At 49.9% G+C, this 70,492-nt stretch overlaps 1 protein-coding gene and 1 long non-coding RNA gene across 2 annotated transcripts; one reads left to right on the top strand and one right to left on the bottom strand.

The window, feature by feature from the left end:
* The first annotated feature begins 12,952 nt into the window (after positions 1–12,952).
* On the top strand, positions 12,953–16,749 carry LOC135309371 (uncharacterized). The gene is made up of 3 exons (XR_010369646.1): positions 12,953–14,318; positions 15,427–15,486; positions 15,640–16,749. It is a non-coding gene; the product is annotated as an uncharacterized LOC135309371 (long non-coding RNA).
* A 29,100-nt stretch (positions 16,750–45,849) lies between these two features.
* On the bottom strand, positions 45,850–59,294 carry LOC135309332 (uncharacterized). Its single transcript, XM_064435483.1, has 12 exons — positions 59,166–59,294; positions 57,706–57,772; positions 56,036–56,140; positions 55,047–55,300; positions 53,065–53,189; positions 52,842–52,932; positions 51,243–51,513; positions 50,264–50,517; positions 49,573–49,697; positions 49,071–49,161; positions 47,460–47,777; positions 45,850–46,153 (listed from the first exon to the last, which is right to left on the bottom strand). Exons 1-11 carry the CDS (start codon positions 59,292–59,294, stop codon positions 47,712–47,714), a joined length of 1,578 nt encoding a protein of 525 aa, XP_064291553.1. The 3' UTR covers positions 45,850–46,153; positions 47,460–47,711.
* Positions 59,295–70,492: the final 11,198 nt, after the last annotated feature.

The raw sequence follows: 70,492 nt of genomic DNA, 5'->3' as shown, positions 1-70,492 counted from the left end.
CTCCTGGCTGAACCTGGTGTAATACAAGATTCAAAGGAGGTCGTTGGACCCACATTCCCTTTTCCCACAGTTTCTTTCTGTATTTTTCCAAGGTCACCAAATAACTGTTCAGACTCTTATTACTGATATTGGGGTTTATCTGTACTTTCTCCAAGTGGTAGGGCATTCCATATAGCATCTCAAAGGGGGATAGCCCTGTGTCCGCCCGGGGTTGTGTCCTAATGTTTAGTAATGCCAGGGGTATACACTTTACCCAGGACAACTTAGTTTCTAATACTAATTTGGTTAGCTGCTTTTTTATTTCCCCGTTCATTCTTTCCACCCTTCCCGAACTCTGGGGATGATAAGGGGTATGTTGCTCCCACCTTATTCCTAGGGAGTCGGCTAGATCCTGGGTTACCTTTGAAGTGAAATGCGGCCCTTTGTCTGAATCTATGGTTTCAGGTACCCCATATCTTGGCACTATTTCCTCTAATAGGATTCTTACTACAGTATGGGTGGTTTCTCTGGTAGTTGGGAATGCTTCTACATAATGGGTAAGGTGGTCCACCATTACCAAGAGATATCGTGTCCGCCCTACCTTTGGAAGTTCAGTAAAGTCAATTTGTATATGTGAAAATGGTCTTTTTGCCAACGGCCGACCCCCTGGGGGCAACTTCCTCAGGTTGTTTCGATTAACCCGTAAGCATGTTGGGCAACTCTTGGTAATGTATTTGGTGATATCATGTAGCCCTATAGTCATATATTGGGTTGCGAAGTGATCTGCTAACCCTTGTGCTCCCCAATGTGTACCTTGGTGTAGTTTATATAGGACTCTTTGGGCCACGGCTTTTGGCAATATTTTCCGCTTATCCCGAGTTACCCATTCCCCATTAAGTTTAGACAGTCCCATTTTCCTCAATTTGTCCTCCTCTTCAGGAGTGAAGACCAATGCTGGATCTTCCTGACTATCCTGCTCCCTTGGTTTTTCTCTCAAGAGCATTTCTCTAGCCGCTGCTCGTTTAGCCTCTTGATCTGCTGCATTATTACCCCTCGTCTTGAGGTCTGTTCCTACTTGGTGGCCTTTCAAATGTACCACTGCTATTCTTTTTGGTCCCCTTAAGGCTTGCAGTACTTCAGTTATCAATTGTTGATGAACTAATCCCTTCCCTTGTGAGTTTACTAATCCCCTTTCTTCCCATAATTTTCCAAAGGTATGTACCACCCCAAACCCATATCTAGAATCGGTATATATCGTTCCCTCTTTCCCTTTTAAGAGCTTCAAAGCTCTCAGAATAGCGTATAGTTCACAGGCTTGTGCTGACCAAGATTTATCTAAAGCCCCTGATTCCACTACTTGTAAGTCTGTGCCCCCAATAATAGCGTATCCTGATTGGCGTTTCCCATCTACCACCCGGGAGGACCCATCTATGAACAACTTTTCTCCCTCGTCTAGCTCTTCTTCTTCCAGGTCAGGCCTAATCTTGGTTTGTTCTTCAATAGTTATTAAGCAATCATGTATTAAAGGTGCTTCTTCTACATTCCCGAACAAAAAGGTAGCCGGATTTTGAATAGCAGTTGTTTCTAGGGTAAAATTTGGTGCTTCTAGTAAAATCCCCTCATATTTCAGGAGCCTAGCATCTGATATCCATTTATCTGCTTTTTGCTGCATTACGCTCCTGATATTATGGGGGGAGAAAACCTTAAGACTACTGTTAAAGCTAATTTTCCTAGCTTCCTCAACTAATAAGGCACACCCGGCTAACATTTGTAAACACGTAGGCCATCCCCTGCTCACGGGGTCCAAAAGTTTCGATAAGTACGCTACCGGTTTTCTTTTGTCTGCCCATTCTTGGGTTAGTACTCCAAAGGCAATTCCCCCTTCTATATTGACGAATAAATAAAAGGGTCTTTTTAAGTCAGGGAGACTTAGAACTGGAGCATGCACCAAGCTCTCCTTTAATTCTTTCAGGTTTTCTGTATCCTCCTGAGTCCATTTCATCCACCCATCCTGAGTCAATTTTTGGTATAAAAACCTGGCCTTACTACTGTAATTCTCTATCCACTGTCTACAATATCCTGTTAAACCTAAGATTTGTCTGATTTGTCTCTTGTTCCTGGGGGTTGGCAATGATAGAATAGCCTGCACCCTTTCCGGATCTATTCTTTTCTCACCTCGTCTGAGATAGTGTCCTAAGTACTTTACCTCTTCCTCTACAAACTGCAGCTTAGCCTTCGAAACCTTTAGTCCTTTAAGCCCAAGGAAATTCAAAAGTTTTATACTTTCTCTTCGTACTCCCTCCTCATCTTTCCCTGCTAACAATAGATCGTCTACATATTGTATCAGGGTTATCCCTGGTTCGGTTTGGTAATCCTCCAAGATTTGTTCCAAAGCTTGTCCAAATAAATTAGGGGATTCTGTAAAGCCCTGGGGTAACACCGTCCATCTAAGCTGTTGTTTTCTCCCTGTCTCTGGGTCCTCCCATTCGAAGGCGAAATAATCCCTGCTTGCTTCATCTAGGGGGCAAGCCCAAAAGGCATCCTTCAGGTCGATTACACTGTACCAGTGGTTATCCGGGCTTAGTTTGCTCAATAATGTGTAAGGGTTAGCCACCATGGGGAACCTAGCTATTGTCCTCTTGTTTATTTCTCTCAGGTCATGTACTAAACGATAAGACCCGTTTGATTTCTTTACTGGTAAAATTGGGGTATTATAAGGGGACATACAGGGTTCCAATAATCCTTGTTTGATTAGTCTATCAATTTCCGGTTTCAACCCTTTGCTCCCTTCCAAAGACATCGGGTATTGTTTTATTCTTACCGGAATCTCCGGATTTCTAATGGTTACCTTGAAGGGGGTAATTTCTAATCTGCCGGCACTATCCGGATTATACCATACTTCAGGGTTGATTTTTCTCTCATCTTCTAATCTTAGGGGACACAACTTAATCTGAATCTCCTGTTCTACCACCTTGATTTGAATACCTAATTCTACAATCATATCTCTACCTAATAAGTTATAATCTGATTCTGGTACTAATAAAAAATTCCCAATACCCATCTTGGAGTCCGATTCTACTACTACCTCTTTTATAACTTTAACTTCGAACGGTTCCCCTTTTGCTCCCACTACTGTAACGGTTTCCCTAGATAACTTACACCCTTTAGGTAATGACTGGAGTGTGGACCTCTCAGCTCCAGTATCAACCAGGAAGGTAACATCCTGGCCCTGGGGACCTACCTTCAATTTTACCAAGGGCTCCCTTTGATGTTTCTGGGTCCCCAAGAGATAGAGCCCCTGACCCCCCTAGTCCTCCTTAAACTCCTTCTCGTCCCGAATCCGCATCCGACATTCCCTCTTAAAGTGTCCTCTCCGTCCGCAGTAAAAGCACACCTTCAGTTCCTGTTTATCCCGTGGGCTTCTCTGCCCACTTCGCCTCAATTCCCTTCTGTCCTGTTCGGGTCTCCTATCCGTTCCCTGGCTTTCACGTACTGCCGCCATCATTAGTCGGGCTTGTTTCTTATCTCGCTCTTCCTCTCTCCTCACATACACTCTCTGAGCTTCTCTTAGCAACTCGTCTAACCCTCTATCTTGCCAATCCTCTAATTTCTGTATTTTCCTCCTGATGTCCTCCCAGGATTTGGAAACGAAGTGTACCTTTAGCACTGCCTGTCCCATCTGTCCATCTGGATCCATTCCTGAATACAACTGAAAATTCTTCCTTAATCTTTCTAGCCATTCAGTGGGGGTCTCATCCTTTTTCTGTCTTTCGTTAAAGGCTTTATTAATATTCTGTCCTCTTGGGACAGACTCCCTGATTCCCTGCACAATTATTGTTCTGAGGTCTTGCATGTGCACTCTATGGGCCGGGTCCTGATGATCCCAATTAGGATTTTGTAACGGCCATTTTATATCTGCTGCCGGCCCCTGCGCGTGCTGCGCATCCCAGATGCGCATTCCCTCTCTTCTAATCATATTTTTTTCCTCTGCCGTGAACAGGATATTCAGTATGGATTGTAACTCCTCCCAGGTGTACATATTAGGTCCTAAGAATTGATCTACCCGCTCGGCCACTCCAAGCGGGTCCTCCAAGAGGTGTCCCATTTCTTTCTTAAATTCCCTAACATCTCCTGAGCTTAGGGGCACCGACACAAACCCTATACCGGCCTGGGGTCCCCCCATGGGCATTTCCCTTAAGGGGTATAAGCCTTTCTTGGTTCGGCTTCGAGTCATTGGCCCTGTATATTCGGGCCCGTCCGAATCCGAGTCTGTCCCTGCTGGTGCATTCGGAGGAGCCTCCGCTTCCTGTGCTTGGGGTGGGAGTACATAAGGAGGGGGTGGCACCAAAGTGTCTTCTGGTTTATTCCCCTTTTTCTTGCTCTTATTCCCTTTCGGTGTTTCAGAGAGTTTGAAGAGAAACACCTCGGGTCTCTCTACCCAAACTTTAGCATAATCACTCTCCTCCTGAGCACAGGGGGGTTCTCTACTATTTACCCAGATATTTAAGGTTTGCCTTACCCAATCTTCTGAAGAGCCAAATACAGGCCAGAACACCCTCTTGGAGATTTCTTTTCCTCCCCATACTTCCATGTAATAGTGAATCATTTTAGCCTTATCCTTGTCCCGTGTGCCTGGAAAATGTCGCCAGTTTTCTATCATAAATCCTAAAGGGCTTTCCCTAGGTATTGGAGGGAGTTTCACCTCGACAGGGGGCTTACTCTTCCCCTGTCCCATTCTTCCGGAGTGCCTTCTTTCACACAGTCAACTTTCGCTTCCCCGGGTTCGTGGCCCAAGCCCTCGCGGGTCTGTGGGAAACGCACTACTGAGGGTCCGCACTCACTTGGAAAGTCTGACTGTCAGCTTTCCTCTCACACACCACACACTCGCCGCACTCCGGGATCCCAACCCCGCCCGGACGGATCCCGTAATACTTACGCGTCCCGCGTCTTCGTCCGGACTTTGTGCACAAATCTTTTAAGGGGTCTCCTTGGGCCCGCAACCTCCCTTTGCTTTCTCCTTTCCTCTTTTCGGGGTTCGTCGGTCGGGGCCGGGAGCGGGTCCCTCAGGTCCCGGGGCCTCCGAATCGGAGGGGCGCCCCCTCCGGTATTGAGAGACCCCTCCGACGGCCACCGATCCGAGTCACGGCACCAAGTTGTTATAAATGAGCACAATGGGCCAGTCGGGTCAATTATATAGCCAATTTAATAATACAGAAAAGAGAAAGCAAAATCGCGGCGCTGGGCGGCGGGGGAGTCCTTGCTCCACCAACTACCGCACCGAAAACTGTTCCGTTCTCCTTTTTGTACCCTCCCGCGCTCCCAGCCCCGTCGCATTTCCGGTGCTCCTCCGCGCATGTCCACCAGGTTGTTAGAAGGTCTCCTTCTGCCTCCTGGTGGTCGTTGAATAGGGCTTCTGGTACTTTTCCTCGGCGCCCCCCTCTCTGGGAATCTGGGCTGGGAACAACTTGTATTTTGATTAGCTCAGCAATGTTTTGTCTCATATATTATCGCATGGCAGTTGGCAGTTACTTATTTACATTATATTTCCTCCTGCTTTTAGTGAACAACAAGGTCACATTCCCATCACAACCTTATGTTTTCTCCTGTTTTCAGTGAACAAAAAGGTCATATTCCCATCACACCTGTCATCCATACAACTACTGAATACCCAAAGTACAAACACATATTCATAATTTTGGTACATCCCATTCCCTGTTTCATATGCTAATTAGTTCAAAATCTATTAAGCATGCGTAGTGTGTTCTTTGAAATGGATCGGGATCCCTTTCATGGGGAGGATCCCAAAATGAGGAAGTAAATGAAGTCTTCCTCATTCTGACCTTTCTACCTTTTCAATGCAAATATGACAAATGAACCCTTGGTAGAACTCCCATTCTCTGTCTTCAATTGGTTTCAGAACACAGGAGGCCCACAATTGTCTTATGTTCCTAAAAGCTATCTGTCAGTTTCTATATTCTTCATTATAAACCCAGCTAACCAAACATTGTGTTGACAAGCAAGCCGTTATTAGTTAATTACTAACTCTTAACTTCATCAAGACCTACCTGTTTATTTTCATTAACTCCAATAAAGCTTATCTCTAACTAAAATCTTAGCTCCTCTAAAATGTCTAACTTCCTTAAATTTATGTTTCAAACCTGGCCTCTTGAATTGGTGCTCTTGGGTCTTCCTCTTTAAGATGGGGGTCCCACAAGGTGTGGCCATCGGGGGGTGACTTACGGGGTGCCGGTCGTGCTGTCCTGTCTTGGTTTGGAAAGCCAGGTGTCTGCTAAGGAAGGCAGGAACCTCCCCTGAAATGGAAACACTAAACCCCCTCCCTCTGAATTGCTATAATTCTGACTTAAGGGGCTCTCAGGCAAAGCTATGGAAATACGAGTTCCTTTTTAGGAAAAATGAAAAATATAAATGCAATAGCACAAACCGAAAAAAAAAAAAACCACTGACAAAGTCAGAATACAACCTGACACCCTGTGGGTCAGGGTGTTGGCAGCAGTCCCATTGAATGGTGGCTGCAGCCCTCCTGCAGTGACAGGTGTGGCTCTGTTGGAGCAGGGATCCTGGAGAAGGGTGGAGTTTTCCTCTGAAGGTGCAGTGGTGGTGTAGAAGGGCCTGGTCTTCCTCTGGCAATCCAGTGGGAAAAGGTTGATCCTCTGGCAATCCAGTGGGAAAAGGCTGCTGCAATGTTCCAAACTCAGATTCTATCCAGGAAGAAATGCTTGGCTCCTCCCGCTGGGCAGAGCATCTCCCAGTGGCATGATGTCATTTTATCAGCCATGCAGTAGCACTCAATGGCCCATTAACAGAAGGTAATTAATAATTATTGACAGAAGCTATCTCCTGGAGGGAGGATTGGTTGTGGAAGAGATAAACTGCCCAATGTACAGAAGATAAGTGCCCCACCTCTGACAGATGGCAAACAGAACACACACTTAGCTTGCAATCCAGGACCTGCCCTCACTGGCTGCCCCCAGTCTCCAGAGTCCATGGTGCCCAGGGAGGCTGCAGCTGCCGGTGCCGGGAGCAAACGAGACGGGTCTTGGTTTCAGAAAGCTCCAGAATCCATTTCTTACCCCAAAAGACAGGGAGAAGGCAGGGCCGGGGGGGTTTTATAGGATATCCCAAAGGTGGAGCTGGGGTTTAGGTCAAGGGAGGAGTTCATAGCAACACAAGAAGGGTGAAATCAAATTCCTGCCTCTTAGCAACAGGGGCACTCCACACAGCATGTGTCCCCAAATCCTAAATTGCTCCTCAAACACCTCTGCAATGGTGGGACTATAGACATTTTTAATCAGTTTCTTGCATTTAACCCAGTTTGGGCTGTTTTTAAGGGATAAAGATGAATCAGAAGAAAATCAAGGCCAAACCAAAAGGACAAGCAGCCAGGTGTGTTCCCAAGAGGGAATGTGGGTCACCAGGGCTGTGCCCAGCATGGCTCCTGCAGTGGGGGATGGAGCTGGAGCAGCGCACGAAGCTCTTCCCGCGCTCGGGGCACTCGCAGGCCTTCCCTCACCGGTGCCTCTGTTGGTGTTGGGTCAAGTGAGAGCTCCTGGAGAAGCTCTTCCCACACTGGGGACACTCGTAGGGCCTCTCCCCAGTGTGGATGCGCCGGTGGGTGACGAGGTGGGAGTTGTGCCTGAATCCCTTCCCGCAGTCGGGGCAGCAGAAGGGCCTCTCCTCTGTGTGACTCTGATAGTGCCGGAGGAGATGGGAGCGGATCCGAAACCCCTTCCCACACTTGGAACATTCGTAGGGCCTCTCCCCAGTGTGGATCTTTTGGTGGACAATCAGGCTGGAGAGATGTCTGAATCTCTTCCCACACTCCCCACACTCGTAGGGCCATTCCCCAGTGTGGATCCTCTGGTGGTGGATCAGGGTGGAGCTCTGCCTGAAGCTCTTCCCACATTCCTCACACTCGTGGGGCCTCTCCCCAGTGTGGATGTGCCGGTGCTTGACAAGATGGGAGTTCTGCCTGAAGCCCTGCCCGCAGTCGGGGCAGCGGAAGGGCCTCTCCTCTGTGTGCGTGCGCTGGTGCCTGAGGAGATCAGAGCTGCTCGGAAACCTCTTCCTGCACTGATCACACTCGTAGGGCCATTCTCCAGTGTGGCTCCTCTGGTGCCTGATCAGTTCGGAGTTCCTCCTGAAGCTCTTCCCACACTCCAAGCACTTGTGAGGCTTCTCCCCATCAGCAACCTCCTCACGGACCACCAGCTCCGAGCTCTGGCTCCATCTCCGTCCGCCTTCCCGGCCCAGGCTGGCTCTTTCCCCCTCAGATCCCCGCCATCTGCGTTTGCAGCCCCTCCTCGTGCGGCATCTCCGGGGCTTTTCCTCCCTGTTGGGTTCCTGCGCCGTGGAGCCGCTCAAAATGGCCTCTGCCACGAGGTTCTGCTGTGCTGGGCTGGGAGATGGAGCAGGAGAGAGGGAGGAAGGGGCACTGACTTCCTCCTCACCTGCCTCAGTGTCCAGGGACATCTTCCTCTTCCTCACTGCCTCACAAGAACTGGCAATGGGAAATCCTGATTTGGGAAAAACAAGGGATGAGCACGTTGAGGTTGAAGGTCTCTCTGCCCAAGTCCATCTCTACAAGTCACCAGCGACCTTGGCTCCAGAAAAACCTCCCAAACACCAAGATTCAGCCGTGAAAAAGCCTCCCAGGAGTTCCCCACCCCTGCTCCCTCCCCTTTGGTGTTCAGGGTTCCCCCTGTCCCAGCTGCTGGGGTCACGCTTGCATTGGGGGTCCCCCTTCTCCTCGGTGCCCGCCCTCCCCAGCCTGCTGGCAGTCCCAGCAATCCCAAAAGCTGCCCCCTCTTCGCTCCCCATTCAGGGATGCCGGGGCTTTTTGGGCTCCCTTTTCGGCTCCCTTCTCCCCTCATTCTCTGCTCCGGGCTGCAGGGGCTCCAAGGAGTCCCCCCTGCCCCTCTCCAGCCTCTGCAGGCTCCCGCCAATGGCGGCGCTCCCCCCTCTCTGGGCTCCCCACTTTGGGCTCCTGGGGGACACAGGGCTCTGCTCCTCCAGGCTGCCTCTGCCGCCAGCCGCCACCGCCACCCCCCGATGTCCCCCCGAGGGGCCTTTTCCGCTCAGCCTTGCACTTCTTCATTCTCCTAACATCCCCCCAAAACATCCCAGCCCAGGGACCCCCCGGGATATCTGGGCCGAGCTCCCCCTCCCCGCTCACCTGCGCCATGGGGGGCGATGATCCCACAGGTGGGGGCTGCGAATGCGCGGAGGGCTCGACCGCGTGCTTCCTGCTGCTCAGCCTTGATCCGCCTCTGTCCCTCCGCTTCCTCTTCCTGCCCCTTCTCCTATTCCATCCCCCCGCCTCCTCCTAATCCTTCTCCTCCCTAACCACACCTCCTTCTCCTTCTGTGGCTGCTCTCTCTCCGCCTTCCCCCTCCTCTTCCATCTCCCCTCCCACCCTCCTCCTCCCTGTGCCCGCCTTCTCCTCCTCCTTCATCCCTGCCCTTGGCTCCCTCCTCCTCCTCCCGCAGCAGCAGCGACCCCCTCGCTGCCCCGTTCCCGGAGCCCTCGCAGCCCGCGGCAGGAGCGGGGCTGGAGCCGGCACAGCTCGGCACGGGCAGCGCGGGGCTCTCGGCTGCTCCCGGCCACTGCGGAGAAGGGGGGAAGCCGGCCCGGGCAAAAGGAGAGGCAAACTGCGACAACTGGGGGCCCCACATCCAAACTGGGCCTTGCTGGGGAGCCTGCCTGGGCACTGCCAGCCCTTGGGGCTCCTCTCGGCACAGCCGGGAGCGGGGAACGCACAGAGGGCTGCGGGATCCCAGCGCTGGCAGCACTGCCAGGGACTGGGCTCTGCTGGGATCATACTGGGATCATACTGGGAGTGACTGGGACTGTACTGGGCTTGTTCTGGGATCATACTGGAGTCATACTGGGAGTGAGCAGGAGCCTGCAGAGGCAATTGAGACCATGTTAGGGGCAAATGGGGTCTACTGGGAGTGACTGGGATTATGCTGAGGGTGACTGGGAGCAGCTGGGAGCAACTGGGATCATGACAGGAGCAACTGGGAGTGGCTGGCTGCATGCTGGGAGTGACTGGAAACAACTGGGCTTCTACTGGGATCAGCTGGGATCACGCTGGAGGTGACTGGGATCATCCTGGCAGTGAGTGCCACTGCACTGAGGCTGACTGGGAGTGCTTGGCAGCAAATGGGATCATACTGGGGAATAATGGGAGGGACTGGCAACATGCTGGACGGGACTGGCATACACTGGGAGATACTGGGAGTGACTGGAACCAAAGGGAGGGTGAAAGAGAGCCACTGGAACCATGTGGAGCACAACTGGTTCATACTGGCAGGGACTGGGAGCACACTGGGCTCATCTCTGGATCATACTGGGAGGGACTGGACCGATACTGGGAGAATCTGAGAGCGACTGGGAACACACCCTGCACATCATCCCCCATACTGGGCCTGACTGGGAGCAACTGGGATTATACTGGGACCACACTGGGAGGGCTGGCATGTGACTGGGATCCAACTGGAGCTTACTGGGATCATATTGGGGTTCAAAGGGAGTGACTGGGATCACACTGTGGGCTACTGGGAGCACCTGAGAGAAACTGGGATCACGCTGCAAGCAAACTGGAGGAACTGGGCAGGACTGGATGCATGCTGGAGGCAGCTGGGATATTCTGGGCGTGACTGGGGGATCACACTGGGAGAACTGACACCTTCCTGGGGCCACTGGCAGCGCCTGGAAATGACTGCAGACATGCTGGGACAAGGTGGGAAATGTTGGGGGGTTTGTGGATTTTGGGGGGTTTGGATTTTGGGGGTTTTATTGGCACTTTGGGGGGGGTGTTCTTCTGGGGGTGTTTGGGGGTTTATTGAATTTTTTTTTTTATTTTGGAAGGTTTTACTGAGATTTTGTTGGGGGTTTTTTTGGGATTCTCAGTAATTCTGGGGGTTTATTGGGATTTCTAGGAGATTTTGAGGCATTTCACTGGAATTGTGGGGGCTTTTAGTGGGATTCATTGGGGATTTGGGGTTTTTTTGAGAATTTTGGTAGCCTTTTTGGGGTTTTGTGGGGTTTTTTGGGTGTTGTCATGATTTCTTTGGGTCTTCGGGGGAGATTTTGTGGGATTTTTATGGTTTTTGGGACATTTTTGGGGGGATTTGCAGGGTTTAATTGGGATTTTCAGGGTTATTGGGATTTCAAAAGATTTTGTGGGCTGTTATTGGGATTCTAGGGTGTTCTAATGAGATTTAGTGATATTTATTTCGGATTTCATTAGTTTTATTGGGGATTTTGGGGCTTTTAAGGAGATTTTAATGCCTCTCAGCCCTTCCGCAAACCCTGGGACAACCCCAAAGGCCCCAGATCCCCAAATCCCCCACAAATTCCACTAAAAATCCCAAATTCCTCAAGAAATTACAATAAGATCCTCCAAAAGCCCAGAGAATCCCACAAAATCCCAGGGAAACCCACTAAAACTCAAAAAAACTCCCCAAAATTTCATTAAACCCCCTGAAAACCAAGCCCCAATAAAATCCCCAAAATCCGAAACTCCCCAAATCCACAAAACCCCCAAAATCCCATAACCCCCCAAAACCCAATAATTCTCTCCAAAACCTCTATAATTCCCCTTAAACTTCCATCAAGTACCCAATAAAGCCCTAAAGAAGCCCCAAGATAATCCCCCAAAACCCTCCTAAAATTCATCAAAATTCCCCAAAATCCCAAAAATGCCCCCCAAAATCCCCCCAGACTCTCTGGGGCCGTCCTGGGTCAGGGGCACCGGCCGGTGGAACAGGAGCCACCTCAGGGGCCCTCGGAGCTCTGTGGGGAGGGGGCACCATGGGAGACCCCCAGAAACGGGAGGGGGGGTCTGGGAACCCCTGTTGTGCCCCCTCGCCCCGAAACCCCCAGACCCCGGTTCAGGGGGGGCCTGGGACCCCCGGGACCCCCAAATCTCCCCCGGGACCCCTCCGGGAGCCCCAAACCCCCCCAAGGTTGGCCCAGGATCACCCTGGACCCCCAAAACCTTCCCGGGACCCTCAGACCCCCCAGTTCCCCACAAAATTGACCCCAGACCCACCTGAGACCCCCCTCAAATCCATCAGACTGCCCCAAATCCCCCTCAGACCCCTCAATCCCCCCCAAACCCTGGGAAATCCCCTCACACTCTGCTAAAGCCTCCCAGATGCACCTCAGAACCCCCCAGATCCCCCCAGCTCCTCTCACAATCCCCCAAAATCCCCTCAGACCCTCCCAATTCCCCTCAGATCCCCCTAAACCCACCTGAGAACACTCCGGACCCTCTCAAGATGCCCCCAAAGATCCCCAAAGCCCCCTCAGACCCACCAAAGCCCCCTCAGACCCCCTCACGCCCCCCAAACCCACCGCACATCCCCCTATTTTCCGTCAATCTCCCCAAAATCCCCAATTTCTCCTCAGACCGCCCCAAACCCCCCCAGTTTCCCCTCAGCGCCCTCCTCAGCCGCGCTCGCCTCTGAATCTCCCGCCTCCGCCGCGTGCACGGGCTCCCCAGCCAATAGCGGCGCGCCCCGCCCCGAACCAACCAATGAGGGCGCGGCTCCCCTCAGCAGCGCCCGCCTCCCCGCGGCGCTGCAGCCAATCAGAGGCGAGCCGCAGCGGCGGTGGCGGTGCCGGGCGCTGCAGAGAGCGGGGGCGGCGCTGGGAGCGGCCGGAGCGCTCCGGGAGCTGCTGAGGCGGCCGGGACAGGGCCGGGAGCGGCTGAGAGGGGATCGGGGGGGCGTGGGAGGGTCCGGGGGGGCTGGGGGGGCTTTGGGGAGGGTTCCGGGTTGTGGGGAGGGGTCTTGGCTGGGGGATCGTGAGGTGTCAGGGAGGGTCTGGGGAGGGGTCCTGGGGCACTGTGGGGGGATCTGGGGGTGGGGAGGGGTCCTGAGAGGGGTCTCGAGGGGGGTCCTGGGGGTGCTGGGGGGACTTTGGGGTTCCAGGGTGGTCCTGGGCCAACCTTGGGGGCTTTTCAGGGGGATTTGGGGTTCCCGGGGGAGATTTGGGGATCCTGGGGGTTCCCAGACCCCCCCTCCCGTTTCTGGGGGTCTCCCATGGTGCCCCCTCCCCACAGAGCTCCGAGGGCCCCTGAGGTGGCTCCTGTTCCACCGGCCGGTGCCCCTGACCCAGGACGGCCCCAGAGAGTCTGGGGGGATTTTGGGGGGCATTTTTGGCATTTGGGGGCAATTTTGGGAGGGTTTTTGGGGATTTTGGGAGGGCGTTTTTAGAGCTTTGGAGGGTTTTGATGGAAGTTGAGGGGGTATTATTGGGGATTCAGAGAGAATTATTGTGTTTCGGGGTTTATGGGATTTTGGGAGTTTTGTGGCTTTCGGGAGTTTTGGATTTTGGGGGATTTTATTGGGGTTGGGGGTTGATTTTTGAGGGTGTTTAGTGAAATTTTGGGGAGTTTTTTTGAGTTTGGGTGGGTTTCACTTGGATTTGGTGGGATTCTCTGGGGTTTTGGAGGATCTTATTGTAATTTCTTGAGGAATGTGGGATTTTTAGTGGAATTTGTGGGGCATTTGGGAGTCTGGGGCCTTTGGGTTGTCCCAGGGTTTGCAGAAGGGCTGAGAGGCATCACAATCTCCTTAAAAGCCCCAAAAGTCCCAATAAAACTCATGAAATCCGAAATAAATCTCGCAAAATCCCATTAGAACACCCTAGAATCCCAATAAAAGCCCACAAAATCTTTTGAAATCCCAATAACCCCCAAAATCCTAATGAAACCCCACAAATCCACCCCAAAAAATGTCCCCTAAAAAATCTTGCAAAATCTCCCCCAAGACCCAAAGAAATCAGAGCAACACCCAAAAATCCCAACAAAACTCCTCTAAATCCCACCAAAACTCCCAAAAAACCCCAAATTGCCAAAAAACCCAAATCCCAAATACATCCCACTAAATGCCTCCAAAATTCCAATAAATACCTCAAAATCTCCTAAAAATCCCAATAAAATCCCCAGAATTTATGAGAATTGCAAAAACCCCCAACAAAATCCCAGTAAAACCTCCCAAAATACAAAAAAAAACCCAACCAAAATTTTCAATAAACCTCCAAACACCCCAGAACAACACCCCCCCCAAAGTGCCAATAAAACCCCCAAAATCCAAACCCCCCAAAATCCACAAAAGCCCCCAGCATTTCCCACCTTGTCCCAGCATGTCTGCCGTCATTTCCAGGCGCTGCCAGGGGCCCCAGGACGGTGTCAGTTCTCCCAGTGTGATCCCCCAGTCACGCCCAGAATATCCCAGCTGCCTCCAGCATGCATCCAGTCCTGCCCAGTTCCTCCAGTTTGCTTGCAGCGTGATCCCAGTTTCTCTCAGGTGCTCCCAGTAGCCCAAAGTGTGATCCCAGTCGCTCCCTTTCAATCCCAATATGATCCCAGTAAGCTCCAGTTGGATCCCAGTCACATGCCAGCCCTCCCAGTGTGGTCCCAGTATAATCCCAGTTGCTCCCAGTCAGTCCCAGTATGGGGGATGATGTGCAGGGTGTGTTCCCAGTCGCTCTCAGATTCTCCCAGTGTCGGTCCAGTCCCTCCCAGTATGATCCAGAGATGAGCCCAGTGTGCTCCCAGTCCCTGCCAGTATGAACCAGTTGTGCTCCACATGGTTCCAGTGGCTCTCTTTCACCCTCCCTTTGGTTACAGACACTCCCAGTTCTTTCCAGTATGATCCCATTTGCTGCCAAGCACTCCCAGTCAGCCTCAGTGCAGTGGCACTCACTGCCAGGATGATCCCAGTCACATCCAGCGTGATCCCAGTAGATCCCAGTATAAGCACAGTTTTTTCCAGTGATCACCAGCATGTTCCCAGTGACTCCCAGTTCCTCCCAGTTGGGTTTTTTGGGGGGATGTTTGGAGAATAAAGAAGTGCAAGGCTGAGCGGAAAAGGCCCCTCGGGGGGACATCGGAGGGTGGCGGTGGCGGCTGGCGGCAGAGGCAGCCTGGAGGAGCAGAGCCCTGTGTCCCCCAGGAGCCCAAAGCGGGGAGCCCAGAGAGGGGGGAGCGCCGCCATGGGCGGGAGCCTGCAGAGGCTGGAGAGGGGCAGGGGGGACTCCTTGGAGCCCCTGCAGCCCGGAGCAGAGCATGAGGGGAGAAGGGAGCCCAAAAAGCCCCGGCATGCCTGAATGGGGAGCGAAGAGGGGGCAGCTTTTGGGATTGCTGGGAGTGCCAGCAGGCTGGGGAGGGCGGGCACCGAGGAGAAGGGGGACCCCCAATGCAAGCGTGACCCCAGCAGCTGGGACAGGGGGCAACCCTGAACACCAGAGGGGAGGGAGCACGGACAGGGAACTCCTGGGGAGGGTTTTTCAGCCCTAAATCTTGGTGTTTGGGAGGTTTTTCTGGAGCCTAGGTCGCTGGTGACTTGTAGAGATGGACTTGGGCAGGAAGACCTTCAAACACAACGTGCTCATCCTTAGTTTTCCTCCAACCAGGATTTCCATTGCCAACCCCCATTGAGGCTGTGAGGAAAATGCCCCAGAACATGCAAGCAGGTGAGGAGGAAGTCAGTGCCCCTTTCCCCTCTCTCCTGCTCTATCTCCCAGCCCAGCACAGCCCCCAGCTGCAGGACAGCCTGGGGGCATCTCCTTGCCCTTGCCTGTGGCCCGGAGGCAAATGCCATCCTGTCCTTGTCCTTCCTCCCCCAGAGCAGGAGCTGAGCATGGAGAGCAGGGAGGACAAATCCCCGCGGCAGAACCTCGTGGCAGAGGCCGTTTTGAGCGGCTCCACGGTGCAGGAACCCAACGGGGAGGAAAAGCCCCGGAGATCCTGCACGAGGAGGGGCTGCAAACGCAGCCCAGGTTGCTCTGAGGAGTAAAGATCCACCCTGTGCCAGGAAGGTGGACAGAGCTTCAGCCAGAGCTTGGAGCTGGTGGTCCATGAGCAGGTTCCTGATGGGGAGAAGCCTCACAGGTGCTTGGAGTGTGGGAAGAGCTTCTGGTGCATCACCAGCCTGATCGTGCACCAGAGAACCCACACTGGGGAACGGCCCTACGAGTGTGGGGAGTGTGGGAAAGGCTTCAGGTGCAGCTCTGAGCTCATCACTCACTAACGCATCCATACCGGGGAGAGGCCCTATGACTGTCCCGAGTGTCAGAAGAGGTTTCAGACCAGCTCCAGTCTCCTCCAGCATCAATGGATTCACACAGAGGAGAGGCCCTTCCTCTGCCCAGACTGCAGGAAGGGCTTCAAGTGCAACTCAAACATCGCCAGGCACCGGTGCATCCACAGCGGGGAGAGGCCCTACGAGTGTCCCCAGTGTGGGAAGAGCTTTACCCACAGCTCTAACTTGACCAAACATCAACAGAGTCACCAGTAAGGGAAGTCCTGCAAGTGCCCTGAGTGTGGGAAGAGCCTCGTGTGCTGCTCCAGCTTCATCCCCCATTGGAGAACCCGCATTGGGAAGAGACCTGCTGATCCATGTTCCCTGTGATCCATGGTGGGAAGACACTTGTCACTTTTCCTGCCCCTGCTAGTGACCTGATGTAGGATTGAAGAACAAGAGGGTCTGGCCAGAGCCGTGTCATTAGATTCACTCCCACCTCAGGTCATTGCCAGGGGCAGGAAAGGGACTCTCTCTCTCTCCCTGAGGAGAAAGGTGTCCTTTCCAGGCAGGAGGAAATACGTGGCCAGGAAGAGCCACTCAGTGGTGATGTTGTACTTTTCCCTGTAAATAGTTTTTCTTATCCCTTCTGTTATCAATATTGCTTTTGTTCCTATTTGTTCCTTATCTCATTGCTGTTCCCAGTAAATTGTTCTTATCCCAGCCTGGGATCTTTGCCTTTTGTGCTTTCCATGGGAGGTGGGAGGGCAGTGAGCAGCAGCGCGGTTTTAGAGGGAGCAGGAAATTGGGGAATCCCATTCCTGAACCCCAGCCCATGGAAACCGAGTATCCCAGCTGGTCCCAGCCCTGGTGGTCATGGCAACAGCCTTGGGAGCGGGTCCCTGGCTGGGGCTGTGGGAACCTCTTCCCTCTGGTGCCCAGGGACAGGACTGGAGGGAACGGCTGCAGCTGAGTCGGGGCAGGCTCAGGCTGGATCTCAGGAAAAGGTTTTTGCCCAGAGGCTGCTGGGGCAATGCCCAGGCTCCCCAGGGAAGGCTCCCAGCTCCAGGGCTCTCTGAGCTCCAGCAGCATTTGCACAGCCCTGCCAGGCCCAGGCTGGCATTGTTGGGGTGTCCTGTGCAGGGCCAGCAGTTGGACTCCAGGATCCTGATGGGTCCCTCCCAGCTCAGCCAATTCTGTGGATCTGGGATCCCATGACCCTGGGGATGGGGCTGCCAATGGTTGCCATGGCAACGGGCTCTGGCTGCAGGCCTGAGCTGGTGTCCATGGCACCCAGCCCTGGCCTGGGGTGTGCATGGAGCTGCCAGGGGACTGAGCATGGCAACAGGGGGCTGGGGATGGTTGCCATGGAAACTGACCATAGCAACAGGGGGCTGGGGATGGTTGCCTGGTAAGGATCAGATTTGTCACAGGCCGTCAGAGTGTTCCATGGGGACATTCCAGGCTGTTGAAGAGCTGGAATGTCACGGGCAGAGCTGGGGGCTCCATGGAGACCTCCCAGGGGTTTCTGGGGATGGTAAAGAGCTTCTGTGCTCAGAGGCAGTCACAGCCATTCCATGGTGACATCCCAGGGGACCTTGGGCTGCAAAGGCACCGATCTGTCCCAGGCACTGACAGGGGCTCCACGGTGACATCCCAGGAGTCCCCAGGCTGCCAAAGAGCCGGGATGTCCCAGACACTCCCAGGGGTTCCTGTCATGGGCACAGTGGGAGCCTCAGGGAAAAGCTTTATTTCTTTATTACAGAAAATCCTGCTGGGTTATGAGATAGAGGAATGACATCCAACAGCCACCATGGATCCTCAAATCCCTGCAGGGCCCCCAGACTTCCAGAATTCCTTTTAAGAGAGGAGACTGGGATCAGCTGGATCCAATCCTAGCCCCAGAATTTGTCAAAGGTGTAGAGATTGTACAGGTGGAATTGAACCTTAATGCAATTTGTCCCATACAATTAATGATGTAATATCAGATATATTTCTATAAATATGGCTCTGATTGATTCTGATCATGATTAGAAGAAAGAACTTAACCACAGTTATTTACTTCACAGTATAGGTTCTATAACAATTATTAGAATATTCTGCTTTAGGAAGCAGTTTTGGAGTCAACAGAGCCTTGCTGGAGTGGTTGGAGCCCACTGCAGGCAGAGCCTCCTGCTCCAGCAGGACCTGCCTTTCCTGTGCCAGGAGCAGGGCAGGTCCCGCTGCAGGAAAAGCCCCAGGCCAGCCCCAGCACAGGGAAGGGCTCGGGCACAAGGGCAGAGTGCCATGCTGGGAGCTGTGCCAGGCAGAGCCTGAGGCACCAAAGGCACCTTGGCAGCAGCAGCTGCTTGCAGGGCATGGCCAGAAGCCTCCCTTGGCAGCCTGGCCTGGTGGCCAGCACTGCAGAGCTGCTGCCTCAGGGCTCATTTCTGCCTGGGCCCTGAAAAGCCACTTCTGCTCCAGGAGCCTGCCTGGGAAGCCATTGGCCCCAGCACCTTGGGGACAAGATATGAATGACAAAACTCCTCATGCCAGCAGAGACACGGCAGGGGCAGAGGAAAGGGGAGAGCCAGGCCCAGGGGACAGGGCTGCCATGGTGATGGCTGTGAGGTCACTGCCCCTGCAGCAGCCTGGCTGCCCTCAGCAGACATTCTGGCCAGAAGCGTTGTGAGGGCACCCAGCACAGCAGAGAACCCACACAACAGGAATTCTGGTTTTGGGGATGAGAGGGTTTCATTGGATCAGGTTGCACAAAGCTGCTGATCTTGGAGTAGTGCGGTGATAGGGAATCCACTGCTCTGGAAAAAGTTGCCGTTTTCTGCCACTCTCATAATTGTAAAATATTTCCTCCTTTTAACAAATGTAAATCCACCCTCATTCAGTTGAAAGATATTGAGCCTTGTTCTGTCACTGCAAGATTTGGGAGAAAATAATTTTGACCACTATTCTTCTATCTTCACAGACCTTGGATAGGATGCAAAAATCTCCCAAGGTGGGGTTTGGAGGCCTCATCACATAACCAGCGGGAGGAGGCTGCAGGCTCTGGGCTCAGTGGTGTGGAGACTGCAGACAGAACAGGAGTAGTCCAGGAGGGAGTGAAGGGTGGTTTCAGAGAGGCTGGAGCTTTTCTTCATAGTGGGAATGAGCGTGAAGAAGAAATAATCGTGCTAAGGGCAGCTGGGGAGGCCCAGACTGGACACCAGGAGAAAAGCATTTCCCTGTCAGGGCAGGGCTATGGTGCAACACATCACCCAGAAAAAGCCTGGAGCAGCCCAAGGCTTTGTGTGGGCAGGCAGAGGCAGGCAGAAGGCAGAGCTGTCAGCAAAGGAAGGGGCCAGCCAGGTGGAGCAGCCGGGGGATGACGACAGCCTGCAGGGACAGAGGCACAGGATTGCTCAGCATCAGAAACACCTTTCCCTTGCTTGTCCCCACCTGTCATCACTGCCTCCAGTGTTTTGCTTTATCTGGAGATTGAGGACACTTTCTCAGTCCTGTCCCTCAGAAGGATCGGTTTAAAGTATGAGAAACTTCTGTGTTTCACTCTCTTTTTGACTCCCTGAAAAGTTCTCTGAGCACACTCTGAGGGACTGAGTCTGATGCAAAGAGCACCAAAGTTGCAGAGGGTCATTAAAGTCCTGGTGCTGTGTCTGTGCTGCTGAGCTGGGCCGGGCTCCTGGCCCAGAGGCAGCTCCTGGCATGGGCAGCGCTGCAGAGAGACAGCTCTGGCCAGGAGCAGCTCCTGTGCTCAGCCCAGCAGGGCTGGGGCACTGCCAGGGCAGCTCAGGGACACCAGCAGGGCACAGCCAGAGCTGACAGGGGCTCAGCACTGGCAGGGGCTGGGGGATGTCCCAGAGGGGGCTGTGTCACAGCAGCACCTCTGTGGCTGTGTCATAGAGGCAGGAGGAGCAGCTGTGATGTCAGCAAGGGGGTGTGTGACAGCACAGAGTGGGCTGTGTGAGGTCACAGACTGGGCTGTGACATCACAGGATTTGTTGTGTGAGGTCACTGAGCAGCTACAGCACCATAGAGGGGATTGTGTGACATCACAGAGCAGGATGTGACATCATGGCATGGCAGTATGACATCGTAGAGCAGACTGTGAGGTGAAAGTGTGTGCTGTGACATTTCAGAGTGCCAGTATGACATCAGAACAATGGTTTTGTGACATCACTGAGGGGGTTGCGATATCACACAACTGTCTGTGACATCATGGAGTAGAGTATGAGGCCATAGAGCAGATCCTGCCATCATAGAGGTTGGCTATGTGATATCAGAGAGGGGGTTGTGACATCACTGGGTGATGTGTAACATCATAGAGCAGGCTGTGACATCACAGAACAGACTGTGACATCACATGGTGACTTTGTGACATGACAGAGTCTTCTGTGACATCACAGTGCAGCTGCATGACATTCCAGGGTGGCATCCCAGAGTTGGCTCTGTGACACCAAAAGGGTGCTGTATGACATCATAGGGGGCTCGGTGACATCACATGATGCTGTGTGACATCACAGGGTGACTGTGTGACTTCATAGGGGGCTGTGACATCACAGGGGCTGTGTGAGGTCACTGGGGAGGTCACTCTGCCCCAGCCCCCCCTCACAGTTCCCCCCAGAGCAGTCCAACCCTGCTCGTGCACAGCAGGGTCCCCTGTCCCCCCGGGTCCCCCCGCCCCCGGCGCCGCAGCCTCCCCCAGAGGATGTTCCACGAGATCGACCCCAGAGCCTGACACGGGGACGGGGGGCCGGGGCCATGGGGGGTGGGACAAGGGGACAGGGACCCCCCGGCAGCATCCCTGTGTCCCCCAGGGCCAGAGCCTGGGCCAGGGCTCCTTCACCCTGTTACAAACGAGGGCTTGAGAGCGCTGAAAAATCCCCAGCAAGTGATCAGCAAAACCAGATTTAATATTAAGGGACAGCACCACAAAGTTCCTTGGCAAGAGTCACTCCTGACTGGACACTTCAGGCACAACAAAGAAACAAAGCAACAACAAAACCAAAACAACCTCCAGACAATCAAAACAGAAATGAACCGAAAACTGTCCCTTTGTGTGTGTGTGTGTGTGTGTGTGTGTGTGACACAAGGATAGTGAGGGAAAGGAGAAAAGGAATACAGCCTAAAAGGGTAACAGAGCTCAAACTGAAAAGGACTTGACTTACACCTTAACCTTAACTGATACCTTCAACTTCACAATTTAGCAGAAGAACGGAGCTTAACAGCATTTAACCTAATTTATAACATCTGACTTTGAAATTTAACAGGGGAAAAACATTTAATACTATTTAACTCACCTATTAACTTATATTAAACATAACGACTTAGCAAAAGAACAACTCTTAGCAGCATTTAACTTCACTTTGACCTTGTGACTTAACCTCACCTCACCTCAGGCCTGACTGACTCAGCTATGCAAGGCACTCCAACCCCTCCAAGAGCAGCATTTCTGCCACATTTCCCCAAGCACAGGCACTCCTGTGTGCACACAGACACAAAGAGTCAGTGCAAGGCACCTGTGAGAAATTCCCCTGAGGGCAGGAAATGCTCCCTGTGGATCCTTTGGCAACTCCCCAGCGGGTGAAGGGTTGAGGCTGGAGGAGTGGGGGGATCAGCCCAGGCTCCGTCGTTGTTCAGGATCCTCGAGTGCAGCAAACGGGAGAGTTCCCGGCTGGGAGAGGCCCCACTCAGAGGGAGTCGCTGGCCCAGGAGAGCTCCAAGGGCTCCTTTTGGAGCGCTGTTTGTAGGGCCCCAAGAGAGGGACTGCAGTCACAGCAATGGTTCATCCTGGCCACACCTGGCATCAACAGCTTTCTTTGGCACTGTGAGAACAGGGATGTTGTGCCACCGAGGGAACAAAACCAGTTCCCAGGACTGCTCCTCCAGAAACCAGGAGCTGGTTGGGCAGCAGCAGTGGCTGGAGCAGACAGTGTTTGTGCTGAGCTGCAGAGGAGCTGAGCCCAGGGGCTGTTGGCCAAGGCCGAGGCCCAAGGAGCATTTCTGAGCTGGCAGGGCAGCCTGAGAAGGGGAGAGGGGAATGCAGCAGCACAGGGCCCATGGAACCAAGGGACCATGGTGGCACTGTGGGGGTCTCATGGAATCATGGAGAGCACTGTGACTTTGCTTGGTCTCATGGAACCAAGGGGACTGTACTGTCACTCTCTGGCTCCATGGAATTAGGAATCATTGTGATACTGTGAGGCCCCATCAAATCAAGGGGCCATGTGACACCACAGGGCCTTCTGGAACTGTGGAGACCAATATGACACTTTGGCGTGTCATGGATCCAAGGGTCCATTGTCATACTGAGAGACTCCATGGAGGCAAAGGTCCATTGTGTCATTGCAAAACCTCATGGAACAATGGAGACACCATTAAGAGACTTCACAGCCTCATGGAACCAGGGGGCCATTGTGACACTCAGGGGACTCATGGGATCATGGAGACCATTGTGACACTAAGAGGCCCCGTGGAATAAGCAAAGCATTGTGACACTCTGAGGCCTCATGGAACCAGTGAGACCATTGTGACCCTGGGGGTCCCCACATAACCAAGAGGTCCATTGTGATACTGTGGGGTCTCGTGAAACCAAGAGACCTTTGTGACAGTGCAGGGCTGCATGGAGCCAAAGGTCCATTGTGACATTGCAGGGCTCATGGAACAGAGGAGTCACATGTCATTATGGGGCCTGGGGAACCACAGAGACCATTGTGACACAGGAAGGCCTCATGGAATAATTTGGACCATTGTGAAACTTCAGGTCCTTCTGGAACCAAGGGGCCATTGTGACTTTGTGGGACCCCATTCAAACCAAGGGTCCACTGTGACACTGCTGGACCCCATGGAATCAAAGCTCCATTAGGACAATGTGGGGCCCCACAGAACCAAGGAAACCATGGTGATACTGCAGGACCTCATAAGACCAAGGGAACATGGTACATGTCTGGCTGGTTTGGCCTCCCATGGAGTGCCTTACTGGTCCAGCTGATCTTGGCATGTTGAGGGTCTCTCCTCATCTGCTGCTGAAACACTGGGGCTCCATGCTTTTTTTCTCAATGGAAAAGAATTGTCCTTCTCCTCCAGGCACTCATGGTCAGAATTGGGATTTCACCTCCAAATTAACTTATTTCCAGGGATTGTTCCAAATAGGAATATTGCCAGGACACGTCTGGCTGGCAGTGGTTTCAGAAGGGTCACTTCCTATCTCTCCACAAAACAATGGGGAAGGCTCCATGTTCTCCTTGCTATGGGAAAGAACTGTCCTGTATATCCAGGCGCCCATGGCCAGGATTGGGATTTCATCTCCAAAATTCCCTAAATCTAAAAATTGGTCCCAGACAAAATCTGCCGTTCCTGACAAGTCTGGCTGGCTTTGGCCTACTCAGGCTCTCACCTGGCTTTCATACACTGGGACTCTGTGCTTTCCTTCCTATGGAAAAGAACCGTCCTTGTTATCTAGGTCCCCATGGCCAAATTTGGGATTTCACTCCAACTTTCCCTATTGTGACAGACTGGAGGAGATTGTTGGCTGGAAACATTTTTTGTGTAGGAGAGGAGCGGCAGGTCCAGCCTTGCCCTGCCCTGTAACCCCAGCTCTGCCCTGCCCTGGAACTCCAATCCCTCCAGAGCCTCTATCCCAGCCCAGCAGTGGCTGCCAGTCCCTGGCACAGCACAGGCAATGCTCCACAGCCACCTCTGGAGCCCCCGCCCAGCTCCTGAGTGACCAAATGAGCCCAAGTCCCGCCTGGGGGAAGGGACCACAAAGACCAAGGGGTATTTGTAGCCATGATATTTTAGGGGAAAAGCCTCTGCTGGGATTTTTCCTGTCCTGAGGAGCTGAGAGCCTCAGGAAAGAAATGTAAACAATAACTATCTGCTGCTGTGGAATGCCACAGGTGCATCTTCCATTGGTCCATGTGGATTGTTTTCAATCAGTGACCAATCACAGCCACCTGTGCCAAGGCTGTGAGCAGTCACAGGATTTTTGTTATTGATTCCTATTCTATTCTTGTCTTGGTAGCCTTCTGATCTTCTTCTCTCTGTTCTTTTAGTATAGTTGTAATGTAGTATTTTAGTATAATATATATCATAATAAATCAGCCTTCTGATGAAAATGGAGTCAAGCCTCGTGTCCTCACACAAGGGGTTCTTGCCAAAGCAAGACAGGTGACAGTGGGATTCCACGCGCTGACGGCCGGTGACCATTGCGGGTGCCTGGAAGTGTGCTGCAGCACAGGTGAGTGCTGGGCCTGCCCGGGCACAGGACAGCTCTGCACCACGGCTCCCTGCTGTCCCATGCCCTCCATTCCCTCCAGAGGTGCCTCCCCTGCTCAGCTTCACCCCAAAGCAAACTGAGAACTCCTTGTTGTTTGGCGGCTTGAGAAAGTGGATCCCCTCTAACAGGCTAAGATTTTGGACTCCTGTTTTGCTGGGAGTTGCTGAGTGGAGGAAGGAGGATCCCTGATTCTCCACTGCCATGTGTCTGTGCCTGGGTGAAGTTTTCTTTTCTTCCAGGGCAGTGCTGTAGGTGAGCTCTCCATCAGACTCTCTCCAATGCAATGGATTTCTAGCACACCTCTGTCCCATATGCTGCTTCTCCACTGGCTTGTCACAGAGCCTTTTTCTATGTGGCCCTTACACATATGTGTAGTTTCTGTCTAACAACAATTTCAAGCCCTCAAGTTCCTTTTTTGTGACGAATCAAAACAAATTTTTCCTGTTCCCATTTCCCAGGCTGTTCATGCTGTAGCAAACCTCTCACATCTATTTCCCATTTGATTTCTAGACTGAGGAATCCCATTCAGTCTTAATGTAGAAACAGCTCTGTACTTAGTAATCTTTCCTTTATCCCTTTTTTATCTAATTTGCAATGCTTCAGCCTAGTTTTTGAGATCAGAACAATATAAAATATCCCAAGACTGATGTGGCTGTGGGTTTGGACAGGGAAATGATGATGATGATGATGATTTTCCTGGTGTTCATTTTGTAGTGGTTTGTCCTATTGCAGAGCCAGGCAGGTTGTGTTTCCTCACCTGGGTCCCCTCCTGCTGTGGGCTGTCACTTCACTTGTTCCTCTGGGCCTCCTTTTGCTGCCCACCTGCCCCCAGGCATATTTGCTGTTCAGCAGCAAGGGCTGCAAGGGATCAGGAGAGACAGGAGTCTGGTGGGGTGCCCGGGGAGGCCCTGGGCAAGGCAGGACTGAGCAGGGCTCCTCAGTGTCACCTGAAGGACTTTGGTGCAGAAATCCCAGTGATCTGAGTGAGTCACCAGAGCACATGGACCAACCCCACTGTACACACTGTCACCCTGGGGGCACAGCTCTACAAAGACACTCAGAAATAAGGTGTTGAAGGAGCTGCCCAGGACATCCCCACGCTCTACACCCAGAGCTGTCAGGATGTGATCCATGGACTGATCCACAGAACTGCTCATTCAGCTAAAAACTGGGACACTTTGCTCTGTGACCTGTGGTTTGCTGCGTTCCTTGTGCTTCCATCAGCCAGTGAGCTGAGCAAAGACTCCCCTTTGCTTTGTTCCAGGTGAAGAGAGAATCCACACACACCTCCATGGAGAAGCTGTCGATGTCAACATTGGGTTGAGCACAAGTTCTGTGGAGATGGACAAGACTTTGATCACCAAGTCAAGCCACAGAACTGTGTTCATTGAAAACAGGAGTAACATCACAGCCCACTTCCAGTGGAAGGCTTTTCCTAGTGAGGAAGAAGAGGATGAAGAGAAGAGGAGGTTGGTTTGAAAGATGCATTTCAGTGAGATACATGGCCCAAGACTGAAAGGAACGTGTGGCCTCAGGGGGGTGTTGGTGCTTTTGAATGGTTTAGGCCAAGTAAACCATCCCTGGCACCAGGGTGTGTGTCCCTGGGCTTCAGGAGCTCAGCACTCAGCATTCCAGTGCCATTTATACTGCAACCAAAGATGGAATTTTGGGAAGGAAAGGTTGATTGCAATGACTGGATTTCCTCAGGTTCTAATTGGCCTCTTGTCTCTCTCATCCTCTTCCTACATGAACTGGCAACATCCCTAAACATTTCCTAAGTTGCCAGCCCCTCTTTCCAAAGGTGATACACCTTTTTTTTTTCCCTTAGCTCCTTCAAAAGCTTCTTGCCCATCCAGGCTGGTTTTCTCCCCCTGTCCTGCTGTCAGAGAAGTATTTGAGATCTCAGAGCAGAGAGATTTTCTTCTGAGAAAAGATAGTGCAGGATCCTTTTCCTCTCAGGACATTCTGGTACCATGCAGTGGGATGGGAGCCAAAAAGCTCTGGATGATGAAAAGATCTCTCCAGGAGTTTGCTGTCTCTTTCCTGCACAACCAAGTCCCTTCCCCTCTCAGAGCCTCTGTTTTCATGCATATTGCATCTAAAACCTTGAATGTCACTGAGGGGATTTGGTGCCTGAATTCATCCATTTCCTTTGGAAGTGCTCTGGGATGCTCCTGTGAAAGGCAGAGTAGGGAACAGGGCAGGTCCAAAATGGAAGAAGCAAAGAGTGCTGCTGGTCACACGTAGCTGCAAGCCAGCTTGGTCTCCCCTTCCCAGGGAAGCCCTGCAGTGGGTGCTCTGTGATCTTTATCTGCCTCCCCCGAGCAGCTCAGTGGGAGGAAAAGCCAGCTGAGGTGGCCGGTGGATTCTCCCTCAGCTGTGACAGAGGCTTTGAGCCAGGAGGTTCTCTGGAGGGCTGCTGGCTTTGGAAAGCTCTCCTGAGCTTGCAAGTGTGGAGTAAAAGTCCCTGCAGTGCCAGTGAACAGCAAGTTATCCCTGATCCATGTGGGACCCTCGTGGCTTGGGGTCAGCCTTTGCTGGGGAGCTGCTGCTGCTCCTGCCCAAGTGCTTTGCTCTCCTGCACTCCCACTTCTCTCTGCAAATCTGTGCCTTATGAAACCATCTGCTGGCCTTGTCTCTCCCTGGGGCTGCAGGCAGTGTTCGCTGCAGCCACCCAAAGAGGTGTCAGAGGAAAACATCCCAGAGGAGAAAAACACAGAGGAGGTGAAGGGCTTTGGTGGAGATGACACTGCCCTCCTGAGCAGCATGGTCCAGGAGGAGACGGCAAAGGTGCCAGAAGAGCCCATGCTGTTCTCCAGTGACGTTTTTTTCATTGAGCCAATGGTAAGTGATAGCTGAGAACCTCATTTTCCTCCTCCTCCTCTTCCTCCTGCTCCTCCCAAGCACCCTACCCCCGCCCCCCTTGCCCCGGCTGCGGTCACTGGGCAGATCCTCAGCTGGCCCCGTGTGCTGGGAGGGAGGACATGGAGTTTCTGGAGCGGCTGCAGAGCTCCCTGCTCAAAGCATTTCTGCCCTGCAGGCTCAAGGCAGGGCTGGGAGCCTGACAAAGCCGAGCTTTGCTGCCAGGGCTGGAGCTCAGGGCACTCCGTGTCCTTGCAGTGTCACAGGGAGCAGTTCTTGTAGGCAGGGGCTGCCCCCACACGTGGGGCTCAGCAGAGGCTCACACACTGACCTGAAGCTGGCAATGGTTGGCTGGGAAAAGGAGGCCAAACTCAGCCCAAGGTTAATCCCAGAAATGCCAATGGCCTCCTGTAACCACGCCTTGCACAATTTCTGAGTCTGCCTTCCAGTGCCATCTGTGAGCCTGGACACAAGGCTGGAAGGTTTCACTGGGCCTTTTGAGTTCTCCTGCACACAGGGACAGAAAACCTTTTCCTTTTCTGTTTCTGCAAGCAAACTGCCACATGCTGCCATCAGCCAGAGCCTTGATTCTGAGCACTGGCATTGTGAGAGGTGATGAATGCCTGGTGTCTGCACAGTGCAAAATCCCTTCTTCCCTTGGAGTAAAGCCCAGAATAATCCCAATCTCTGCTTTCTTTCAAAGCAGCTTAACTAATGTTTGTATTTCAAGGAAGGGGATCATGTTCTCTTCTTGGTTACTGCTGTGGCCCATGTGAGGCCAAGAGGCAGCAGTGCACAGGGGCAGTTGCATCCCACTGCAGCTGACAGCAGCATGATGTGAGCAAGAGCTTGTGTCAGAGCAGGAGGAATCTTGTGGAGAGTGGGAGCTGATCAGCTGAGCATTGAGAGCTTCCAGCGCTGTGTTGAGCTGCCTTTGGAGGGTTTCCTTGGCTCCTTGTGTTGTTCACTCATCATTGATGCTCTAAACAAAGGCTCACAGGCCTGTGGTTGCAAACAGGAAATGTGAAGTTGGAAGAGAAATGTTTTGCTATCTCTTTGTGTTGTAGGAGGGAGAAATCAGGCCGAATTGTTTGGCCAAAATCCAGGTGACCTTCAAACCCCTGGAATCTCTGGAGTATGGAAGTGTGGCTTACTGCAGCATCTCAGGTACAGCTCCTGTGCCCTGCTTCTCTCCCCCTCAGTGCAGCCATGGTGCAAGCCTGAGCCCACTGGGCTGCCCTGGCAGTGCTGAGAAGAGTCCCTGGTCAGCAGGGCAGTGCTGGCACATCCCCAGTGGCCCTGCAGCTCCCAGGGAGTGTCCCGTGCAAGGCCAGGGCTCAGAGTGCTGTGTCTGGGTTCCTGATCCCAGCACAGCCCAGGCAGTGCAGGGAGAGGTTTTGATGCCATGCCTTTGCCAGCATTTCCTCAAAGGCCAGAGAGCTGCAGAGCAGAGCAGCTTTAGTGAACAAGCACTAAGCCCCTGCAGGCCCCTGGCCTCCAGGATGGCTCCATTGGACATGGATCCATCATCAGGTGGCAGGAGCTGGGTTAGAAATGTGCTCCCTGAGCCTGGATCAGCTCCCACTGGCCAGACACCAGCAGAGCAGAGGGGGCTGAGCCCCACTGAGCCCAGGCTGTTGGTAGAAGGAGCAGCCTTGGCCAGCAGCTGCTTCTCTCCCTGTGTGGGAGCTGTCACCTTGCAGCTCTCAGTCTGTGGAAACAGAGCCCAGTGCTGAGGGTCAGAAGGTGAGGACTTGGGCAACAAAGTCCTGTGCTGCTGGGCCAGGTAGTTTGGTAATTGCCAAGCTCTGGATGAGCTTTGTGCCTTTACTGAATGGATTTCCAAGCTCCTCTAGGTGCATGGGAAGGAAAGCACAGAATCCTAGGATGTTAAGGACTGAGTGGACCTTAAAGATCATCTAGTGCCAAGGCCCCTGCCATGGGCAGGGACACCTCCCCCCAGAGCAGGTAGCTGCAAGCCCCATCCAACCCGGCTTTGAACACTTGCAGGGCTGGAACGTGCACAACTTCCCTGGGGAACCTGCTCCAGTGTCTCACCACCCTCATAGGAAAAAATGTCATCCCAAATATCTAACCTAAATTTCCTTTCCTTCAATTTCTACCCATTACTTCTTGGTCTGCCATTACAGGACCCCAGAGATGTTTGAAACTCAGCCAGCTGGTGGCTCCAATTGGAAACCAGCCCAAGGAATGGGTTAGGAATTAGAAGTCAGCCCCAAGGGATATCTGTTGAGGGAAGAGATGGATCCATATCTTGTCCTGCAGCATCAGGAGCTGGTTCCATCCAGCTCAGAGTCAGGGACTAGCACTGAGGCAGCCTGGAAAAGACAGTGTAACAGAGGGAATGCTTGTTCTGAAATGGACATCTCTCCCCAGGCTGTGAGAGCAGGCTGCCCCTGCACCTCAGAGGGGAAGGCCAAGGACCCGTGGTTGAACTCAGCTGTGACACTCTGGAGCTTGGGGACATTTTTGTCAACACCCCCCATGTCTGTGAGGTGAGCAGCAGGGCTTAGGATGGATGCTGATGGCTCCTGAGGCAGCAGCAAGCCTGGTGGAGCTGTGGAATTCCTGCCAAGCTGGGCAGTTGTGAGGAGGGAATAGTTGATGTGCTGGTCAAATCTGGGGGGTCAGAAAGATGTGTCTGTTGTTCATGAAGCCTGTCTTGGTTTGAAAAGACAGGAGTCTGTGAAGGAAGGCAAAAGCCTCCTGTGAAATGGAAAAGGTAAACCCCCTCCTTCCGAATTATCACAATTTCAGAATTAAAAGGGCTCTCAGGCAAAGATATGGGAATGGGAATAACAGTTTTTTACTAGGAAGAAAAAAAATCTAAATAACAATGTAATTTAGCACAAGCAAAAAACCACTGGCAGAGTGAGAAAAACCTGACACCCTGAGAAGTCAGGGTGCTGATAGCAGTCCAGCCAAATGGTGGCTGCTCCTCCTGGAGCGGCGATCTGCAGAAGGGTGTAGATCCTTTCTGAAAATGCGGCGAAAGAGCAGCTGGGCCTTGGTTCCTGATTCCTCTGGGAAATCCAGCGAAGAAGGCTGTCTGTGGTCTCAGAAATGCTTGTTTTATGGTGGCAGGGATGCTTGGCTCCTCCCTCTGGGTGGAGCATCTCCCAATGGGATGATGTAACTAATCTTACCAGCCACAGTGAGTAATTCAATAGCCCATTAGCAGGAGATTATCTTCCTGGCAGTGTCATTGTTCTTGAAAGAGATAAGAAAAAAACTGCCTAACCCCCAACAGATGGCAAAAATAGAATACATGCTTATTTTACAAGCCAGGACAACACGACAGCCCCAAAGTCTCTGTGGCGTGTCAGGAAGCCTAGGAATGAACCTGCAGGGCTTGGATAAACATCATTGGTGTGCGTCCCCCAGAGCACAAGCAGCCCCCCAACAAGACTTCAAAGCTGAGGGACAAAGCTTCCCCCTTCAGCTCTCCACAGCAGCTCCAGGGAGTCTCTCTCCATTGCAAGGTCTCCTTTGTCAGTCTACAGTGACAAAAGGTGCCTGCAAGAGGCATTTGCATTGGAACTCTCCCCAGATGGGTGGAGGAAGAGGTGATTCCTGAGGAAAGCAAAGTGCATCACCATCTGGGAAGACACCAGCATGAGTTCCCCACAACTCTAGGCCATTAATTGGTGCCCAAAAAGTAGGTAATAAAACAGTGCTCCATAGTGTGGGGCCCATAGGGCAGGTATTTGTTTGTTCATCACCAGCAGTGAGGGGGAAGCTCCACCACAAAATCATTCGCTCGTTCTTCACACAGTACTAGTTTTATACTTTTTTTTACTTCATGGGCACATTATACGTTCCTAACCTTCATCTCATAGCATATTTTCTAATTACATGATTAAAAAGCCCTCATGGCACACTTGCAGTTTCTGCACAAGGTGGTCATCACTCTTCTGCTGGTCATTTTGGATGAAGGCTCAGAAGGCTTCCTCAGGCATGAACTTCTCACCTATCATTTCTGCACAGTCTACAAGACTGTCTGCTCAAATAGCCAGTGGTTACCATTTGCGGTTAGCTTGTTCTGCTAAATTTGCTGATTTCTAGAGAGTGCCTCATTCGCATCCCCTGCTACAAAATAAATGCTTCTTTCAGCACAGCTACAGCTTTTAGCATAACTCAAGAATTTCCTCATTGCCTCGGCACAAAAAAAAAAGTGAAGTAGGAGGGGGCAAACCAGGGAGGGTGATGGGGCAACATTATCTTAGTGCCCAGGCATTCCTTGGGTAAAGCAACATCCATCCATGGGCCAGCACTTTAGCTTGGATGACAATGCGGACAAAATTGCTGCCCCTTCCTGCTGCTGTAGCTGACTCCAAATCACGAGAAATGTGCCAACTCTGCCAAAGACTGGCAGACATGGTGAGATAAAAAGAGCTAGTCTGCTGAAAAGCAGACCAAATGAATGTTTTCTAATGCCCCCTTTTCATCCTTTCCCCAGCCAAGACAGAGCAATGTCCTTCCTCCCTGTCACCGATGGTGACCCAGGCACGGGATGCAGCGTGGGGACAGAGCCCGCCGCTGCTCTCAGTGCCCTGCCCTTCCCTGCCTGCCTTGCCTGCTGAGTCCTGCCCTGCCCTTCCCTGCCGTGCCGTGCGGAGCCCGGCCAGCCCCAGGAGCCACCCCGCCAAGCTGTGGCGCCTGGTGAACAGCCCCCAGGTCCGCTCTGTGCGCTGGGACAGCCGGGCCCAGGGGCTGCTTGTCGACCGCTCCCTCTTCGAGCGGGAGCTGCTCGGCCCGGGCCCCGCCTGCGGGGGCGGTGGCGCTGGGGCGGTGGCGCGGGGGCGGGGCCGGTGCCGCGCCCCTTCAGGGCCGCGCAGTTCTGCAGCTTTGTCCGCAGCTCTACCGCTACGGCTTCTGCAAGGTGCCGGGCTGGCTGGGCGCGGCTGCGCCGGGCGATGCCGGGGGCTGGCTGCACTACAGCAGCCCCTGCTTCCGCCGCGACCGCCCCGACCTCCTGCTCCGCGTCAGGCGCCGGCCGGCGGCGGGCCGGGAGGGCCCTGCGGCTCCCAGCAGCTCCCCAGGGCGCGGCCGCTGCCAGACGGGCGGCACGGGTGCGGCCGCTTGCAGCCGCTGCCCCGGGAGCGGCCACTGCTCGCCCGGCGCCCACCCTGTGGCTTCCTGCTGCTGCAGCGGGAGCGGACGCTGCCGGACGGGCGGTAGGGGCCGAGCCGCTTGCAGGAGCTCTGCGGGGAGCGGCCGCCGCCCGCCCAGCGGGAGGTGCTCGGGATCCCGCCCTGCCGCTTGCTCGGGCTCCACGGGGAGCGGCCGCTGCCGCTCGGGCAGGAGGGGCCCCCCAGCTGCTTGCAGGAGCTCTACGGGGGGCAGCTGCCTTCGCTCGACCGGGAGGTGCTCCGGCTCCAGCCCTGCAGCTTCCAGCAGCTGCACAGGGAGCAGCAGCCCCAGCCCCCGGCTTTCGACCCACGAGGTAGGAAAAGAGTTGTAGCTTTGTTTTTTTGAAACATAATTAAAAGTGACCATTTGAAGTATTTCTCCACAAGGCTCTGTCATTCTCAGCCAGCAATTGTCAAGCCTATTAGGAAGGGGAACCTAGAAGGCCAAAAAATTCTCTGCCTTTTTTTTCTTGCTTGCTGCCTGTGATGTTTGATCCAAGGCAGCAATAGAGATGTGTGTCCCAGAGCCACATTATGGAGCCTGACCAATGTGTTTGGATTCTTGCAGCCTCCCCGGGCACGTCAGCGTCCAGCGCTCCACTTGGCCATGCAGGTTGTACAGCACCAATGGCCTCCAGCTCAGCCCAGAGCGCACCTGAGGAAGAGGGATGGCCACCAGCAGATCTGGGCCTTGCAGTCGAGCAGATGATTTGGGAGATCAGGAGGTCCCTGTCTGAAAGATCTCCCTCTGCTCAGGTAACTCCCTTGGATGGGAACCAAAGGGGCTGGGAGCTTTTGATCATTGTTACATGGCTCAGAAGCAAAGGCTTCTTTAATTGAACTTACTTCAGTATTATTGAATTACTTAATTATTCTTGGTAAAGAAATATTTTTAGAAGTCTTCCCCCCCCCCCGCTTAGTGAGGATGAGTGTTGTGAGCCTGTGTTGACCAAGTTTAAGTGCTCTTTTTCCTGGGAAGAATCCTTCCTACAGGGGCATTTGTGGTGATGGTTTGTAGGTTCTAAGAGGCTGTGTTTGATGGGAAGGAAGAGAAGAGTGTTTGGAGAATTGCCACTGAAGGCCAAGTGTCCCGTGCAGGGAGGGGCATGCGAGAGGTGCCTGTTCCAGCAGCAGATGGGGGCTGTGCCTCTTTTGGGTGGGAAGGCCAAGGCAAAGCAGGGCTGGGCTGCAACTGCTGCTGCTGTGTGAGCCCTGCCGGGCATGTGGGCGCTCCCAGAGCCGTGTGTGGGGCTGGGCTGGAGCTGCAGCTCTCTGTCCTTGTGCAGATTATTATACATGTTGGCCAAAGAATGTCTCTCTTTCTGTTCATGTGCTGACCCATTGCCTGCGGTACATTTATGATAGAGGCAGGGCAGACTCAAGGAAGGGAGTGGGATTTTTTGGATTTCCCAATATCACACTCTCAAGTGGAATGTCTTTTTTCCTCTGTAAACTCACACATAGCAGCTTTCAGAAGCATTTTATTCCGTAACAAAAGGAAACATTGCAGGCTCGCAACCATCTTTACAATCTTTAGGATTCTGATGGAATCAGAATCACAGAAGAGATGAGTATTTTGGAACTGGTCCTAGTGAGAATATCTTTCTGCCCAAAGGTAATTTGCAGGTGCTTCATTGTGGACATTGACTTCCTCAGTAGAATAGGAACACTATTTGGTTGTTTGGCTTTTCCTGTCTTTTGGGTTGTTTTTTTCCTACCCTCCTGATTTACACGTTTTTGCCACTGGTCACGAATGTGATCCTGGAAGTAGCCTAGGTGCATAAATGCTTGCCTGGATCCTACACATGGGGCAGCAGCAGAAGGCTCCGAAAAGCACCACGGTGTGATGGGTTGTCTGAGCGGCTGGGTGGGGCTGGTGAGACTCCCAGCCAGAAATGTGTGCCTTGCGTGTGGGTTTGCAGCACAGGGCAGGGCTGGGAGCGAGCTCTGCCCTTGCTGACAGCCGTGCTGGCAGCCAGGAGAGCCCCTGGCTTTCTGCTGGCTGATTTCTCCCAGCTCCTGAGAGAAGCCAGGGTCAGAGCGTGAGGGCACCTCCCCTACATCTCCTCACTTGGTGTCTTCTGGTTTTCTGTGTTCATGTTTTGTCTCAAAGATCATTTTGCAAGAGCTTCAGTTTCACCTTGGTCACCCAAATTCTGAGTTTAAAAGGCTTGTCATGTGAACCATGTAGGCAGTGTTCCCCCCGTGCTCCATGTCCTTTGGGAGTGGAGAAGGAGAGTTATTTTATCCCTGATGTGATTCCAGCAAAATAGTGAATGATTTTTGGGTTCCTTTCTTTCTGTGTTTCTGCTCAGGACGATATTGGTGTTGCCCCTGACTCTTCAGGAGGGGAGCCTGTGGACAGAGCTGCAGCAGAGGAAACTTCATCTGGCACCGAGAGCTGCAGGAAGCGTTCCCAGGAGCCCGAGGAGCCTGGTAAGGACAGAGCCCACTTTGGTTCAGAGAGGTGTAAGGTGGCTGCTCCGAGCAGGGCTGGTGCTTTCTGGTGCCTTTAGTTCAAATCCTGCACCGGCACAACTTCCCTGAGTTCCATGCCTTCCATGCTTCTCCAGAGGCTGTGACACTGAGTCCTCTGCTGTGGCAAGAGAGCAGGGAATAAACCTGACCTGGTAGGAGTTGCGTCACCAAGCTGGGTGTCCCAATTTTGTGCTGATGTCCATGGATAAATTTGCTGCAGGATGACAGGGGAGGCCAGGCTGAGCGACTCTTGAAGGAACAGGGGAAAAAAAGAGAAGTAAGGACTCAGGGTAGAAGTCCAAATCACTGCCTAAATGTAGTACCAGTCTGCTGGTATCAGTCCTGACCCACAAGCCAAACAAGGAGCAGAGCATCAGAGACCAACCGATTGAAAAATCACAGTAAATCCAGTAAAAAAAGGAGAAGCTTGAATGAGCCCTGATTAGCGAGACCTAAGAGGACAGAGGGAGCACTTTGGATCCGTTCCTTAGCCAAGCTGGTGCAGCCTGCAGGCCTCGTGGGGAGCTCTGTCCCTCCCAGCTCTTCCTGCCAGAGCTGATGCTAGAGTTGGAGCAGCTGCTGCTCGCTGCAGAGGGCACTTTGTAGATGCCAGGTAATGGAGCTGGTTCATGACTCAGCTGCCAGCAGCCCTGAGCTTCAGCTATTTCAGTGGGGACTGAGGTTTCTCTGTCAGCACAGAGAAAGAACAAGGCTGGGCTTCTTTGTGGCAGCTGGGGCTGTCTGTGTTTCAAGCTCTCATGGGTGCCCTTTGCACTACGACGGCTGAGATTTTATTGAGATACTTCAGTGTTTGGAAACACGCTTCTGAATACTTGGAATGATCCCTGTTCTTTGAAGAGCAGGCTTCAACTTGCCAAGTGAGAGTCTGCCTTTCAGGCCATCTCTGACAGTCCCTGGTAGAAGGACAATTGCTGCCCAAGGGAAAGGTGCACAGAGGCCAATACTGACTCAGTGTTCCCTTTGCTTCCCAGATGCCATCTGACCAACATCTCCAGGAGGGCTGCCCTGCATGGCAGGAAGAGGCAGAGGAGAGCCTGTGACCATTGGACAGGTAGACTTCCTCTGTTTGTAGATATATTTAGAGATTTCTTTGGTTCCATTTATCAATGCTTATAGTGTTCTGTTTATATGTCCATATATTTATAAATCTGTATAGTTAAATGTGGATATGTATAGAGTTTCAGAAGTGATATAATTATATTTCTATATATGTAATTATATTTATAGATTTTCAAAGTTAAATTTACATGTAAGTAGAGTAAAAAATATATATATGTATGAAGTTATATTTGTAAATGCGCACAGTTATCTAGTAAGAGGAATATGAGTGTTTTACTGAATAGATTGATGTTTGTGTAGGTCTAGGATGCATTTTTACTTCTTTCCCCCATGGCTGCCTTTTTCACCTCTTGCTTTTCCCCCTGTGCCCCCTGTGTCCCCTCTCCCTGTGCTGGGTCCGAGCTGGCGGCCGGGCCGGGCGCAGCAGCAGTTCCAGCCCCGGCTGTCCCTGGAGCTGTGAGAGCTGCCGGTGGCCCCAGGCACTGTCCCCTGAGGAGCTGCTGAAGGATGGTGAGACTGAGGGGGCTGAGGGGGCTGAGGGGGCGGTGGCGCTGAAGGGAGGCTGACCCTGAGCTGCTGCTGGGGCTGAGGGCTGAGGGGCAGCCCAGGGCCATGGTGGCACTGAGGTGACAGGCAAGTGGCACAGGCTGAGGGGACGGCGGGTCTAAGGGGATGGGATGGGTCAGAAGGGACTGAGGGGGGTGAGAGGACTGTGAGGGGCTGAAGAAGCTGAAGGGGGCTGGGGGTTTGCTGAGAGCATGGTGGGGCTGAGGGGATGGAGGGGCCAGCAGGGAGCACAGAGGGCTCCGGGACTGCAGCTCTGCCAGGCCTTGGAACCAATTCCAGAGCCTCCACTTTTGCCACAGCTGTAAGGAAGACTACGAGGACAGCAGGAGACTGCCAGGAGCCAGCAGGGAGAAGCTGAGTGCCAGCAGCAGGAGCAGTGAGCAGGACCCTGCTGCTGCCAGCCTGGAGAGAGCCCGGGTGAGGCCTCAGGGCCGGGGAGGCAGGGTGGGGCTGAGGCTGGCGTGGGCTGTGGCCGTGGGCCCTGCCCGTGCTGGGGCTGCTCAGCGCAGCTGCCCCGGCTGGCACAGGGGCTGTCCTTGGGCAAGGGAGCTGTGCCAGCTCTGCCAGGGCTGTGGGACGGTCCCACCGCGGCTGTGCTCACCACAGCCCGGCCCGCTCTGCTGCTTTCTCTTTCTAACCCTCCTGGGGAGGCTCTGACATTTCCTCTTCCCTGATGGAAGTGCAGCTGCTGCCAAGGGAAACGTCCCCATTCTGACTCAGTGTTCCCTTTGCTTCCCAGATGTCCCATCTGCTCTCCGTGTCCAGGAGATCTGCCAAACTTCATCTGCAGGATCAGAAGAACTGGTGTCCTTTGGACACCTCCAGTTCCCACTGAAGATGGGAGCACCTTCAGAGCAGAGGGGACCAGCTGCAGCTCCAGGCCCAGCTCTTGCTGGTCACAGCTGAGCCTGTGGCAAGCTCCAGGAGCTGCTGCCGTCTCCCTCCCTGTTGGCAGCTCCCTCCCTCCAGCCCACAGGCCCTGCCCATCCCCTTTATTCCCTCCCAGCTCACCCCTTCGCTTTGCCTTCCCTTATTAAACAGTTTGTCTTTTTCATTTGACTCGTGGATCTGTCCATGGAGCTGAAGCAGCACAAATCCTGAGCCCGGGGACACGCAGGGTCCTGCTGCCGTTCTCTTCCATGCCGTCGTCTGTGCATGGGCAGAGAGGAACAAGGACAGCTCAGGCTGCAAAGGTCCCTGTCCTGCTGCTACAGTTGCACAGCACCGTGGAGTTGAAGATCGTGCTGAGTACGCTGAAGGGAACAAGAACCCTGGGATTTAGAAGAGCCAGCCTGAGTATGCTCTTCCATGGCAAATATCCACCGAGGGCAGAGGAGCTTGCGGTGCTGGAAGTTCTCCCCAAGAGCTTCCTGAAAGCACAGCAATTCTCCATGCACACACAGGGACAGGAAGAGGGCAGAACCAGAGACCATGGTGGCCTGACAGTGAGCTTTGGGTGTGCCTCAAAGCAAATGAAGCAGCAGCAGCAGCAGCAGTGCAGTGGCTGTGACTCAGAGGCGCGAGCGTCCCAGTGGCCGCAGCGCTGTCAGGCAGTGCCTGCAGGCTGGGTGCGCTTCTGGCAGCTCTGCTCTCCCCACAAGTGAGGAATTGCAGCCCCTGCCTCAGGCCCAGTCAGAAAGCCAGCCAAGTGAGACCAGAGGCAGGGGACCCTTCCCAGCTATCTTGGGCATGGCTGCAAAACAGCGGCTGAGTCTTCCTGTGCCTGTGTTTGGGGTGTGCTGAGCCCAGAGCCGGCCAGCTTGTGCTCTGCTGTGCCAGGAGCGTTCTGGGCGGGCAGGAGAAGTGCTGTGTGCACAGCGGAGCGTCCTGCAAGGGGCTGACCAGAGCCTCCTGCGGGAACAGGGCTCCGCTCCCTGGCTGGGAACAGCCTGGTTTTGCTGCCGTGAGCGCAGGCAGGAGTTCAGGCACGTGCAGAGGCAGCGGCAGCTCGTGTTTGTAGGGACCCGGGGCTGCGCGCCCAAAGCGACACGTGGGCGTGGGGAAGGAAGCGACACAGAGCTGGGGGTAGGAAGATGAGCTCGAGCTGGAGTGCCTGTGCTGCAAGGAGCAGAAGGAATTCAGGCTTGCCAGAGTTTCTTAAGTGTGTGTTGGTGTTCTCTGGGAAATGCAGACGTTTGGGGAAGTGCCTTTGGAGGAGAGGAGCTTGATTCTCAAGGAAACTGCTTCCCCAGGAGCCCCCAGTGAGGTAGGTGCAATTACAATCTGGACCCCAGCTCATGCTCAGTATTTACTACAATCTTAAATAACAATAAAGTCAAACACAACAGATGACTGATGTTCCTACCTTCTGCTTCCCAAACACAGCCAAGGGTGGCAGCAGCTACAGCTCCATTCTCCTGAGCTCACAGCACAGCGCAGCTGTTCCAGCCACACCAGCACGGGACTGGCCGCAGGTTGTACAGCCCGTGCCTGAGCCAGGATCAGAGCACATTTCCTCTCAGGTAATGGGAGCCCCGTGCTCTTCCACAGGAGAATGAATGTGAAGAATGCCAGAGCAAATTCAAGTCTCTTGAGCCTGGTGAAGATGAAATCTGCTTCTGTCCTTGTACAGAGCTATGGGTTTGTTTACGTGGCTTCTCCTTCCCTTTTCTGCCTGGCTTTCTCACCTGCAGTTTTCAGTAGAAAAGTGAAGCCATAGGTGGAATAAATAGACTCCACAACCTGATGTAGTTATGAAGTGGGTCTGTATTGTCAGCACCTGGCACAAGCAAGACAGCTCTCCTGAAAACTTGTGCCTTGAGCCCTGGTCTGAGCCCCATCTTTTACTCACAAAGGTGCTCCATATAGATGACATTGCTGAACCTTTTCATGCATATTCAACCCCTGGCCCCGCCTGTCCTTGCCTGGCATGATAATTAGATCCATGCCCTTCTGAGCATGCCTTGTTCATGGTGGGGGTCACATAGGAGTCTTTGGTGGTCTCTGAGGCCAAAGACTGTGGTCATCCTTATGGCTGAACTTTTCAACTTTTCTCCTTTGTGCGTGTGCTTTGGTCCCTTGGTGCTTCTCTGAGTACGTCTGTCGGTCTTGATGAGCTTGGAGACAGAGGAGCCCCTTTATCTGGGTTTCTGCATCCTTGGTCTTCTCCCAGTATTGTTCTCTATGCAAGAAGCTTCTGATATTTGCATTTTTCTATTATTTTTGTACTATGACAGAGGTTTCTTAAATAAAAGGGTAAAATTCAACACATAATTCTGCAAGCTAAAATTTAAGTGCTTAATTCATATTGCTAACTCAAGGGAGCTCCAAAAATCTCTCTTTCAAAAGCAACAAACCTTTGAAAGGTTAAACCTCAACATAACTGTGATCCTCAATCAATACCTCCTTCTTCCACTTGCTTAAAATCTCTTTCTCCTGGGCACTCAGTATGGCCTTTTTCCTGGAAGCTCTTTGGCTGTCTTGAATGCTTATGGAGTAACAGGTAATCCCTGATCTATTTTTGACTCTGCCCAGACAGAGACTGCTGGAAGGGAGGTAGGACTGGTACTGGGGACCTGGCAGCTTGTCCAGGAAGAAAATTAGTGAAATAATGGTAATGTGGACAAGGCATGCAAGTCCAGGTGGTGAGCTCAAATATGCAAGTACTTGCAGTTTCCCCTCAGCACTTGACAGTTAAGGGGTATGGTCTCTTCTTATTTCTGTCTCTTAATCCTCAATCCTTGCCACACTCCTTCAACATCTTTTGCATTGTCATCTTCCCTGTTTTCTCCCTCCCTTCTTCTTTCTGTGACTTTCTGTACATGACAGACAATCTGTCACACACTGTCAGCTGCTCAGTCACCCGAGCAGTGATAATGATGGTGTAGAAATTGTAGGTGCACAGGAGGCAAAGGTGTCATGCTTCTGTGTGCCCTCTGCAGGCAAACCTGCTTCCCAAAGCTTCAGTCACACTTGGAACAAAGGCTTGTCCCCACTGCTTTGTTGTGGTTTATGCATTGATGGAGCAACACTTCTGTCTCAGCCCGCTTAAGCCACTGCAAAGCTGGAATTGTTGCTTTAGCAGCAGATGTGCTGGCAGGGTTCTTACAGCTCCTTAGTAAGAACTCTGCACTTCTTCTAGAAGAGGTTTCTGATCTTTGTGCAATAAAAACAATGCCTTCAACTGCTGCAGTGCAAGTCATGCACTCATGTAGATGTGTTTTCAGACACAGGTATTTCTATATATGCCTAGTGAGTGGCCCGTGGGGAGCAGGGACAAACGAGGAAGGAAAGTGGGCTGATAAAACATGCTTCTGCTCCAAAAAAAAGCCATGACTTCCCTTCATAGAGAAGGATATAAAATTTTTCTTGATTGGCCTGAAGGGAATAAAGGGAATAAACAAGTCTCTCTATGTCCTGCTCTTTTACTAGTCTGAAATTGTTCAGAAAGGTTGCAATTTTTTTTTTGGTTTTTTGTGGGTTTGTTGTTTTTTTGGTTTTGTTTTTTTTTTTTTTTTTTTTTTTTTTTTTTTTTTTTTTTTTGTGGTGCGGGGTCAGGTCTGCATTTCAAGCCTGTTCTCCCAGCAGTCAGGGCCCTGCACAGCTGCTGTGGGTGGGGCAGGTGCTCAGGTAATTATCAGCAGGTGCTTGGTAATTACTGACAGCCATGTGAGAAGTTGGCTTGTGCCTGGTTGAGGGCTTGAGGGCTGTGCTGAGACAAGGGCTAGGCAGTGGAGTGGAAAATACAATTTACACAAGCAGGTATAAGTGGATGTCTGGGGTGTAGGTGGGAGTTAACTGGTTTAGGTACTGCATTTATGAAGAATTGAACATTTAACTCTGAGATAGGACTATTTAGTTGCTACTCTAAGTGCTGCATTTACTAACACATAATGTAATTTCTGCTGCTGTGGCAGAACCTGCTATCCCCGTGTGCTTGGAACAGGTGTGGAGGGGCCCCAAGGTATCCTCAGAATGGGCTTTGCCCTCACCTTGGCTTGTGCTGCTGCAGATTTTGGAGACAATTGTGCATAAGAACGGGCACTAGAACCAGACTGGGGGCTGGCATGCTCTGGATTTCCAGGATGGCTCAAGGACAGGGTAAGGTGCTGTCGGTGCACTCTGGATCAAGCTGTGATTCTATGGACACTTCAGCCAGAGAGGGTTTTTTCAGGGTGATTAAACCTTCATCCTTGCTGTGCTTTCTATGACATTTGTATCTCTATTTTGTAAAACTTCAGAAATCCAAATCATCTTTGGCCCTGTGAAATGTTACAAACATCAGCAAAAGTCATCATAGTTTGCATGCGAAAATACATAATTTTTGACATTTGGGAATTGGAAATTCTGATAATTTAAAACTGATTTCTATTGCTGATGATACAGAAAGGGGACAGGTTGGTGCCTTGGGGCTTATGTCTGCTACTGTTGACTGAAAAAAATAATTTGAAGTAGCACCCTATGACTGTGGATGGCCAGAACGGAGGTCCAGGAGGCTTGACAGGTGTTTACTACTGAGTCTTTGACCTTTCCTGCCAAGTAAAAATTATAATTTCTTAGAACTATGTATTTATAAAAGAAAAGTATAAAGGAGAGATGTTGTACACTCTGTGTGTGTCCCACCTTGAACATACGACATTATAAAAACACACTCTCCAAACATCCATTCTTTTGTATGACTATTATCCATTAGGAAATGCCAGGTAAAACTGATTTTGTTCAGAAGTACCTCACCTACTGACAACAATTATAATTGCTTACAGGGCCTCAGTTGCAAATGCAAAACATTCAAAACTCAAACTAACTGGTTACATTAGAAAGCACACTTTGCTTTTCTCAAGGGGCTGATTGTGAGCTATTTGATGAGCTATTCATGAACATATCCTGGGGCTGTTTGTATCAAACACTGGGATTTTGTTAGCAGTAAAAGAGGGAAAGTGCACTATGTGTGGGAAAGTAATTCCTTCCCAAAATATGTGCTTGGAGGCTACTTGGGTCAAAAGAATTTATTTTTAATTCCATGGGCTGAAGAACTGCCCACCATCTGCTTTTTCCGAAAAAGAGGGTTGAGTCTTTGGCCCCTTGCAGAGCCTTAAATGAGCAAAGCTGAAGGGATTTGCCCCAAAAAGCAAGGAGTGTTTGAGGCTCATGGCCATAGCTGTCTGCAGAAGTGAGCATGGGCCAAGGGAAGGTCCTGCTGCCCAGAGCCAGCCCGAGGTGTCCCTGAGGATGTGTCACATCCTCTGCCTCCTCTGGCAGTGCTGCCACAGAGCACAGCAGGAGGGATTCCAGGGATTTGTCAGCACGGGGAGGCAGAGCATGAGCTCCTGCTGACATTTCCATCCAGGGCTGGCACTTTCAGGCCAGCAGTGACAAATTCTGCGGCTCTGGCTGCACAGTTGCTGTTGGCAGTGCTGTGACAGCCTCTGCCACCAAGCCGGAGCCTCTGCAGGGGTTCCCACGATGTGCTTGGCATTTGGTTTCATCTGGGCACAATGCTCCTTCTTCCTTGATGTATCTGTTTGAGGACAGCACATGGTCTGTCTTGTTCTGGGGACAGTACAGAGTAACTCTGTAAACTGCAGGCCAGGTTGTCCAGTTCCCACAGGAGAATGTCATGGCATTGTTCAGCCAGCAATCTTTCTACAGTTTGTGGAACCATTTTCTGCATGGCCAGAGGCTTTTCCTTGTCACAAAAAAAAACCCCAAAAAACAACAACAACAACAAGAACAACAACAACAAAAAAAAACCCCAAAAACCACAAAAAAAACCCAAAACAACAACAACAACAAAAACAAGGAGCCTAAATAATTAGCTCAAGTAATAATAAAAGAAAAACTACTAAGATTCAGGATTCCTTGAGTCCTTTTGGAATGTCATCAGATACAGATCCTCATTTCAGAGCTGAAACTGTACAAAAGTTATGTAAAACAATTCCAGTTAAAATGGGACCTACTCAGCCCATGGAGGTCATTCCCAGCTGCAAGGCTGAGAGAAAAAATCAGTCTAAAAGCAGAAATTAGTAAAAGTGGCCAGGAAAACTCACTGAAATGGCCATCAGTGCTTCCTCTTGCTCTCTTGAGGTTCAGAATTCCAGTGGCTTTTAAAGAAAAAAGGGAGCCCATAGGAAATGCTCTATGGAAGGCACTACAAATTCCAATCCTTTCTAGAGAAAGTCTTATGATAGGAATAATTTCAGTCCCTTTTTATCATCTTTGTGGAAAGTGCTCTCATCTTTCCATAAATTTCTGACCATCCCTGGTGTCTCAGGCACATCCTCATCAACCTGGGAAATGTGTCTTATGTCAGAAAGCAGAGTAAAAAGGCACTTAAAGAAAAGTGGAAAGGACCATTTGAAGTGTTCCTAAGCACTCCTGCAGCAATAAAAGGGGATGGGATCAGTACATTGATACACCTGCCCCCAAGGGAAGACAGCCCCAACACAGAAGGGAGGGGAAAATATAGATGAGAATTTGAAGATTCAATTTGTTAAGCATGGAAATAAAACTTTCTAGTGCACTGTAGAGTGAGTTAGAAGAAATCCCATCAAGGGAAAGACAAGTCATGAAGGGTAACCATGAAAAGTCCTCAGTCTCAGCCCACCCTGGGCAGCAGCACTCTGGCACGCTCTGTCAAGCAGCAGCAGCCAGCAAGCCCAGGGGAGGCACCCCAGCACAATTCACCCCATGCCCCCCATGGCAGCGCCCCTGGGGCTGCTGCACTGCAGAGCTGGAGGAGCACCCCTGAGCCAGGCAAAAATGGACCCAAGTCTCAGGGTTTAGGAGGTGACATTTTCTTGAACTTGGCTTGAAGGAGAGCAGAAGGGCAACAACGGCTCAGGTGCTCAATCACAAAACACCCCAAGGGCTCTCAGGTACAGAGACTCAACATCATTGGCTTGGAGACAATGGAGGAATTTGTAGAATACTCTGCAAGGAAGAAAGGGGCATTCCCAGCCACCTTTGAGTGTTCCCAAATATTATCCTCCCTTAGACAATTTCATATCCTTTCCCAAGAGAAGATTATGGTCTTGTTGCTAACATGTTGTCGTGGCTTGTAAAATAAGCATGTATTCTATTTTGCCATCTGTTGGGGGTTAGGCAGTTTTTTCTTATCTCTTTCAGGAACAATGACACTGCCCGGAAGACAATGTCCTGCTAATGGGCTATATAATGTCCTGGCTTGTAAAATAAGCATGTATTCTTTTTTTGCCATCTGTTGGGGGTTAGGCAGTTTTTCTTATCTCTTCCAAGAACAATGACACTGCCAGGAAGACAATGTCCTGCTAATGGGCTATTGAATTACTCACTGTGGCTGGTAAGATTAGTTACATCATCCCATTGGGAGATGCTCCACCCAGAGGGAGGAGCCAAGCATCCCTGCCACCATAAAACAAGCACTTCTGAGACCACAGACAGCCTTCTTCGCTGGATTTCCGAGTGGAATCAGGAACCAAGGCCCAGCTGCTCCTTCGCTGCATTTTTGGAAGGGATCTACACCCTTCTGCAGATCGCCGCTCCAGGAGGAGCAGCCACCATTTGGCTGGACTGCTATCAGCACCCTGACTTCTCAGGGTGCCAGGTTTTTCTCACTCTGCCAGTGGTTGTTTTGCTTGTGTTAAATTACATTGTTATTTAGTTGTTTGTTTTTTTTTCTTCCAGTAAAGAACTGTTATTCCCGTTTCCCATATCTTTGCCTGAGAGCCTTTTTTTTTTAATTCTGAAGTTGTGATAATTCGGAGGGAGGGGGTTTACCTTCTCCATTTCACAGGAGGCTTTTGCCTTCCTTCACAGGCTCCTGTCTTTTCAACCCAAGACACATGTCCTCTTTTTCAGCTGAATAAATAAATGGCAGGAAATTTAGGAAAAGAACTAGACATCAAAGTCCCCATTGGTCTGTGCAGGAATCAACATCTGTGTCTCTCTAGAAAGACAGGTTGTGACTGACTAGTTTGGAGAAATCTACAAAACTGATAGTGATCCTGAAGGGACACTTGAACGGAATTTCTCTTTTTAAACCTATTGTAGTACCTTGCCTCCAACACTTCTCCATGTCTTTTACAAAACTCTTACAGAGATCTGGATCTTCCCTGGCTCATGACAAGGTGAGGCCATGATCTCCAAGCTGCCCTGAGAGCTGCTTCAGCTGACAGCTTAGAGCAGCCCATGTGCACTCCTCTGCAACCCTCCACAACAAGGTCATTTGGGGTGGAGGTTGTCCTCTACCCTTTCCACCCCTTAAGGCAAATATTTTAAATTAACAAGTAAATCAGAAAACAGGCTTATTCTTGTCATAAAGAAATTCCATTTGCTACAATATTTTCTTAATAGGTGCACAATTTCATAATAGAAGTACTGGGCTTCCATTCTCTACTGATAAGTTTCATTCAGTGGACAGAGCTAAGTCTTGAAGAGAATATCTGACCAGAAGACTCTCCAAAGATGATAAAACTGACAATAAGAGGAGTTAACAATAATGCAACTTCTTTATTGCTAAAGTTCAAGACTAAATTCTCTAATCTTAGACTATCTAATCCTACATTTTAAACAAATAATCATCTCCTTATTACTAACTTGAAGAAACCTAAAAAGCTAATCTTTTAAAATAAAACAGCTGGAGCTCATAGATGTTCCTTTGCTGAAGCAGAAGACTGGTGCCAGGACTCCAGGACTTGCTGCTTGCCAAATTCAGATACTCATTGCTGAATGTGGGACAGCTTTTTGTGGAGCTACTGGCACCTGCTCTTCATCTCAGAGTAGCTGGGGCTACCCTATGAAGGAGAAATCAAAAGAGAATTAGTGTGTGCCAACATTTCTGCAGAGTTTAGAATTTCATGACCTTTCCTACAAAATAGCCTTGAGGCATACTCAGCTAGTCCAGTCTGGCTTTATTCATGTAAAACAGTAAAAATACACTTAGTTTATCTTTTGAGCTATTTTTCTCTGAGAGCCACCACTCTTGAGGGAACTTTGCAAACTGAGGCTGTTATAATGCAGACCAAAAAACAAACTCTAGACAAGTCAGAAACTACAACAACAAAAACCCAAAGCACATCAGCTCCTAAGGAAGGCAAAACTCATTAATGCTTAAAGCAACCGGTGGGAGTCAAACTGTCCTCATTCCAGGTGTGAGGTTTATCAAGCTGATGATACAAATCCAAGATGAAGTGGCAATGAGAATAATAGATGCCACTTGCCAGCACTCTCACACCAATGCTTCTGATCCTCTGGGCCTGAAGACCTGGATTGTTTGGGATGACAAAGTCTCCCTCCACATGGAAATGAACATTTCAAAGCACCCTGAGATTAATATTGACAAGCAGTAAATTGCTAACAAGTTGAAATTCAGTAGTAGGACAGACAACAACTTATGCTAGGGATGCATCCCAGGCCAGATACACCTGACTGGTGTGTTGGACACCTTTGAAAAGAAAACTACAGATACCTTTCCACATTTTGGGAGGCACCAGTGAAGCAGTAGCCTGCACTACTGGCTTCTGCCCAGTGACATTTGCTGGCAAGAGCCCTGGCACGGGCCTCACTGCACTGCTGCCCTGCAGGGCCAGCCCTGCCCTCAGCCTGGCACGGAGCATCCCTGGCTGTATCCAGTGTGAGCCGGGGCCCTGCCACGCTGCTCCAAAGGCCGCAGCTGCCCCAGAGCCCCAGAGCTGCAGGAGGCCTGGCTGCCCCTGCCAACATCACTGCCCCGACACAAGCTGCGAGCAATTTCCAGGGCTTTATACCACACACACACTTCTCCCTCGTCTCCTGCAAATGCCATGAGGGGATGCAGCAGCACTGCTGCAGCTGAGCCTGTGCAGCTGCACTGCAGGAAGGGAGGACCCGTCCGAGCCTAACCTACCTTGGTGTTCATCTCTGCACTTCCCCCCACCTGGCCCATCTCCTCCTTTACCTTTCTATCTCCCTAGTTCACATTTACTTGTAAACAACATCTGTAGTATTAACTCTGAAATATGGTTTTGGTTGCACCAAAATTTGGACAGAGGCTTCTCTTAATAATCAAATTTTACTCCATCATTGTCCACACTGGAGTTGGGAAAAGCAGCACATTAATACCTTCATTGAAATCCAAGGGACACTACTGCTTCAGCCTCCCCAGTTCTCTTCACATCTTTTTGGATAAGGCAGTCCTCTACACAAGTGCTGGCATTCTAGAACTCCAATATTTGTCTTTTTTTTAACTTAAAGGGTGCAGGGGAATGGAGCCCAGACTTGGAGGCAGGGTGCTGGCTTTGACATCCCTGTAGAATGGGAAGCCAGCACCCAGGAAGAAGAGCGGCCACCAGCTGCTGCCTGGATGTAACTGGGCTACTGCTCAGTTCTCTGCTTCTTCCTCCTCACAGAACTGACAAAGCCAGAAGCCCGAGGCCGTTTCTGCAACAACAGGAAAATAATTCATTCTTCTATGATCACAATCAGGTTTTGCTCTCAATTCTAAAAAAGCAGCATCTGTGAATTGGCAAAGTTTTAAAATGCACCATTTTTAATTAAAAATAACTGTCAGACCTGGAAGACCTGCAGGTAAATATCTGCTCTGCTGCATTCCTACTTTCTCATCTTAGCATTTAGCAAGTCCTTCTCCAAGTCTGCTGCTAAAAGGCTTTGGGAAGTAGACACTCCCTTCAGCAGCTCAAGCCTCCCCAAAATGGGGATGCCAGGTAAGTTTTGTCTAGGTCCCAATTACTGCTTGCACACACCAGGAAAAGACTCAGCTTTTGCTATCAAACACCCACACAATTTATTACAGAGGAACCTGGCTGTTTTGGAGTTTTATGTGTTAAAAACAAGATTAATGCTTCACTATTACAACCCATGAGTACAGGATGTTGTGGTTGGTTGTGAATTCTCATCAGGATGAACACAGACACCAGTCACATGTCCAGAAACTCTTGTGCATTTAGGTACAGCTGTCTTAAATCCAGCAGGCTCACCCACTCCGCAGACTCAAAAGCTGTTGGCTAACAAGCCTTTAAACTTCTACAAGAGAGTTTCACAAGTGGTTACCAACGAGCCCTTGCTGTTGCTCAGAGCCCTTCAGTCATCTCTCAGCTCCTCCCAAGGAGCTTCTCAAAGGTGCTGCCTCACGAGCCACAACACACGGCCACAAGCTCCCCACAGGCACAGCAAACCTCAGGGCCGGGGATGGAGTAGAACAGGACAGCCGTGCTGTGCCCAGGCAGAGGGAGGGAGGAGAGAAATTAAGGCAGAGGAGGGAGTGAGGGAATAGCACCATTCTGTAGGTGCTGTGTTTTGTCCAGCCATGTGGATAGTGCAGAGCTGGGGTCAACAATGAGAGTGACAGAGAGACAGAGGGAGAAGATAGCAAGAGGGCTCCATCCGCCCCAGCCTGGTGCAGCCTCTTATGCACAGGAGATTTTTCATGCAGTTCTGTCACAGGCAGAGCCAGCCCTTTGAGCCCTTCTCCAAGGATTGAGTTGAGGGTGGGGGCTGAGCTCAAGTCTCCAGGCAGAGCAGAAAGTTGGATCAGGACAATGCTGCTCCACCCCTGCTGGATCCTCTCTTCTTATCACAACCTTGAGGTCACAGCAGTGTGTGGCAAAACATGCCCAGGCCTGATCCTGCATATTCCCATCACAGCTTCTACATCACCAGCAAGTCTGCTAAAATTTACTGTACAATGCAGAATATTAAAAATGCACAAAATACCTGAGCAGGTCTTGCTGGAGCATCTCTCTCAGAAGGCCTTGGAGACGTTGCTTGGCTGCTGCTGGTGATGTTCTGAGATGGAGCTGATTTTCTGTATGGATGGTCCAAGCGTTCATGTTACAAAGCCTAAATATCAACTGTCATAGTTCTTTCCTTGCAGGGAAAACAGACCTTCAGTGTCAGGACTCAAGGGAAAAACATGAAGTAAAGTTGAGGGGGCTTTAGGCAGGACATCAGGAAAACATTCATGGCCCAGAGGGTGCTTGAGCACTGCAACAGGCTCCCCAGGCCAGTGGTCACTGCAGCAAGAGCTCAAGAACAGTTTGAACAACTCTCTTGGGCACAGGGTGTGATTCTCGTGGTGTCTGTGCAGGGCCAGGAGTTGGATTCCATGACCCTGATGGGCCTCTGCTGGTGCAGCATATTCTAAGAATCTAGGCTTCATTTCCCAGGGCTTTTTTTCTGAAAAGGCTCTTTTCCTTCCCCAAGAGACTAAACTTACCTAGAAAGTATTAATTTCAAATTCTCTCTCTCAATTTTACTGTAGCCAGGCCAATCAGTCTGAAGGGTTTGAAATAGATGTTCCTTCAGACTGAAGGAATTCTCCTTTGCATTCAGGTTGGCTACCTACAGGCAGAGGTTCGGAAAAACAAATCTTCATTACACCTATATGCAAACTACAGAAATTAAAGGAGCTACTTCAGCTGGGATGGCAGAACATGGCTCTCATTATGTTGTGAATGTCTTCAGGTGAAAAAGCCCTGCCACTGCCCTGGGCAAACACAGCAACAAACTTTGCAGGTTCAGGGAATGAGTTCCTACAAGTCACCCTGGGAACAACTGAAACTGTATCCACTTATGTATCAACTGTATGTTGAATTTGAGTCCTTTGCCATGGTTCCAAAGCTCTTTTTCTTAGCTAAAGAGGAAATAATCCTATTTAATATAATAATGCTTGCATAATTCAGCAACAGCCTAGGTGCATGGGGAATATTTAAAAGGGAAAGAAGGAGCTACTGAATCTTTCCATGGGTGTGCCTCTGATGAAAGCCTATCAGGAAGAAATACCAGTGGAACTTACCTTGAAGGAGTATTGGGAAAGTCTCTAATTTGAACAGGTGAGGAAGTAGTAAAATTATGAACAGCAGAACAGCATGATGGAAGAATTGCTGGCACAAGCTCCATGATCTCACCTGCTGAAGGATCTTTCCAAGGGAGTCCTTGTCCTTTGGCCTGACTCCATCTCTCTGCAGCCGAGCAAGTAACTCTGGCTCCTTGTAATCCCTCAGAGCAAGCAGATGAATCACCCTGTCCCTGTAGGGTCGGCCGTAAACAGCAGCGCAGCCGCTCCAGTCGATGTCTGCAAGTCTCACAGGCACCATCCTCTTCTTCCCAGGCACAGGACATGGATTGTTCTGTTGGGCTCCTCTGACCTCTGCTTCTTCTCCTAAAGTGAGGGCAAACCAGAAACTAAGAGTTCAAATTGCAGGTTTGCAGAAGGCAAGGTAGTTGATTCAAAAGGGTGCACCAAGAATGTTGAACCTCTATTGGCTGGGCATTTACAAATCCAAAAGAATTCAAAAAGAAACAGGCAGTAAAATGCCTGGTAAAGGAGTGATACTGGACGAGATGTTTTAATGAAAACTTCTTTTTAGGGATGGTGCTTTTATATGATTTCCCCAGTTTGTAAGCTCAAGCATTGGCTATGTCAAGAATGGCATGGACAGTGTGAATATGTGCACTCTCAGCAAGTTTGCCAGCACCAGAGGCATGGGATGCCATCCAGAGGGACCAGGACAAGCTTGGGAACTGGGGCCCTGGGAACCTCATGTGGTTCAACGAGACCAAGTGCCAAGTGCTGCATCTTTGGGGTTGGGACATGCCCTGGCACTGCAACATGCCTGGGGATGAAGGTGGGGAGGACTTGCAGGTGCTGGTGGATGAGAGGCTGGAAATTACTAAGAGACCATACAGATATCCAGTAAAAAATGAAATTGTAGCATATCTAAAAGGGGTCCATCAGTTTAATACCCTTTGCACTTGGATTGTGCGACTCCTTTTCTGCCTGGGTCCTGAGCTCTCTTCTCTTCTCTTTGGCTTTGATCATGGCAAGCATTTCATAAAAATCCAAAGGATGGGATTTTTTTACCCTGTCTCATTCTGTTTACTCACCCTCGGACTTGGGAGTCTTCCCCTGCACCCTGGCAGACACTGGGAATTCAGAATGTGTCTGAACCTTATTCTTCTGTTGTTTTTCACGGGTGGAAGTGGAAATCAATCTGACACTTGGAGACAGCTTCAAAATTGAACAGGATGTGGAAGGCAGGTCCAAGAAAGAAGGAGAGTGGCCACCAGCTGCTGGCTGGACATCACTGGGCTCCTGGTCAATTTTCTGCTTCTTGCCCATCACAGGATTGAGAAAGTCAAAAGCCAGAGGCCGTTTCTGCAAAGATGATCCCGATTAGTTTTGCTCCCATTCTGGAAGAGCAACATTTCTGAACTGGCAATGGTTGAAAACACACCTTTCGTACCTAAAACAGCCTGTCAAACAAGGAGTGCTGCAGCTAAATATGTTCTCTATTTCATCCCTACTTTCTCACCCCAGTATTCAGCAAGTCTTTCTCCTAGTCTGTAGCTCAAAGGCTTTGGGACAAAGACACTCCCTTCAGCACCTCTATCAAAGGCTTCCCCAAAATGGGGAGCTCAGGTTGGTTTTATCTTGCTCCCTGTTTCGCCTTAGACACACCAGGAAAACACTCAGCTCTTGCTGTCACACACCCACACAATTCCCTAAAGCAGCCCCAAGGAGCCGCCGGTGCAGTGCCGATCGCAGCGTGTCCAGAACAGAGATGATAACAACAGAGAGAAGCCCCAGTCTGGCTGCAGGTCTCATTCCTGCTGTTCTCCAGAGCAAACCCTGGATCACAGCCTCTTCCCTACCGAGCAAACACTGCTCCTGTCCGTGCACATCAGCAGCTCAGAGCAGAAGTGCCAGACACAGCTCCGTGCCTGCCTGCTGACAGAAATCCTGTGGGCAAGGAGGCAGAACATAAGAGGATGCTGGGCCCTGCAACATTTCCTGCTCTGGCTGGGAAAAGAGTAGGGAAAAACAGAGCTGTGTCCTCCCTTCTCTATTTAAAGAGTATTTTTAATCTTTAGGAAACTAACCTTTTCATACAATGTTTTCCAAGATTCTTTCAAAAGGTTTGCCTTGCCCTCTTGTATTGGTAGGAAAACAGACCATGTCCTGATTTTAAGCCTGACAAGTCTGAGGTATTCCCTGATTATTGAGAGTCCTCTCCTCACACATGGGATAGTCTGAATCAAAATGGGAGCCTAAATGCTGCTTAGGACAGAAAAACAAGTTTCCTACAAATGCCTCACTACGGGAATTTGTCCTTATTCTAGACTTCCCTAAGATTTCTCTTCAAACAGTAGCCCTGGCATGTCCGTGCATGTTTTAAGTACTATAACTGCCATATCTTCAAGAACCCTACACAGACACAGCCAGGTACCAAAAACATGTCCACATCTTGTCCTTAGCAGAGTTTCCTATGCACCATGAGAAACAAGTCACGTGTGCAAGCTTGTTGCAGGCTTTGACATTGCAGCCATCTGGAAAACTATACAGGAATCCCATTGGAAGTACACGCCTCAGGTTCATACAATATAAAGAGAGCACTACTGCTTCATATCACAGCTTGGACACCAGGAGCAAGTGGGATAGAACATCATTCATAGTAGAGAATGTTTAAAAAATTCACAAAATACCTGAGCAGTTCTGGGTGGAGTATCTCCTTCAGAAGGTCCCAGAGATGGTGACTGGCTGGTGCTGGTGGCATTCTGAGATGGAGTTGGTTTTCTGCAAGGATGGTCCAACATTTCAGGTTACAAAGCAAAACTATCAACAGTCATCGTTCTTTTCTCACAGGGAAAACAGACCTTCATTTCCCAGAGGGCTTTTTGAAATGGTTGTTGTCCTGACTGAACTTACTGAGAAAGGGTCACCTCCAATGTCTGTCTATCTCTTTCAGTGTAGCCAGGCCAATCTTCCTGAATGTCTTTAAAGAAATGTTCCTTCAAGCTGAAAGCATTCTCATTTGCATCCAGGTTGGCTACCTAAGGACAGACATTTAAAACATAAATGTTCATTTCACCTAAAGGCAGACTACAGATGTAAAACTGGTACTGCAAAGCTAAAGCAAAGCTGAAAAGAAAATCATTCACCAGTTTTCCTGAACTTCTGTTCAATGTGAAGAACAAAGCAGCTGACATGTAAGAGGTAACAATATTAAAGAGGTGTGGTCCATTTGGGCGCTAGAAATTGGGAGGTGAGTAAATGCCAAAGTGCTGCAAGCATGGAGGAAATGGATGCTATGAAAACCTCTCCCTGCAGCAGGGATCCAGGTTTTTTGGTCTTTAACACAGCTTTGAGAGTCAAAGTCCCCTATGCCACAGCTCTCAGTCTTCACCATTTGAAATACAAGGAGAGGCCAGGCTTTTCTTTTCTGTTTCCTTTTCTTTTGAGTAAGACCTGAAGAACATCATCTCCATGGGCAAATCCATATTTTTCCACCCTCAGGAGGACACTGGCTACCCTCTTGTTTCACCCAGCTGCATTGCCATGGCAGAGCACAGCCTGGGCCTCTAATGGGGCATGCTTTCACCATCCCGTGAAGCTCCATGGAATGCTGGCATTTGTCTCTGCAAACAGGACTGCTTTTCTTTCTGAAGTGCTTGCTCAAAGGAAACTACAGATTCCTATGGAACACTTGTAGGACATAACCGACCTAGAGCTACACTTCAACAGCTAAAAAGTAACCAAGATACCCAGAATCAGGAATTCACCTCTTAAAAGCACAACTAAGGCTGTTGGAAGAGAAGGAAGGCTGTGAGTGTAAGAGCTCAGCAAGTTCACCCTACTGGTTTGTCATCTATACCCAAAAACAATGCCACCTGCTGTGAAGTTAAGAAAAATGTGAATAATAGTTTTCAGGATGAAGTGCTGTTCACACAGCCCTTTCAGAATGCAAACCAGTACCTTGAGGCAGTTCACACTGCAAACATGAAACTACTTCTTCAAAATCTCCTTAAACATTAACAAGAAGAAAAGGGAAAGGAGAAAAATTTTTCACCTCTTACCTTCTAAGGAGCTGAGCTTTGAAATCCTATAATCCCTTCTTTCATAGCTAAAAAGGAAATATTGCTACATGATATGCTACTTAATGCTTGCATAATTCAGCAACAGCCTACATGGACGGGGAATGTTGAAAAAGGAAGGAAACAGCCACTGAATCCTTCCATCAATGCAAATTGTAGAAATCATAAAGAAATAATGAAATACCAGTGGAACTAAAAGGACAGCTGGAAAAGTTACAGAATAATAATAGGTGCCAAGGACGTTGAAGACTAGATCACACAACAGCAAAGCACCCCTGTGCTCAAAGCTGGGAACCATCTCTATCATGCAGGATTGGCCTGAAACACCCTCCCCTGGAAAGCAATCCCCACAGATCCCAGCAGCAGCCAAGTACCATCGAGTGGCCACCAACTCCCTTCAAGTGAAATACTGCCCTAGGCAGCTACCAAAATTCTCTCCTATGACATTTGTCCCAGGATATTTTAAGGACTTCAGCTAAGTGTTTCATCCAGTTGAGACTTTCACCCTCTGAAGTTCCTCCATGAAGCAGTTAAAGAGTGCAAGGAAAAGAGAGGATTAAAAAAAGGTATGAGAAGCAAGAACATTACAAAGAATTTATCATTGCCAGCCATTCTAGAAAAATACAACAATGCCTCCCAAGTTTGGAAGGTTTCTTTCTTTCTTCACATGGACTTGCTGTTGGGGGGAAACTGGGTAAAGCTGATGGAAAAATCTGAACCAGGAGCATTTCCCAAGCCTCTCATTAGTTTCTAATTGAAACCCTGAAGTAAGACAGCTGAGAGTTAGCATTGCCGGCAGCGACTCCAGGATCTCACCTCCTGAAGGATCTTTCCAAGAGATTCCTTGTCCTTTTCCACAACTCCCTCTCTCTCTAAGTGGGAAAGTAGCTCTGGCTTCTTGTAATTCTTCAGAGCCAGTAAATGAATCACCCTGTCTCTGATGGGTCGTTGGGAAACAGTCCTGGAAAGTCTCTGGAAGAATTTGGCAGGGTTCGTGGGCATCGTTCTCTTCCTCTCAGGCACAAGATCTGGAGAGCTGCATGGGGCTCTCCTGAGCTCTGGTATTTTCACTTCAGTAAAGGAAAAACACAAAAAGAGATGTTAAATGGGGGTTGGGAGAAGGCAAGGAAGTTGATTCAAAAGGATGCACCGAGTCTGATGAAACTCTATTTGTTCAGCATTTATAGATCAGTTTTAAGAATCCAAACAGTAAAGCATTAGGCAGAAACAATCCTTAAAAATACCTGGTAAAGGAATGATATTGGAGGGGTGGTATTTATGAAAAATTACTTTTATGCATGGTGCTTTTATATGATTTCCCCAGTTTGTAAGCTCAAGCAGTGAGCTATGTCAAGAATGATACGGACGGATTAAATGCACCCTTGGCAAGTTTGCCAGCACCAGAGGCATGGGATGCCATCCAGAGGGACCAGGACAAGCTTGGGAACTGGGGCCCTGGGAACCTCATGGGATTCAACAAGGCCAAATGCCAAGTGCTGCATCTTTGGGGTTGGGACATGCCCTGGCACTGAGGCACTCTTGGGGATGAAGGTGGGGAGGACTTGCAGGTGCTGGTGGATGAGAGGCCGGGCATGAGCTGGCACCGTGTGCCGGCAGCCCAGAAAGGCAACCGTGTGCTGGGCTGCACCAGGGGGAGCGTGGCCAGCAGGTCGAGGGAGGGAATATGACACACCAGGCACTGCTTTGAAACCAGGAACTCGTGCTTGGTGTCTGATGGAGACTCTCTGAGTCCTGGTGAGACATCCGGGAGCTTTGTCTCTTCCATCACACACACACAGACTGACCTTTCTTTACACGCTCCTTCAATCTTTCAATGTAGGTCAAACTTTTAATGCCTTTCTCCACTTCCTGTTCCTTGGACCATGCCTCTCTGATATTTGCCTGCAAACCTAATGACACAAACATCACACACTTCAATTACTTAGAACAAGGTAAACATGCCAGTTATTGAGTGGGGGCACTGCTAGTGTTTTGAGAAGTTCAATCCGATGTAGGTACAGAAACTTCCCACAGCATTCAAGCAAAAGACCTCCCAAAATGATACTCCTGAATGACTTCTAATGAAAATTACCTGAAACCATAACCAAGCATCAGGATGAAAATTAGGTAAGAGTTCTTCACCACAGGGTGGTCAAGCATTGGGACAGGCTCCCTTAGTGGGCTCATGGCACCAAGTCCAGCAGAGCTCATGAAGCATTTGGACAAGGTCCACAGGCACCTGGTGGGATTCCTGGGGACAGAGCTGCACTTGCATGTCCTTGTGGATCCCTTCCAAATCACATATTCTCTGATTCTGTGACAAACACCAGTCCCAAACTGATACTGCATGGAACACGTTGCAAAGGCACGCTCTACCCTCTCAGCAACCAGAGCTGTCTCACCTGAGATTCTCTGTGCCAGCCCAAAGCAGAAGTGGCCCCAAGTTCCACAATTGTCTCACTACTGCCAGTCCTCAGACCCCAGTTACTGAATGTTAAATATTCCCTTAGGATCTAAGTAGACCACCACCAAGAATCACACAAATCTTCATTCACATGTGAAACAGAATGTCCCGAATGAGAAATTCAGAAGTTTAGTGTTGTCTCTCCAAAAAGCCACCACGGTGCTGCTTTAAAATGCTCTGCACTAGGCTGAGGCAGAGCAAGAGCTGCACTTGCAGGGGCAGGGATGTCCCTGCAGGCAGGTGACCACAGCCACAGCCAGGTGAGAGCCTGTTTTTCTCAGGGCAGCTGGCTGTACCTGGCTCAGCTCACTGCTGCAGGCAGCACCACTGAGTGCCTGCAAGGAGAATGTGCACCTGGTGTCTGCCTGGAGCCAGGCTCCTTGGGGAAACAGCACTCAGAACAGGTTAACAACAAATGGCAGACCCTAAGCACATTGTGCTTTGTGGGAAGCGATGGAATCCACTGGGAAGATGACACCAATGCCTTCCTTCCAATTTCCTTGAAAAGAACCCAACACAGTAATATGACAACACTGACTTATTAATGACCAAGACAAAAAAAAAATTAAATCAAGCATGGTTCTCCACAATGACCTTATTGAAATTCTCCATGCGACTTCCTCACAGTCATTTTTCTTTCAATTTGCAATTAATTCTTATGGATAGGCACTATGCCTAGGTACTCCAAAATCTAATTGTAAATCCAAAACATTAGCTACCACAACTGTGAATTTAAGTGCATAAGGTGGTCCAAACCTTGACCTCCATGCTCCAAATTCCAGCCCATCAAGCAGTATGGGAACAAGGAAGGACTGGCAGGCTTTCTCAGGAGAAAACAAACCAGTGCCTGAATGCACTGAGAAGACAATGCAAGGCTGACCTGAGGCCAAACCACCTCCAGCTGAGAGCTCTGAACACAAGACATCCCCTGTCCCAAGAATATGCTGCAAAAATGAATTGCCAAGGTGAAAATCTTACAGACATTGAGCAAAATATGAAAGGCAGCCATACCTCCAAGTGGGTTATACAATTTGATATCCTGTGCACTTCCATTGTGCGACGCCTTGCTGGCATTTGGCTAAAAGGAAGAAGAAATTTTCTGTAAAATCTTCAGCCTACTGAAGATCATCAAGGTGATCTGCTTAACTGGTTAACTGATTAACAAGGCCCTTCATTTTAAACAAGAGCTGCACTTGCAAAGGTTTGCTGTCCCATCACTCAAAAGGGCTGCTTTGACACAGTTCTCCCTCTGAAAGCAGCCAGCTACAAAAGTGCCCTGAGAGAGTGACCCTCACTTAGCCTCTAATGCAGCCAAGCCTTCAAGTAGCAAGTCATCCTTTCCCAATTGCTGGAATTTATAGGCACAGGCTTCCCTTGAAATCAAGTGCCTGAGTACAGTTGAACTGGTCAGTGCTCAGCTAACAATCCAGGTGAGAGTGGTTCACAAAAAGATTAAGAATTCAGGGCAGGACCCAACACTGGGATTTATCTGGCACTATGGAAGTACATCCTAGAGTCAGCTCCAAGAAGAATTTCATCTGCATGAGGTGAATTTCGACTCTCAAGAGGCATGAAAACCCTTTCTCTTTTCCTCAGCTCTTGATGCAATTCTTCACAGATGTGAAGAGGAAAGAGTTTCTCCTTGGTAAATCAGATATACCAAATTTGGGTTACTTGGCTGATCTCATCATTTAGTACAGAAAGTGTCACATTCCAGTAGAGTTTAAAAATCTCTAAAATGTTTTTCAGCCTAAGTACATTTTTTAACAAAAACAACTGCTGCCATCCAACTGCTTCATTCTGAAGGCACAATTGGCTGAGATAAAATCTAAAAAGGTATGATAAATGGACTGGAAAATGTGGACTAATTAGCATGAGAAAGGAGACATCAATACGAAACAGAAGATAGAATATTACTTAGTGGAATTGTAATTTATAACCAATTAAGGTTAATTTCTATGTTTGCTAAAACTGTATCAAAGAGTGGAAAAGCTTTGAAAATGATGTGCATGTGGCTGGAGTTCTCCACTAGGCATCACAGCTGGGAATATACTAATACCTCTTCCGAATACTAGAAAATACTGTTAGAGAGTTTCCTTTACCCTGACATGTTTAGTGAGTGCAGTACAACGTGGAACAATGAGAAATCCATGCATTTTGGCCAAGAGCCATGCCCAGGCATGAATTTCCCAAGTGTCCCAGCATGGAGAACGTTTGACTTTCACTGGCACCTCCTCAGTGTCATCACTGAGTGCCACATCCATCAGAGATCCTCCCACATCCACTGGCACCTCCTGCGGGTCATCCCTGTGAGTGGCTCCCACCCAGACAGCTGCTCCAAGGGGCCCTGGAGCAGCCGTGGGGCCCCAGCCCTGCCCAACAGGTCCCGCGGGCTCAGCAGCACCTGACACCAACACCATGGCCAAGCCCCCACCCCTGCCAACCCGCAGAGCCCCACAGCTGCCCCTCACCTCTTGGTCCTGGGGCCTCTGGGTCACCCTGACGGGCACGGCAGTGCTGCTGGGGGCCCTGCGGGACGCAGCGCGCGCTGGGGCCCTGCGGAACACGCTGGATCCTGCCCAGGCCCGCAGCTCCGCCATCCCGCTCTGCCTCGGCTGCTCCCGCTGCCACAGACACTGATCCTGCTGCAAAGGCTGCAAAATGCAAAATCCTTCTTAGCAAAATGTGTTCCTGGATATTTGGCCTTGGTGGCTTTCAAGACTCATCAAGAAGAACCAAGGTTACCCCCATGAAACAAGAAGCAGCCACCAAGCTCAAAGGGATGGCCCGGCCTTTGAAAGGCAGGTTACTTGTTGGCTCAATTGCCTTGGTGAGGTGTAGGGCTTGACAGCCTTCAGTGACCTCAGACACAGGGGAGGTTAGCAAGGCTTGGGAGGAAGGATGCACCTCTGATGGTGGACACAAAGAATGCAGGATTTATGGGCACAAGGACATTTGGCAGAACCCCCGAGAAAAGGAACAAACTGATGAAGCCAACACAGCAACTGTGCTGCATCAGCTGTGACAGGGTAAAAGGCCATTCCAGCAGGAGCAGACCATGGCCACCCACTCCAGAAACCTCACTGTGAATAAGGGGGAGACTGAGCATGCAGACTATTGACCATGAGAAGTGAGAGGAAATTACCCAACAGCAGACACAATACTAATTATGAAAATAACTAGGAGACTTGCAGTAAATGAACACTAATTCCTTTCTTTGCTCAACTGTATAAATACTAAGACACTCTGGTTCTTGTGGTGCTGGCTTTGTGAATTTGCCCCTGAGCCCCCCCTTTCTGCCCAGAGCTGTAAATAATTACCTCCACTCAGTGTGTGGATCAGCCTCTTGAACAACGAGTGCTGGAACCACCAAAGCTGGAACAACACTCGCTGTCGCTCTGACACCTCCGCTCTGGCTGCAGCCGCCGAAGGGTCTGAGCGGTCCTGCCGTGTGCCGGTGACAATGGCCACGTGTCCTTGGAAACGGGGAGTTCCATGTTCCAGGCTGGGCGGGATGTCACTGAGGAGCGGGACGTGTCACAGTCGGGGCAGAGGGAATTCACAATGGGCACAGGTGGGGAATGCCCTGCCCTGGCCCATGACTGACTCAGCCCATTTCCAAGTGCAGAAAGGGGCACTCCACCAACCCCAGGTGCTGCAGCTGTGCAAACCAGGCCTAGTGAAGGGTTTCTGCACTAAAGTGCTGCACTTGGCTCTCTCGGAGGCGAAGGAGCAGCTTAACACCTCTCACCAGGGCAGCAAGGTGCAGCCCTCCCAGCACTGGGCACTCCTGTCCTGGGCCCTTCAGTCTGTGAGGCTTCCAGCACGTACATGGTCACTCAAACATCATCTCTTTGACAAAACCCCCCGACCTTTCCTCATCCCAGTCCCCTAAAAGGAAACAAGCCAGCAGCATGCCCAGGCCCCCACAGCCTCTGCAGGAGGAGCTGACATGGAAAGGCCAGTGCTGGCCCCGAGCAATATTCTAGGCTGACATTTGTGCTGACTGCAAGTGGCCATTGAAGTTATTGACACATGTAGAAAAACATTTTATATTCAATTTATGATGGTTTTATTGTCATTTCCCCCATACCCAAGATTATTCCAGATTTCAGTCAGCTGGCACCAAAAATAAGTGCTAGCCATAAGTTGTCCAGGCATTACAGGGAGAAATAATAAAGCATGTAGGTTAAAATGTGTTGAATATTACCATCCAAAGTTCATTTTCAATGATATCTTGTGTTAGTTTTGAAGTCCATGTCTATATCTACCCATGTCTCATCTCCTGGCTGCCACACTCACAAGGACAGGGTAGTCTGGGGACACAAAGGGAGGAAGTAATTTGTCAAACACCAGAGCCCAGATCTGTAAAAGAACTGCGTGCCTTTTTGGGAATGACTGGTTTGTGTTGATTATGGAGCCCCAGTTAGGGACTGTTGGAAAAGCCTTTGTATGAACCATGAAAGGAATCCATGGAGGTTGTTACACTGAACTCGAATGTCCAACAGCCTTTCCATACCTTTTAAAGGTTATTGATGACAACCCCTGCTCTGGAGTTACCAGATTTGATGGAACCCTTTGCACTGTTCATCCATGAGTGCCTTTGCCCTGCACAGTAGCCCCATATTTAGCTCAAAGAATGGGAACGAAGGAAGAAACCCTGTGGTATTTTGGGCGTATTTCTCAAAAAATAACTAAAAAATGTACTCAAGGCATGGTCAGTGCACCTCAGAGCAGGAACCACCATGGTCCTGATTGATAGAATATACTTGAAAATAAATGGGAAAGAAAAGTGATAGTTTATGTGCCCAACATGGTTATGTCTGGTTCAGCACAAAAAGGAGGTCACTGGTTATCCCTGAACAGAGCCTTAAAGTAACAGGTGGTACTCCTGGAACAAAAGACGTGGTGCTAAAGACAGATACTGCCTTGAGCCCTGAGTAAAGGTTACAAATTGCTGGATTTGTTACAAGAATGCTGTTGATTTGATATCCAGCAATCTGGCATATCATCAGTCAGAAAAAGGAGTGTAAGAATGGGAGAAGACTAGAAGTCCCCACTCTAGATGGGACTGGCTTTCCTCATGGCTACCAGACCTTTAAAGGCTTACAGAAGTATTTATAACCCGTGCTGGAATTGTTGCTATTTGCATTTTTTTCTGTGTGATAATTCATTGTATTTCAGCTTTCATGAGATGTTTTGCAAATATTTGTAATAACAAACATTCTTATCCTAGAAAAGAAAATTAGTTTTAGAAGTGAGACTTCCAAGACAAATCTTGAAAGGATCTCTGTGAGGGATTGTTGCAAATAGCTTAGGAGGGAGGAGTGGGTAGTGGAACTCTGAAAGCTCTGAAACCCTCTATGCCCCAAGCCAAGCCAGAACAACACAGTTTCTTCAAGAACACATTCTGCTGCTCAGACAACCAAGATGAAAATGACTACTATATGGAAGACCACAATGAAAGGTCAACAAAAGTCCAAAAGCTCAGTGAACACCCAGGGTCTCTAAAGATCCCCAGTAGACCCTCAGAAACTAACTGTGCAGACTCCAGCAATTTATACATATTTAATGATTTCTGAGAAACAGAATGCCTGTGTACTTCATACTGAAGAAAAGCACAGCAAGCTCACCCCAAAGTGTGCGTGTCCCCGCGGTGCCTGTGCGCCAGCAGCAGGTGTTACTTGGGGTCTGCCCGGTGTCTGCGTCTCTCTGTTCCCCAGGGTTTCCCTGGCTCAGGAGATCCCCCGTTCTCCATGCTTGACTGCTCCACTCTTGGCTGTGCCTCTCAGAAACAGGGCTCCTATTGCATGAGTGAATGCCTTGAGAGCCAGCCCCTCCAACACTTTCTTTGTCCTTGCTGCACATGTGCCTAGAGCAACACGTGGGTCACCTTCCTGCCAGTTCAGCATGTGCAGAACTGTACCTAAGTGCTACTTCTGTTCAAAGTTTTCTGGAGGCAAAAAGGGAGCTGGGGCAGGGCAGAGGGGCTGATGTCAGTAAGTGAGAGGTTGTCCTCAAGTCCCTTTTGCCGGGGCAGATGCCACGGGGGTCTGTCACCCAGAGCAAGAGCCAGGACCCGCAGGAAGGATCCTGTGTCCTGGATCCGGCCAGGAGGGTGATCTTTGCAGCAGCTCGGAGAAGCACGGCCAGGACCTTGGGGTAACTGGATACCACCTGCCACGTGGCAGGGGCAAATGGAAGGGTTTGTTCTTCCTCCACCTGTGTGCTGCAAGTCATGGGCTGTGCCAAGTTCTGTGTGGAGAACGATCACGTGTGACTCGTTCGCCTCTTGTATGCTCTCCTTTTAGTGTTGTTATTACCGTTTGTGTTCTTTTTTCACTGCTCTTTCTAGTAAATTGTTCTGATCTCAACCCGTGATCTTTACCTATTTGTGCTCTTCTCTCCATCCTGCCACAGGGAAAGTGGTGGGGAAATCAGTGAGGGGCACGTGCTCTGAGGGGTATCAGTGTGAGCACTCAACTGGGGAATACCATTCCTACACTGCAACAATGTGGAAAACTCAGTTTCCTAAGGTACTTTCCTTGGCTAGTCCTACAGGAAAATCAGCCTGCTGAAAAGCAACTGCTGTCATTGAACTGAAAGCCTGCTAGGTAACACTTGTTTTAAACTACAGATTTAATAAAGTTACACAGGAAGCAAAAATTAAATATTGCCAAACCGTCTTTATAATAACATTTTAAATTATTTTAAAATCCAAGATGGGAGAAACTCCTGTGAACTTTTTCCAATCCCACAGTGGCAAAGAATACAAAGAAAGTAAAGCAAATTACAACTGAATATTTTCAGCCCCTAAAAAAAAAGTTAAGCAAAATAGCAGAAAGAGTTACATTTGAGCTGCATTTCCAAAGCAGATGGTTGACTTTAATGCTTAAGGCTACAGAAGAGGAAATGAGAGAATCTGTGTGTTGAAAAAAAACAACCTGTAATGGAACTGTGCAAATGCATTCTCCTCCTCCCTGAAATGAAAATTCTCATATTCAAAATATCATTAAAAGTTGAGGCCAAAATTTCAAGTGACTTGATGTCAATGAGCTGTGTTAAATCTTTGAAGAGAGCATTACTGCTCTGGCTTCACAGGCACCTGAATGAATGATGAACAGAAGATCTGTACATTCCAAATTATATTGTCTTGGATAAGCCAGATTTTCCAAAGATTCAACAAACAGATTTGGGTTTGGTTTATTTTCTCCCACTAAAAAGAGCTAAAAGAGTTCATGCACTCGCTTAGTCAGGTCAAGGTTCTGAAGGTCACTCGGCCAGTATTGAGGTCACAGACAGGAGATTCCAGAAAGATGTCCTTGATTTTCAGACTTTTCACAGACAAAATACCAAGAAAGAAAAAATTGAAATCAATTGAATTCAGACACTGCTTTGCTCTCCATGAAACCACAAGCCCACACTTTACTCTTCTCATTAATACAAACACAGAAACACCGTCAGCCTTGGTTGGCAGAAGATGGAAAACTGTCATTTCCAGACTCTCACTGAGAGCAGGCAATGTGAAAGCCCCGCCCTGGGTTTCACAGCCACTCCCCTCCTGTGCCCATCCCTTCAGGGCAGGCCCAGCATCAGGACGAGCTGTGGAAAGAGCTGGTGACAGTGGCAGGTCCCTGTGCCCAGGGCAGAAGGCACAGCACCTCTGCTCCTGGCTGGAAAAGGGGCCGCTTGCCCAGCTAGACCTGGTGTCCCAAAAAGAGGAGGGGCCCTGGCCCCAGGGCTCTCCCCAGCCCTGCAAGAGGCCAAGCCACCAGCAGCTCTAGCAGGGCTCTTGCAACTCTTTTCTCAAGGAAAAGGAAATCAATTGTTATTTCCCTCACACACTCCCTAGACACTGCTTTCTCTCCCTCCTAATGCCCTTCCCCTTCCCCTTGTGCCCCCCCGTGGGTGACACTCCTGTGCTGGGGGCACAGCCAAGGGCCCCTGCAGTCGAGGGCCATGGCAGCAGTGCTGCCTCTTCCCACAGGAAATCCTGCTGCAGCTGCCACACCTGCAGCATATCAGATGCCAAAGGCAGAGCGGGCAGCAGGAGCAGCTGCTCTCTCACAGGACCATGCCCTCAATCTTCCTATCCAAACATCTGGATACACAGTGACTCCAGTACCACAGCCCGAGGTAATCCAATCGGGGGCACTCCCCTCTGATGTTCCAGCCCAGAAGGTAGAACTAATTTCAGTCACCCGAGCTTTGGAATTGAGTAGAGGAAAATGAGTTAACATTTGAACTGATTCATAATATACCTTTGGAGTGCTACGGGCACATGGGATTTCTGGAAAGAAAGGGACCTTTTGACCTCTCAAGGCACATCAATCAAAAACGGAAAACAAATCTTGGGTACACTTGAAAGTATCCAGAAACCAGAGGAAGTTGCCATCAGGCATTGCAGAGCACACCAAGTGGCTAAGACCAAACTGCAATTGGGGAAACATTTAGCCAACGAGGCTGCAGAAAAAGACATGTTAGAAAACAAAGCTTTATCTTTAATACCCTTGCCAGAGATACCTCTCCAACTAGAAAAAACAGAGTATAATGCTAGGGACTGTCAATTAACTGCAACTGTAGAATTGTGATTTGATCCACAGGGTTAGACAGTTATCCCAACTGGGCAAAGAATAGTCCCAGAATCACTCCTGTGTGAAAAAATGGATTGCAAACACAAAGCCACTCATTGGAGTACTAAAAAACTTTGGAAACATTTGCAAAAATCTGTAACTGGGTGTGAAATGGCTCAGATTGTACAATCAAGACTCCAAAAGTGTATAGTTTGTAAAAGAGACAACTGTAGCACAGCTCACAATGTAGTGCTAAGAGCCATAACATCTGGAGGTGTTCCAAGGGAATAGTGCCTGATGGATTTCACTCAATTTCCCAGAAAATGGGGGTATCAATCCCTCCTACATCTGGTGGATACCTTTTCCGGGTGGCCAGAAGACTTTCCTTGTCTTACCAACCAGTCTAGGGAAGTGGCTAAAATACTGTTGAATCAAATAATACCTAGATTTGGGGTACCTTTGGGAATGTCATCAGATAGAGGTTCCCACTCTCTTGCAGAAGAGGTACAAGAGGTTAGGAAAGCCTTGGGAATAGCTTGGGATCTTTGTGCTCCTTATAGGCCCCAAGCTAGCGGCAAAGGAGGGAGAATGAATTATACAATCCAATTGATCTTGGGTAAAATACGTCAGGAAACCTCCTTGACATGGTTCCAAGCCTTACCCGTGGCTCTGCTTTGAATTAGGATTCAGACATGGGGCACCAGCAAAATCTGGCCCTGTAAGCTGCTGTATGGTTGACCCTACCAAGTACCACATATTTCAGGAAACGCACGCATATAAGGAGAGGTTGATTTGAATAATTACTTCATTTCTCTTAGCAAAACTTTACAGGACTTACAGCGAGCAGTGGCGATCTCCAGAGCAACAGGACTGGACATACCAGTGCACAAGTTCCAGCCAAGGGCTTGGGTGTACTTGAAAGGCTGGGGAAGCTGTTCTGCTACAGCCAAAGCAGGGCCTTCTCAACTTCTGTAGACAATATTGCTGCATTGAAATGGATAGGATAAAATCGTGGATACAATATTCCAAAATCAAAAGAGCCAAAGCCTCTTAGCTCAAGACAACATTTCCTTGGGATTTGAAGAAATCTGGGCCAAGCTTACTTCATGGTTACCCAGCTGGACTTGGTTAAAACATCAGTCTGTAGCTGTTGTAATGCCTTATCCTGTAAGATGAAATTATAGTTATTAAGAAACTAGTTCCCATAATGAACTTTGTCTCAAGAAAAGGGGGCACTTGATAAGGACCATAGGACAGAGCAGCACAGCCTTGAAGAAGTGGATGAAGGATGTAACTTCTTCGGCAGACAGAAGTCATGGAAAACACAAGCAGGATGCCAGCTCATTTCTGCAGACAGAAGTCATGGAAAACACAAGCAGGATGCCAGCTCATTTCTGCAGACAGAAGTCATGGAAAACACAAGCAGGATGCCAGCTCATTTCTGCAAGGCTGACAAAGCAGAAGTTCCTGTGCAAAAAATGATACTGTGCTTAGTGCAAAGTGGGGGTGAGGAACAGCCACCTAAAAAGGACATCGGATGTTGAAGACAGACCCCAAAGAATCATGTGAGGACTATTGAGGCGGCTTCCAGCCAGGCTGTGCCCGGTGGGCTGCCTTGGCCAGGATAGCTCAGTGGTGCTCAGCACAGCCTCTGAGTTCCCAAGCGGCTGCCAGCCGCAGGCAACCTAAGCAAGCTCAAGTGATATCAGCTCTTAGTGATTATCAGCTCTTTGTGATTTCAGCTCTTTAGCTTGCTGGTGCCACAGCAGACACTGGGAGAGAGAGGGGAAGCGCTGTGTGATGTTCCAAAGAATTCTTTATTGGTGTCTTCTATGAAGGTTCTCAGTGACAGCTCTTCTACTAGACCAGGCAGAAGTTGGGTTTATATACCTTACAGGGGTTTTGGAAATTGTCCAATAGTAAGGGTCAAGGGAAAGTGACCTATGGGCTTACAGAGAGATAAGCAGGGTCCGAAAGGCAGAAGAGAGGGGCTGCTAAGGCTCAGTCATCATGTCCTGGCATTTCCTAGCTCAGGCTTGTGGCCTCCAAGGAAGCCTTGCAGGCCCTGGACCTGCTGCGGTGGTTCAATAACGTGACATGAGGGAGTTCCCCCAGGGCAACTGGGATGCCTAAAAGAAGTGAACAGCCTCACCACAGCCTGGCATGCTCAGCTGCTTTTCCTTCTGATCCTCCTGGGGAGGCTCTGACATTTCCTCTTCCCTGATGGAAGTGCAGCTGCTGCCTAGGGAAATGTCCCCATACTTACTCAGTGTTCCAGACAGATTGATGTCATTGGCAAAATTCCCTCTCTTCTAAAGGATTTTAATTTAGTTTGGCTGTACTTTGTATGGCTGCAGGTCACATTTCCCTTGATTTAAGGAAGTATCTTGGCAGTTCATGAAGAAATTGCATTTGGAGGAATTGCTCAGTTCTGCAGTCCCCATTATATGCCCTGTTCTAAAAAACTGTTATGCTATTTTCACTCTCTCTGTGTTTTCACACTTGTTCAACAAGGTTTCCTTTCTAAGAATATTAATCATAATATCCCAGAGGCTTAAAGTGCTTGGGTATTTTTTATCTAAGTATTTACAAAAGAGCAATTTTTAAAAAACTGTATAAATGCTGAATATAAAATGCAAATGCAGATTAAAAAAAAAAAAACCAAAAAAACCAAAAAAACCCAAAAAACCTTCAGCATTCTCTCAAAAATCTTAAGAAAAAAAACCCCACGTACTCTATAAAACCAGATAATTCATCTGCAGAATATAAAAAGGGACATGTTCTAGAAGAGAACATTTGTACCACAGTGCTGCACGGAATGATATTATTTCAAGCTTTTTGCACTTCAGGGGCAGTATCATTCTTTGAACTGCAATGCTCTGAGCATGTTCTGCTTACCATGGCAGCTTTCTGCTCTCTCCTGGTGCAGATCATTGTCAGAACCCAGGGCACAGGGAATATTTCTCTGCCTGTCATGAGATGTTCTGATCCCCAGGAGAACACTGCTTTTAACATTCACCCATGGAGAAAGCTTCCAAGACTTTGGGATGAATTGGGATCTATGAGTGTGTGAAATAGATAGTTGCGTAGTTTATCACAGGGTAAAAAACTTAGAGTTTTGGGTTTTAGTATGGAGGTAGATAGAACACAAGATGGAGTGGTTTTGGGCGTTGTCAGCTCTCCTTCTTGTTCTTCATCTACTCCATTTTCTGCACTGTTGCAAGCACAGAGTGATTGGTTAGAAAGAGCTGCAATGCAGATGTTGCGTAAACAGACAAATAATTATTGATAGAAAGGTAGAAATAAAATATGTTCTAAGAGTGAATTGGACAAAATCATTTTAAAAGACCATGAACCTGTGTGTCTTGTGACTTTTTGGTGCATCTCTTTTTGTAGGCTAAGTCTTGTGTGCAGAGAGCATGCTAAACTGTTGATAAGAGAAAAAATAAACAACCTGAAGACCAAAAGCCCAAAAGTCCTGTTTCATCTCTCAATCCTGGCACAGAACTTTTTAGGGGTCTCTCCATCAGTTGATCCACGGGGGAGTTTCCACAGATCATCCTCCCAGCCAAGGCTGAGTGCAGCCACCACAGCTCGCAGCACCTTCCCACACAGCAAGAACCTGAATGAGAGAGATGGCTTCCCCCAACTGCTGTGTGTTCTAACACTGCCACCTCACAGCTGCTGAAAGCCTCAATTTCTGTGCCCTTTTCTCCTTCCCAAATGTTACATTCTGCACTCCAAACCTGCAAACCATTCCTCTCATCAAGGAGGAATGTCTACCCCACCTGTATTTCAATGCCACCACTTGGCTCAGCCTCTTTTCCTTAGACCTACAACTTTTTTCCCAGTGTGTGAAATGCCTCCTCTTTAGAAAGGCATATTCCAGAACTTGGCAAATCAGCAGGGGTGATGGATGGATTGAGAGCAGCCCTGTGCAGAAGGACTGGGCCATCCTTGAGAAAGGAAATACTGGATATGAGCTGGCACTGTGTGCTTGCAGCCCTGACACCCCTCTGTACCTGTGCCTAAACAGGGATGTCCAACAAGTCAAGGAAGGGAATTCTGCCCCTCTGCTGGAGTGAAAGCCAGGAACAGGATGCCTGTGAATGTTGTGGATGTCCCATCATTGGTAGTGTTCAGGGTCAGGTTGGATGAGGGTCTGAGGAATGTGGTCTAGTGGAAAGTGTCCCTGACCATGGCAGAGAGAGAAAGGCCCCAGACCCTGAGGAGTCTCCCCACCCCTGCCAGAGCCCCCCCTGCCAGTAGCACCAGCAAGGCTCCCTCAGCCCCTTATTTTAGAGACAAGAAAGAAATAGTTGTTATTTCCCCCACAGAGTCTCTGGGCTCTGCTTCCTCAGCCTTCCCCTTGTGCCCCACCACGGGTGGCACCCATGTCCTGTGGGGCACAGCCTTAGGCCCAGGGCCATGGGCACAGCACCTTTTCCCACAGGAAATCTAAGGCTCCAATCTCTCTGCATCTCTCTGCATGGCATCTTGTTGTTGTGGTGGGTTTTCATTTTCTTTATTTGCTATATTTTATTGCTTGATTTGTGGTTTTTTAATCCCTCTGTGTTTTTCTCCCTGCCTTTGGAGTAGCACAGGTTCCCCATTTTGTATCTTATGTTGCTAAATTTAGACTTGCTCCCTCGTTGTTATTCAGCTTGGTTAACTGTCTTCTTGTTTGTTGCCTGGCCACTCCCTGCCAAATTGTCAATCCCTCTTGTCCCTACTCTTTTTCCCCCAACACCTTCCCTGCTCCTTCCCTCCTCAGATGTCAATCCTTCCCTAAGCCTGCCTTTTTCTCCAGAACCTTCTTTGTCAGTTCTCTATCCTTTGAAACCCCATTGGTTTACTTAAGCCTTTCCCCTCCCTTAAGACCCTCTATTGGTTTACAGATTGTATTTCCCCACCTTGTGTTCCACCGTCAGTCCTCTCGATTGGTTAACAATTGTATTCTCCCCCAAGACCGTCCCTGTTTATATAAGTTAGTGCCTGTCCTTGGTTCAGGGTCTTGGGACTTTGGACTTGGGGAGTTTACCATCAAATAAAGCTACCCCTGTTCCGACTCCAAGACCCGTGCTGCTTTGTTCATCTGTGCCGAACCTCTGCTGGCAGCTGTAATTCTGCGGCGTCTGCCAGGGGGATCTGTCACACCCCTGTTCTCTCTGTCGCTGGGCTGGGCACACATAGCCTCTACACCGCAACATCTTGTCCCTCAAGAG

The sequence above is a fragment of the Passer domesticus genome, chromosome 10 (assembly GCF_036417665.1).
Source record: "Passer domesticus isolate bPasDom1 chromosome 10, bPasDom1.hap1, whole genome shotgun sequence".
Taxonomy (NCBI): Eukaryota; Metazoa; Chordata; class Aves; order Passeriformes; family Passeridae; genus Passer; species Passer domesticus.
This window is presented reverse-complemented; position numbering and strand designations above follow the sequence as displayed.

Coding starts and splice junctions, on each gene's coding strand:
- LOC135309332 (XM_064435483.1), bottom strand. CDS start 59,294: ATGGCGGAGCTGCGGGCCTGGGCAGGATCCAGCGTGTTCCGCAGGGCC. Junction 51,514..52,841: donor CTCCACCCAGAACTGCTCAG/GTATTTTGTGAA, acceptor TCATCTTTGCAG/AAACGGCCTCTGGCTTTTGA. Junction 49,162..49,572: donor TTGAAATTAATACTTTCTAG/GTAAGTTTAGTC, acceptor CCATCCATACAG/AAAATCAGCTCCATCTCAGA.